Source organism: the organism of the source record quoted next, unplaced genomic scaffold, assembly GCF_019419815.1.
Source record: "Pyrus x bretschneideri cultivar Hongxiangsu unplaced genomic scaffold, Pyrus_bretschneideri_v1 Contig22, whole genome shotgun sequence".
NCBI classification, from domain to species: Eukaryota; Viridiplantae; Streptophyta; class Magnoliopsida; order Rosales; family Rosaceae; genus Pyrus; species Pyrus x bretschneideri.
In genome coordinates, this window is record NW_025999524.1 from 133092 (window position 1) to 205180 (window position 72089).

Here is a 72089-nt window from a genome sequence, read left to right on the forward strand (position 1 = left end):
CAGTCGTGCTACATGCAAGGAAGCAGAGCGACTACTGAATCGAGCAGGAATAGCCTAACCAACCGCATAAGGCTATGTGACGTCAGCGTGTGGCCAGCCTCATCACTCTACCCTTGTAATTCCTTCATCCACTCTGTCAATCTTTATTCATACTTGCATGGTGAGAATTGTGGTAGAAAGACTTTACTATGGTCAGCTTAGTGGAAAATGTGAGATGAGCAATTTGAAATGTCTACTTTCTTCTCATATAGTCATATGTATGCTTTAACATATGACAGTTTTAATTATTCATGAGCAACTGAATTTTACTTTTCTTTTCACGGTACACTTAATTTCGTAGATCAACATATGTGTGTTTTTAACGAATTTTATTAAATGCGTTTGAGGACTAATTGAAGAAAATATTCAATTCTTTCAGAAAAATCGCTCTCTCCTCAATAATTACACTCTCGTTCTGTCATCTTCTCTAAAAATGTCATTAATTTACATTAACAAACTTCTAATTTTTCAATTTGTAACAGAGATGCATACATATGATGGAAAAAAAAATCTTTGAAGTGCTATTAAGGAAGTTTGGAAATGCTTATGAGTATACATGTGTATATAGGATTGTAATTATGGTTGTATATGTATGTGTAAATAGAGTTGGTATTGCCCCACAATCCAATTATATAAATATGCATTATCATCTTAAATTCTTAATTAGCGTGGTCTTTCATTTTGAATGAAGCATCCTTTTCCTTTCCACACAACCAAAGAAAATGTGCATACATACCACCCTTTGCATAGCAATAGCCTTGAAACGCTTTAGGGGAATGCCTTGATTAAAGTATTAAATAAAGACATAGTAAATCATATACCTTTATAAAAAAATAAAAAATAAAAAATAAACTCATCTTACTACATATTTGTACTATCTCTTTAACAAAGATGAGATCCATATGTGTTCGTGGACCGTACATCTATTAAATTGATAATACAAATATTTAGTAAGTGTAACAATATTACTTAATACTTCTTTTTCTGCAATCAGACTTTGTTCCTGATGAACAACTTATTCAATCCAAATAGCATTATACAAAACGAATTACTAAACCTTAGCATCTTGTGGTGGATAAGTACATGCCAGCAGCTGCTCATCATGTTGGAACTTAGCCATGTCTTCCTCCTTCAAATTCACCCATGCTTCAATCCCACCACTTGACCCAGCATCAATGAAACAAACCAGGTTCTTAAATGGAAAGCTGGCCGACCCGACCCACACAGGCTTGCCCCACCCGAGGTCCGTCTCATAATATGGGAACCTGCACAAGCTGCTGAAGCTAAACGACGCTACTTCACGCTTCATAGACTCCTCCGCTAGCTGCTTCAAAAACTCCACGTGCTCGTTGCCCTCTTTGATTTTGGCCACGTAATCACCGTCGATTGTCTTTATCGCCTGCCTCATCTGGCGCACCATCCCGTAACACGTGTCCTCTCTCTCGTCAAACGACGGCGAGGACATGACAAACCGGCTCACGTTCCCGAAATGGTATTCCGGCAGTGGTGGGTCCATCCTCGTCCGCAAGTTAACGGCGTGAGCCACTCTGTAAAGAGTGTTGGGGTTCGGCTTTCCCTGAGTGGAGGCTATAAACCGGGCCCATATAAATGCTGACAAGGCCTCAATCCGACTTGGCTTTATCTCATTGGCTTTATTATCTGTATATCTTGACCTAAGAGAAGCAATCGTGGAAGCACTGAAAACAAACCTTTTTGTGACGATTTTTTCTCTAGCTTTCTCAACGCTTGGTTTGAATCCTGATATGCTTCTAGGTGGAAAGAGCGTGGCCAAATCAAAAATTGGACGACTGACTGTACTATTTTTAATGTTGCAATCTCCACGAGATATCGACGCCCAACTGTTGAGGAACGTGATGAATGACAATGCATCGGCAACTTTGTGAGAAAAGCAAATTCCAATAGCCATGCCACCACAATCGAACATGTTGACTTGGATAGCAAAAACCAAGTCACCGACATTGTCTAGTTCACATGGGAGTAGTTTGTTGAGCTGGTTTGGGTCTGGTTCGGATATGACATCGGAAAGTGGTGGGGACCTCACTCGGGCTTGGACATAAGGCGCACCTTGGTCGTTGCAATCGATGAAGGCATTTTCAACGATACGTCCAGCGAACGGATAATATTGTGTCAAGGCCTCAGATAAAGATTGTTTTACCCTATCTGAATAAGTTCTTGCATCGTTGACATGATGATTATTGTAGAAAAAGATCATAGGCATGAAAATTTGTGTTGCGATTTGGTCGAGAAAAGAAAACTCATGCTTACAAAGATGGGGTGGGGTTGGCATAGAAGGCTTAATGTAAGCTCTCTCAATCACTTCAATCTTCATCTTGTAAGCATAATATTGTTGAGAAAAGAGAATGCAATTTGCTTTGATATGTGGAAGACTAGTTGTATATAGCAAATGGCAGCAGATGGTGTTGTAGATTATTGTCTTAGGGAGTGTGACATTTATGGTGCTTGTCGGCTCGACTGGTCCCAAGCCAGTAGGCCCTCTTCTTATCTTTTTAACGCGTTGCATTCAATATGGAGGTGTTTGGTTTTCTTCAAAGCTAAAATAAAGTTAAGGTTTCAATGCTTGTGGCCCAAGAAATTAATAAAAAGTTTAATAAGATGGAGCCCGTGGATAAGATGACAGTCCTAATCTCTTTACTTCTACAGATTTTTTAATCTGTCCGAAACACGAGACGGTGTACATCTTATGTCATTATATAAACGAAAGAAATTTTTTTTTAAGTGTCCTTCTACTTGTCTAATGATATATAGCATATGTGCTCATGTTTAGACAGTGAAAATCTTTACTCTACTTGATGCATGCCGGTTCAAAACACTTAATTAGGTGGCGGAGACTTTGAAGACTTCTGTTTGTATGGAGATTTCAAAGGAAATCATATCAAATAAATATATGCATGAGTAAATGCAAATTAAAAAATAATGAACTTTTGGGTTTTTACCGGGTTTGGCATAATAATACTCCAAAAAGAAGTGGACAATAAGGTTGGTGCGCTTTAACTTTACGCCACCTTGGCAGATAAAGGATGGCGACATGTACAGAATTATGATCTGGCCATCTTAATTTTGGAAAAGGATACTTGTAGGATTCTTTTTTAGAGATACGGATGATCGTTTATCGTATATCGTATGATCAGTTTTCGTTAAGTATTATATATATTTAATTTTAAAATTTAAATTTCAAATAATTTTTGACCGCATAATGTACGATGAACGGCCACATTCACGAGATCCCTTGGATCTCCAGGAAAAGGATCCGGCGAGGATCCTTTTCCCTTAATTTTTGTAATGGAATATCATGTAATCAAATTTAAAGTTAGGAGCAAATTCCAACCGATATATCAATCTTATGTGGATTGATATATGAGTTTTCATATGTCAAATTTGACATATGAGAAAATGTGATGTCAAATAATTTTTAATTATTTTATTGTATGGATCCCATTAATGCACTAATTATAGATCTTGAAATTTTATTTTAATTGATTTCTTTTTAAAATTGGTCCTACAAATATTATTTATTACAAAAAAAAAAACATATCGGTTGGAAAAAAAGAAAATCTGACATTGCCACATCAGTCATCAAATTAATATTTGACTTTTATCTTTTGACATCTCATTCAGAAATGCACTTATGCTTCAAAGTTTACATTGACTTTCCGTTTTTGTGTTACTTGAATAATTACACCATCGATAACTTGTATAGCTGAACCAAGCATTGCAATGTATTATGTACGTATGCAATTTTTGTAAAACATTAACAATAACATAATTGAACACCTTAGTTTTAGGATGTACTTTATTTTGTAGACATTTCTGAATAGAGAAGTGTTGAGAATGAATCTCAAATTAAGAGGATGAGGGATCTTGCATGAATGTTTAAGTAATTTTGTCCATTTTTCATATTGTCAATTGATTTTATAGTGGAACATCAATTTTTCATGATATCAAAGCAGGTTCTCCCATGTGTGAATCCTAACGTTCACACATGCTCCACGTCACCCAGCAGTGTTGTCTGCGTGTTTGGTTTGAAAATTCACCTCTTGTGAGGAGTCGTGTTAAGAATGAATCTCATATTGATGTAAGGATGGACCTTACATAAGTTTATAGGTAAATTAAACTACTTTCCATCAATTGGTTTTATAAAAAACCTTAACTTTCTTCAAGGGTTAATCAACCCTAAGTTCTAATCTTTCCTCCCACCTCACTAATATCAACTTTGAATCTCTTTAATTAGTTGGTAAACTTAGTACGTACTTTGATTAGGAAGAACAATCGGGATTCAGATCTCTAAATTGAGCGTTCAAATGTATGAGTATTATTATAGTTGTCTATGCAATGTAGAAGCGTACGAGCATACAATCTTAACCAATTTTATATTTACACCGAGAAGGTGGATAGCACTCACTGTTAAGAAATTGAATAATTCAAAACCTTGAGCAGACAGTCATTGACCAAAACCAATCAGAAATATTATAGGGAATTGTTATTAGCACTCTGAAAATTTCATTCTACACTTCTCATAAGTGTATTTATCTTTCTAATTATAGAAGGTTTGGTGTGTCAAATGAAATTTTTGACATGCTAATAACAATTATGATATTATATTTTATAACCAAAAATTAAGGAAATATTCAAATAAAGAGTTTAGTTGGATAAAAAAAATTCATCTAGAATAATCGTCAGTACACAAATCTATATTATTATTAAGAGAACCCTTCTTGTCAACTTTTTGCCACTTTTTTTTTCAATTTTGCCCTCACTTTTGATACACAGTACTTACATAAGGAGGGCAAAATAGTAATTTTGTATCTTTTGCCCTTTTTCCTATTTTGCCCTCACTTTTGATACACAATGCTTACATAATGAAGGCAAAATAGTAATTTTGTATCTTTGATAAAATGACAATCATATCCCTATTTTTCTTATTTACCCTATTTTGCCCTCACTTTTGATACACAATACTTACATAATGAAGGTAAAATAGTAATTTTGTATCTTTGATAAAATGACAATCATATTCCTATTTTTCTTATTTTACCCTCACTTTTGATACACAATATTTATATAAGAAAGACAAAACAATAATTATGTAGTATTAAGATAAAATATGCATTTATTAAGAGAAATTGTCCCACCATCATTTTTTATACTCTTTTTAAAATTTTAAAAACTAATCATACTACTTAATAAAAAACAAAAAATAAAATGAAATTGTTCACATGCATAAAGTGTGTGCTCATTGTCTAGTATTCTTTAATTGCTAGCCTCATCATTGTATGCAAAACTCCACCTAGTACTCAGCTTGAAGATATTTGTATGGCAAAGGGTGACGTTCTTCTTTGCACTTTTGTGGTTTTTTTTTTTTAGGAACTTTAACGAAAAGTTTCTCGTGCTATTCACTTTAACGAAAAATCATATTTGTAGATTAAAAAATCAATCCTAATATTATTCATTTTACCCTTTATTTTATCCTTATCGTTAAAACTCAAAGTTTTGAATTCATTTTCATTAGTTTTCCTTTCTTCTTTGTTTTTTATGGTTTTTCAGAAACTAAGAATGTATACAATGTCTTTTTTTTGTTTTTTTTTTTTTAAAAAAAACATTATGATTAAGGAAGAATGTTCAAAACTATTACAACTATTTAAGAAGTTTCATACTCAGGATGCATGATTGGAAACTCAACATCATATCCACTAAGATATTGAACCACATACAAGGATGTATATAAATATCACTTGAAATCTACACCTATGAGATCGTTAATAGGCCAAAACGTAATAGATTAAAGTTAATTTACAAAAACTTACCTAGGACTTTTCTGATCAGAAAATTAAGTGAGATCTTTCACGGTAAGAAATTAGCAGTACATATATTCAGGAATCAAAATATTACCATTTCCTCCAAAGACACAATTTTTTTCAAAATTGGGAATTGAATTCCTTATTTGTGTAGGCCCCATTTTTGTTAAGATTACAGTTAGTAAATACTTGAATAATTCATAGCTGGAATCCATCTTCTTAGGCCATCTCCAACCGAAGGGTCCAGAGGGTCGAAAATAACCCGAAAACTGTCTCCAACAAAGGGCTAGGCCAGAGGGCTCATGGAATCTGAAAGGGCCAAAAGACTGGAGGGCTGACTAGAAAATAGAGCAATTATGTCAGTTATAACCGACAAGATTGCTTTAAAAAAATTTTGCTAATTTTTTTTTAAAATTTTTAAAAGTTCTAATTTTTTTTCCCTATAAATACCAAAATCATTCATTAAATTTAAGTTCAATTTTTTTTGGTTTTTTGGGCCAGTTACCGTTGTAGTTTTTAAATTTAAGTTGTTTTAGTTTTTAAACTTAAATAATAAATTATGTTTGGCCCTATGACCCTTTGGCCCTCGGTTGAAGACGATTTTTTGTGATAGGGCTAAAACGAGCCATATGGCCCTCGGTTGGAGACGGAGGCAAATATGGCCCTATACTGTTCATTAAAATATTAATATCTTGAAGGGCCAAGGGGCTAAAACGAGCCCTCTGACGCCATCTCCAACAGAGGGTTGGTTAGAGGGCTTGTTTTAGCCCTTTGTCCCTTCAAGATATTAATATTTTAATGAACAGTACATGGCTATATTTGCCTCTGTCTCCAACCGAGGGCCAAAGGGTCAGAGGGCTCGTTTTAGCCATGTCATAAAAAACCTTCTCCAATCGAGGCCCATAAGGCCAAACATAATTTATTATTTAAATTTAAAAACTACAACAACTTAAATTTAAAAACAACAACTTAAATATAAAAACTACAACTAAAATTTAAAAACTACAAATTAATTTAAAAACTACAACTAAAATTTAAAAACTACAAATTAATTTAAAAACTACAAATTAAATTCGAAAACAACATTAACTTAAATTTAAAAAAAGAAAAACTAACCAAAAGGGCTTCAAAATTTTGAATTTTAATATAAAATCATATACAAACTTTATTTAATAATAAGGATAACAAAAAAAAAAGAAAAATAATAAAAAATAATCAAACCCAACCGCGCGTAAGCACGCGCCAACCAATTCAAATATCAAATAAAGCCTTTGCTGTAACTGTGAGCAGATAGAACTGATAAGAAGACTAACGTGCAATGCAAAATAAGTAGTGGGAGTAGTACAATGAATGATGAGATGGAATGGATGGATGAAATAAATTATTTTTAAAACATTTCATTGGGAAGGAAAACGTGTGAGTGAAGCTTTAATGACTTTTTTTTCTTTTAGAGAGGGAGAGAGAGAAATCTGTTTACATACAGAAAGAAAGAAAAGAAAAGTAGCAATTTTCAACAGAAAATCAACAGTGCAAAAGTAGCACCCAAATTACTTTTTAAATATTTCATCGGGAAGGAAGAGAGATTTAAAAAGAGAGAAATTTGAGATAAAAAAATAAATTGCTGACAGTAATTTGTAAGGAACTAGTTTAAAAAATAGTGATAGTGCTAGTGTCCGATTTTAAAAAATAATTAGTGTTTAGTTTACGAAATAGTTTGCTTTTGTTTAAGAAATAGTCAGTGCTTAGTTTACGAAATAGTGACAACACTAGTTTACTAAACAGTGATAATAATAGTGTTTGGTTTGAAAAATAGTCAGTGCTTAATTTACGAAATAGTGATAGTACTATTACTTGGTTTAATATATAGTCTATTGTGTTCGGTTTAAGAAATAGTCAGTGTTTAGTTTACGAAATAGTAATAGTACTAGCGTTCAGTTTAAGAAATATTCAGTATTCAGTTTACGAAATAGGCAGTGTTTAGTTCAAGAAGTAATGATAGTATTAGTGTTCTGTTTAAGATATAGTTAGTGTTTAGTTTAAGAATATTGTTCAGTTTAAGTAGTTAATGTTTAGTTTACAAAATAGTGTTTGGTTTAAGAAGTAGTCAATGTTCTATTTAAGAAATAATCACAGTATTAATGTTCATAAAACCAAATAATGAAAAATTTCTTTATTTTTGATTTTGTAATATTATTACTTAGTTTGTTCTAAAACAATTGAAAGAATAATCAAATAAACAAATAATAAAATAAAAATAAAATGTTTATAGAGTGAGGTGAAAAGGAGAGAGAAGAGTGGGGAGAGGTGAAAAAAAAAAAAAAAATAAGAAAAGGGAAAAAGTTGATGTGGATGGGTGAGGTGAAAGGGGAGAAAAAATGGATGTGAACGTACGAAAGAAGGAGAGAGAGAAAAAGGTTGCATGGTTAAGTGAGGAAGAGAGTCTGTGTGATGTGATGCGCGTCATTATATGTTTTTTTTTGTTTTGTTGTTACGTAAAACTTTAGTCATTTTCATTAAAATTTGAGTTCTTTTTATTAAATTTTAAGTCTTTTTTATTAAATAAAGTTAGTATATGGTTTTTTATTAATTAAAAATTTTGAGAAGCCATTTTCATTAAAGTTTTCATTTAAAAACTAAAATAACTTAAATTTAATATCCATAATCAACAACATCTTCATCATCTGCCATTGTAGGAATATAAAAAATATGAAGTTAATTATAGGAAAAAATGGAATTTAAATTTTTTTTTTGTGAAATATAAGTTATAGGAAAAAATGGAATTTAAAAAAAATATGAAACAAATTTTGTAAAATAAAAGTTATAGGGAAAAATAGAATTAAAAAAAAATGAAAAATAGAAGTTATATGAAAAATTTTGTAAATAAAAAATATTAATAAAACTGTAAAAAAAAAATTCAAATGCAACAGGTAGCTGACGTCAGTTAGCTGTTGCATTTAAATTTTTTTCTTAAGCATTCTTGTCGGTTATAACCAACAGGAAAGATGATTTTTTTGATCAGCTCTCCAACCCTTTCCGATTCCGTGGGACCCTCTCAGATTTCATAGTCTTTTAGCCTAACCCTTGGTTAGAGACGACTTTCAAATTATTTTCGAACCTCTGATCCTCTTGATCCTTCGATTGGAGATGACCTTATGTTGTAGGCATATCACAGCGTAACGCTTTTAGGTTTTTACTTTTTTTAGCTAATGCTTACGGTTAATAATAAGTAATGGGCGTTAGCTCTGTAGACTTTATAGGTTTAACTAATATTATAAAACTCTATTGCATAGGATTGGGATTGACCCACTAATCTCATCAGTCCGCCAGTTGAAGTTTACGTGTAAGAATGCAGACCAGATTATAGGATCCTATCCGGATCTTTTCTATCAGGATTCCTTCATCATATCTGTTCATTTATCATCTTACAGTAAAAAAATTATTTTAAATTACTTATTTAAAATTAAACACAAATAATAATTGATGATAATTATCCAAACTATATGATGAATAGACTTAATAAAATGATCTCCGTAATCCTTATAAAGAGAATTCAAACAAAATTCTCATCCATCTCAAAACTTGTATTCATAACGGCGTTGTCAAGGGTTAGCTCATAGTGGGCATCAACCACATTAAGTGCTCATCAACTACATTAAATGCTCATTAAGTGTTTTGTCTGTCCTCTCCGTTCTTCCGTGTTCTTCTGTTTTGTATGATCATAATTAAGTCACGTTAATATTTTATATTTTTTATAAAAATAATAAGATAAAAATAAATAATAATAAAAAATATTAATATAGTTTAACCGTAATCATATAAATAGAAAAATACGAAAGAACACCGAAAGTCGAATGGCCGACAATCCTTGTTCCCCGTTAAGTCATCCATGACGCCTGATAAAGGTCAAATCCCTAATTACATACTGACAAAAGGTCAAATCCCTAATTATAGAGTATGTCACTATCGATTGCAAATACCCAACCAGACACCATTAATGAAAGAACTGTATCCAAAACCGCGCACATTATTTTCAAGTTGCAATTGCATAAGGATATGTAAATACTGCAAGTGTTTGCTTGAGCATTTGGATAACTTGTATTCATATTACACTCGTCTCAATGGTTAGATCCGGCTTCAATTTTTGGGTTCAATTCCAAAATTTGAGCAAATTTAACTCATAGTGCTCACCAAAATTTAGGTTTTAAACTAATTAAATTCTTCTTCAATGATTGTGTTTAAAATAAGTTGTGGGTTAAACATAAAATTTTAAATTTGTAAATACATTAAATCTAACTATTGAAATTGAATATGATCAAATCTAATAGTAAAAAAAGAAATATAACGACCCAAAATTAAATATAATGGCTAAAACAAATAAAAAATATTTAAATCATAATTCACCCAAAAATTCTATAAATATATATTTTCAACTTTTTCGGAGTCTAAATATTTTTTTGGTTAACATATTCATAAAAATAAATTATGATAATCTACATAAATTTTATTTTGAAAGAAAATTACCAAAAAAAAAAAAATCTAAATTCATTCTTTAATATTCTCACACTAAAATTTTAATCTAGAACCAATAAAGTAAAAAAATTGTTCTAGGTTAAAATCTGAATTTTCTGTATTCAATTAAGAATTTGAGATATTTAAACGGATTTATAAACCCATATATTTTTATAGAGTTTAATTGATTTGTAGAGATTCCATGTAAAATTTTGATTCAATTCCCTCGAAATCTCACGGAAAGAGGTGGGATTTGTAAATGCTTTAAATACATTACATAATCTCTCCAATTCCCTCTAATTTCTCAACTTTTTTCAAATTCTTTAAAATCAAATTCTAATTGAATACATCTAAAATATTATAAATTTCTTTAAAATTATAATTGAATACATCCGAATTTATAAGGATTTTAATAAATTATCTTAAAATTATAATTGACTACACATTAAAAATTAAAAAAATCACTTAAAATTCTAATTGAATACGCTTAAATTCATTAAAAAAAATTAAAATCCTTCAAAATCTCAATTGCATACATCTCTCTTAGTTAAAAATGTTAAATTTTAGGGTTAATCTCAGTTTACTACCCTGAAGTTTTGTGGTTTTCAACATTTGGTATATGAAGTTTTTTTGTCCAAAAGTCATACCTCAAGTCTTAATTGGGGACAGTTTCATACATCTGTTAAGTTGGCTATTATGTCTGACGTTAACTAACGATGTGGCGCCTACGTGAACAATAAATAAATGTTACGTGTTAATATTGGCCCACTTAGATATTAAAAAATAAAAATAAAAAAAATTTCTTTGACCAAAAAAGAAATTTTTAAAAATTAAAATTTTTTAACCCTCCCCTTCCTTTCTTCCTCTCTATGTCTCTCTCGCTCATCTGGGATAAAACCCAGTAACCACCAACCACCAACCACCAATCTTTCCCCACCAGCCCAACCTCGTGAGCCGAGCTGCCGGAAATGGGTTCCCAATCAGACACCGAGAGAGAAAAATGAGAGCCCTCGCCGATCCCATCGCGCCGCCGATCACAATGCGGAGTCTCTCTGCCCAGTTCCCAACAATCCCTCCGTCTCGCCGGTATTTCAGTCTCACCTGCCTTCATGGGAGATCAGCGACTTCGAGGAGCAGCGAGAAGGGACGATCTTTAGGTTTTCGAGCAAGGCGGCGTCGGGTCGGGTTGAGAGTGGTAAATGGTTCCCGTTGAAGAGGAGAACCGGCTCGAAGGAGAAGAAAGGTATTGATGCTGAGGCTGAGAAGGATGAGGAAAGGTGGAGAGGTGGAGAGCGAATCACTCATGCTTCATTTCCCTTGTTCATGAGATGGTATCTCTCTCTTTCCCTTTAATTGTTTGATCTAATTCAAGACTAAAAGGGTAGGACTATTACCTAACTTTAGCAATTTTCTTTTTTAAGATAAATCAAAGGTTAATTTCTCTACTAGGAGAGAGGTTGGTGTTTGCTTGAAGAGGAGGAAAACTGGGAAGAATGTAGCCACTGCCCAACGTGGATGGTCTTCTTCCAAAGTTAATTTCTTGATTTTCCCTCTCTTTCTCGTTTCTGTTTGGTTACTGATCCAAAAAGCAAATAGGGGTTTTACTTTTTTGACGTCGCTCAGAGAAAATGGGGATCGCGGGGCTCTCATTTTTCGTTCTCGGTCTTCGATTGGCCCCATTTCCGGGGGCTCACGGGGTTGGGTCGGTGAAGAAGGGTTGGCATAAAGAAAGGAAGAGGAATGAAAAAAAAAACATCTTACTTTTTAATTTTTTAATATTCAAGCGGGCTCATATTGACACACGGCTCTCGTCTACGTGAGGGCCTACATCATCAGTTAATGGATATTTTGACGGAAAACTTTAAAGATATATGAAAGTGTTACAAAATTACGACTTTAGATACCAGATTGAGACGAAAAAAAACTTGAGGTATGAAATGTTGAAAACCGAAAAACTTTAAGATAGTGAATTGAGATTAATCCTAAATTTTAATATTAAGAGTTGAAGATGATCATAGAAATGAATAAATATTTTTAGCTAGCTAGTTGATTAAAGGGCTTCATTCAAGTCATTGGGGTTGTTTATTGATGAGAATAGATTGGGTGACGAATAAAAGTAGATTACGTCTAGGATTTAAAAACCTGCAAAATATTAATAAAAAATAGGATAAGTTACATTTTACGACTTTAGGTTTGAAGTCTATTGCAACTTTATACAACATCTTCGAAACATTTCATTTTCATATCTCAAGTACAATTTTATTTCAATATAATACATCCGTTACATTTTTCATTCATGGATCCGTTAAGAGCTAATATAGTTGTCAAATTTGTCCCACGTGGTTAAAAAAAAAAAATTTGTACATTTAAAATATAATAATATTTATCCTATTGAAAGAAAAAAAAAACATACAAACCCATAAAACCCATCCCCCGACCGACCTGCCTCTCATCCACTCTCTTCACCTCCCCTCCTATCCAAAAACCCACCCTCACCTCCCCCGCAGCCCCTACCCCACTCTCTTCGTAGTCCACAACGTCGTTGCCCTCCATTGCGCGGTGGAGTATTTGGAAATGATAGAAAAGATTGCTCTGGACCCGCCGCGAAATTGGCAGCTTCGGACAATACTGATTTACGACTCCAACAACGGGACCTTCTGGAATCGATCGTCGTGATCTTACTGACTGAGAAAGCTGCTATGTCGGTCAACTTCCTCTGCTACCTTCTCAGATCTGCGACGTTCGTCAAGGCATCGAGCACGTGCAAGACTAAGCTCGAGAGGCAGATCTCATCATTCATGGAGCACGTGACCGTCGACGGCCTCCTGGTGCTGTCGTTCACCTACGACGAGGAGAGTGAAGGAGATGAGGTGGCGGTGGGGTGGGTTTTTGGATGGGAGGGGAGGTGAAGAGAGTGGAGGAGAGGGAGGTGGGTCGGGGGATGGGTTTTCTGGGCTTGTATGTCTTATTTATTTATTATTTATTTTTAAATAGGATAAATATTATCATATTTTAAATATATAAAAAATTATTTTTTTTGCTACATGGCACAAATTTGACAGCCACATCAGCTTTTAACGGATCAATAAATGAAAAATGTAAAAGATGTATTATATTGAAATAAAATTGTACTTGAGGTATAAAAGTGAAATGTTTTGAAGATATTGTATGAGGTTGCAATAGACTTCAACTCGGAGGTGGTAAAATGTAATTTACCCTAAAAAATAATAATAATAACTGGGGTTAATATCGGATTTTTATTTTTTGAAACAAGTATGATAACCATTAAACAAGCAGAATTCGTACAAGCTGAGAATAATGTGCATATTAGGCCTTGATAAAAACCTTGCTGGGAATTTCAACCCTGTCGAAGGAAAAGAGTGTCCCGCACAACAGAAAACCTATCCTCAAATGAACAATCAAAATTACAAACCTTCCTGAAACAAAATATCTTGAATCAAGTCTGGAGGCTCCTTAAACCCCATTACTGAAGGAAGATTTGTGAAAAACAAGTTCATTTGAGCAACATCAACAACATGCAATTAACAATTAAAAGGCGGAATCATGTTTATATGCACTCAAAAACAAAACTTAACCCATGAACTTCAAAGCCTAGTAGATAGGTGAACCAAGACTCAACTCAAAACAAAGTGAGTTGAGAAATCAATACCTTTGTAGATTCCTCTTTGCATAAGCAAAGGCTAATCACCCAAAGAGAGGGCCTTCATTCCTTGCATCTTAGATCCATGGATTTGGATGGATGAAAAGGTTTCTCCAAGTTCCCAAAATTGAGAACCTCTAATGATTCATCACCAAGGCATAATGAAGAAGAAATGAGTGACCTTGGAGGAGTTTGATTGCTAGATGATCCCTCCAAGGTGGCCGAAATTTTAGAGAGAAATGAGAGCTTGTGTTCTCATCCTTTCCCCAAAAATTACCATACATCAATTTTAGGCTATAAAGTCCTTTATATAGTCCCTTCAAATAAGTGACCTAATGGACCAAAAGCCCTATTCTTCTAACATGGCCGGCCTATAGGGTTTATTGGGCTTTCAAGCCCTTTGTTTATTCAAGTTGTCATACAACTTGAGTTAATGGGCTTGACATTCAAATCCCATTGGGCCTTGCGGCCCAAAACTAACCCGAGGTCTTTAACGAACTTATTCGTTTGATTAATTAACATATTAATTAATCCTAGCCTTAGATAAATAATTAAACCATTTAATTATTCTTACTCATCTCCGTTGTTTCTTCAAACTCTACCTTACTCGGTGAACGATCCATTAGGTTCCTTTTAGCGAGGCAGTGGACGATTAAAAACTCTTTCTAATCGATTGTGAATTGAAACTTACTTTCAATTCTCCCGTTAGTGATTATACACGTTTAGGGCTTCCACAAACCATGGTTGACGCCTAGCAGCATGTCATGGTTACCCAAGCTAATCAGAAGAGGTGGAGAACCTATTCTGTTTTAGGATTACAAATGCAATACGGTCTTTCTCTAATACAATACTATTGACCACATTGTTTGGTTTGATAGTTTATTCATGTCTACTATTCAATGTGAATCTTGTACTTATATGATTACCTTGAATGTGATCTGGAACGCATTCCAACATCTCATTCATACTCTGGCCAGAGATTCTAAATCATATCATAGAGTATTCTCCCTCAAACAGTTTGAAGGTTAGAGATCCCTTGTTGCGTATTCACTTGCCTCCATGGTTAAGTGGCTTAACCCCGACGATGCCGTGGACACCCTGATAGAGTGACTTTGACATAATCAAAGATCAAGTACCTAACCACAAGACAGCTGTGATGCCTCAGGTCAAAGGACTACTTTGCATTATCCCAACCATGAGTTCTCATGTGACATGAATATGAGAACTCCTCGTTGATCGTGTTCAGTGAACTCATTCTCTATTGAGCACCTACATGCTTGTCTTGGTGTCATTCACACCAATGACTCGAGACTAGTCACTCTCCCTGAGAGAAGACATAGCACGTATTGATCTTAACGGATTGTCAATGCTCAATTGGCAATCCTATGATCAGGAACGTTTAGGATGTGTCTACGAAAGAATGGTCTCATGAATCTAACTTCTTTAGATCGCATTCTCCCAATCACATATTCCTTGGACTTATCGTTTAAGCATATAACATTTATATGAGACGGCTCAAACAATAATGTTTGCCCTTAATATTAAACTAGATTAGTTTAACATGTGAAATGTCCATAAAGTATCATCATATGATTGGTTTTAGGGCACATTTCCAACAATTACCTCTTGAGCATTCGCAATCCCTAACCGAGCAAGCCGATGAGCCACCGAAATCCCTTCACGCTGGACATAGCTGACCACTAAATTCGACCATTCCTGAAGAAAGCACCATAAATCATTAATTATGGGACCGAAAATAGAGCTATCATCCCCCTGACCTTTCATTGCTGCTAACACCAACGATGCATCTCCTTCAAATTGAATCCTCACATCCGCCGCATATATAGTCTTGGCTAACAGAACCGCTTGCCGAGCTGCAATGAACTCGGCATGCAAAACATTAGAAGATCTCAAAATAGGACCAACGGAGGCAGTAAGAAAATTCCCCCAACAAGCACGGATGACCACCCCAAACCCTCCTCGGTGCTCTCTTTGATTACAAGCACCATCAAAATTACACTTTACCCAACCCTCCAGAGGTTTACCCCACTTATGAGGCACATGTTTGGCTGTCTTCGCTTTTGGCTTATGCTATTTGTGGTACTCCTTCAACCACCCCTCTCATTGCAAAATTATCTTAAATGGAAAAAGGATATTGCCATTCCACATAACCTCATTGCAATGTTTCCATAAAGACCAAATCAACAATAAACAAAGCTCAAATCCCGGAGCCGAAACCTGCACTTGTACGTGCGCTAACCAATTCATGAAAGGCTCCATGTGCCTTGATTCTACCTTTATACCAAGGCCTCGAAACCACACCCATCTAGCTACATGACAATCCCGCAATACATGCTCCGCTAATTCCACCTGTCCCCCACACACTACACAATCCACTGTAATTGGTACCTTCTTTTTAGAAAGATCCAACCTAGTGGGCAATGAATCCAAACATGCTCGCCACACGCATACCTTCACTTTCCCTGGAACATAAGCACTCCACAACTTCCTCCATAATGACTCACCCAAGCTATTTGAGGGCGACGAGGAACTCGCTGCCTCTTCCCCATTAGCAATATTCATTCCCTTGGCAACATGGTATGCACTTCGGACAGTAAACTTACCGGGTTTTTCAAAATGCCAAACCCGACGATCAGCAATATTTCGTAAACTAAGCGGAATCCCTCGAATTAAATCCACTTCTTCCTGAGAAAACAATTCATTCAACAATCCCACATTCCACTGCTTTGATTCCATCCAAAACAACCCCTCTACCGTGGTTTCCTCATCCCATTGTACCGGAGGTGGAGTCAAGATTCGGAAGCAGTACTCCCTCAAAACTCAATTATCCTTCCATACACGAACTGTTTTCCCATCACCCACCTGCCATCTAACTCCTTTATTAAGCACCGGTCTCGATGCTGCAATACTTCTTCAAACATAGGAACTATTAGACGTCACCTGAGCTTCAAGAAAATCAGAAGTTGGAAAATAACAGGCCTTGAAAACACGATAAACAAGCACCTCAGGATCATGCAAGAAACGCCATACTTGCTTCGCCAATCAAGCCAAATTAAACGCATAAATGTCTCTAAAACCAAGACCTCCCTCATGTTTTGGCTTACATAAAACCCTCTAGTTAAGCCAATGAATTTTCCTCTTGCCCAGATCACCACTCCACCAAAACTTAGCAATCATCATATTCAATTCCTCACAAAACGTCTTAGGGAGCAGGAAACATTGCATAGAATACATAGGTAGAGCCTGAGCCACTGTCTTGACCAGTAGCTCCCAGCCTGCACTACTTAACAACCCACCCTTCTAGCACTGCAACTTCTTCCACACCTTATCTTTCACATAAGCAAACATTTCCTTCTTCAACTTCCGGACTAATACTGGCAACCCCAGATATTTATCATGAAAATCCACTCGTCTCATCCTAAGGCAATCAGCTAATAGCTACTTATCATAACAATTGAGATTAGGGCTGAACGAAACACAAGTCTTTTCAAAATTTACAGCTTATCCTGACGCCAACTCATACTGCCGCAACACCCGTTTAATGGTCAGACACTCGCTAATATTAGCACGGGCAAATAGAAAGCTATCATCTGCGAAAAACAAATGATGAATACTAGGAGCAGCACGACAAACTCGGATCTCCTGTAAGTCTCCATTAAGCACCCTTCAATATAAACAAAAATAATAATTGTTAACGGTTTTATTACCAACTACTAATGTCATATATGATCATGCACATCACTTCGCAAATACGATGATGTTTTTCCATTTATTCAAGTCTCTCGTGTTGAAATTAATAATGAAAGGATTAATTAAAGGGAGCTTTTATGAAAAAAAATAAAATTGGATTAAGTTTATTTTAACAAAAAATCATACTATAACTTTATTTAATGAAAATGAATAATTTTAATATAAAAATTAAAAAAAAAGACCTGATGCGTGATACTCGTGGGTCCATCACACACCCTATTTATGAAACTGAACACTATTTATGAAATTGAACAGTATTATACTATTTATTGGTATAGTTTCATAAATAGTATCTAGTTTTTTGTCATGCTTTCATAAATAGTGTCTAGTTATTAGGTTCAATTTTATAAATAATGTATATTAATTAGTACATTTTCGTAAATAGTGTCTCTTTCTTGGTCCGATTTCATAAATAATGTCTAGTTATTGGTCCACTTTGGTAAATAGTACCTAGCTCTTGGTCCAATTTCATAAATAATGTCTAATTATTGGTTCAATTTCATAAATAGTGTATAGTCCAGTTTTATAAATAGTTTCCAAATATTGGTTTAGTTTTAGAAATAGTGTCTAATTCTTTGGTTTCGTTTCATAAATAGTATCTACTTATTGGTCTAGCTTCATAAGTAGTGTCTACTTATTGGTCTAATTTTATAAATAATATCTAATTCTTGGTTCAATTTCATAAGGTTTGAAACTTAGACCCTTTTTGGTCCTGTAAAAGCATCCATTGTGCCGAAAACAATGAACCCTGATGTGATCCTTTAAATCAAAACCTTGAGAAGATTATGTCATCAGTAATTATATTTAAAAAGTTATTTTTAATTACCAAATTAAAATTCCCTCACATTTTTTACATACCCACAATAATTAAATGTAGCTCTCCATCCAATTTCTTTAGCTAGGTGTTATCTTGGAGAAATTTTTCCTTATGACTGTAACACAAGTGGTATACCACGTGTTATTATGTAATTGGTGGGAAAATTTATTTCTTATGTTATTAATTTTTGTTAACACAACAATTTCACCACCTGGACATATTGAAAATTCTCTCATCATCTTGACTACTATTGGAAACAACACCACAAAAATAAGTAACCTTGCCTCAAGAATTTAAGTTTATATATATATATATATATAATTTATAATATATACCATCTTCAACTCCATATCAACGACTTTTGAATCGTATGTGGTAGTTCACATTTCCATTTAGTATAGAGCACTATTGGTGCAAGATTAAGCTGTCCAAATAACTGTTGATAAAAAAGTAAATAATTAATAGTCAACAATAATATTAATATTACCGATCGATCTGTAAAATATCAAAAGGAAATGCTTACATCTTCGAGTGTGATGTAATTTAAAAGAAGTTTATGTAGTTAATTTCGTTCTTCTAAACCATGATTCAAGAAAATTGTGGTCGCTCACCACTCAATCTTAATTAATTTGTAAAGAATCATTCAACTTTTGTTGTTGTATTTTTTCATTCGTTGTTGAATTAAGAGCAAACGGTAAATAATTATAATTTCTCAGACTTAGAAAAATAAGACTATATTTGGAAGGAAGTGCATGGTCGGTCAGAACTTACTACTGAGCTCGTCGCCATTTGAACGCTGCTGATTGTTTTTTCCTTCTTGTCAACCAAGAAAAAGTTGGGTCATTTTTCACTTTTCTGCATATCTTTTCGTATCTTGTCGCTGAGCCGGAGCGTAAAACAAGGAACGTAGCAAGAAACCGTGGGCTGGACCCATATATCAGTGCCCCAACCCTTTGCAATCGTCCAACTATCTGAGACTGAGACTCATACAGTAGTGCCTTCACACGTTGTATACCTAGTATCTCTGTATATATGTATTTGTTAGCATTTTCAGCTCCTTTTTTCTCTGCTGACAAGACAGCAAATTGCTTTATTATTTTGACAATTTTCATGTGCTTTTTTTGACAAGACAACACATCGCTTTTGTATTTTGACAATTTTTATGTGTATAATGAGGAAGGGAAAAGTCGTTTGTAGGATGCAATTGATTCGATATTATCTTATCGACACAAAAAAAACAGCTCTTAAATTTTTTCTATTTAATCTAAAAAACAGCAATAGGTGGCAAATCTTAGTGACAAGGCAAAACTAATTAATACTACTGTTCGACGAAAGATAATGTATTTTCATTTCATCACATATGGTTGAGACCTGCACCTCTTTTGGAGAATTCGCATATCTCATTTTTTTACAAATAAATTATCCCCATCAGTTATATTTTATAATTAAAACGGTTTAATTTCTTGATTTTTACTTGAAGATCATTAATATAAAAAAATCTTTCAATTTTTATTCGAATATCATCAATACAAAAAAATCTTTCGAAATCACATATCATTTAGTTATTCAAATGAATGTACAATTCATAAAAAAAATGTTTCTTTTTTTAGATATAGAGCTCAAGAAGATGAAGTAAAGATACGGAGAGAGAGAGAGAGAGAGAGAGAACAAACTGTTTGTTATTTCTATTTCTCAATATTGAGCAGTCTAATCTACAAACTTCAGTTTTATCTCAATACAACAATCTCACAAATCTAATCAATACATATAAATTAACTAACAAATTTAGGATTGTGAAAAGTGTCAACAACCGAATCATCGCATTTTTCATCATATTCCTAATAACTTCAAGTACTCATATCGTCATGATGTCCTCTTTTGGTGTCTTTTAAAGTTATTTGGATATTTTTACGAGAGATAATGGTATATACATCAAATTTTTAAACTAATTTACAAATCAAATTATGTATTCTCAATAGGAAATAAATACGTTAATTAATACTTAAATAATAATTTAGTCATTAACAACCACATCATTTAGTTTATAAAATTTAATTTAAACATTAGGGCTTTCTAACCTTATTCTTATAGCGTGTTTGCATAAGGGAATAAACTAAGGGGAATGAGAATTGCACTCATTCCTAGTGATTCAGGGAATGAAAACATATTTGGGACCCATCCAAAATGGGGAACCTGATTCTTGATTTCTCTTGAATTGGACTACCAAATAATTGGTAGTATTTGGTAGATTTGGTATTCATGTCGTGTTTTTCGTGTTTGTATAGTTTTCGTGTCATATTTGATATCTTAACTGGTCGTGTTGTGTAACACCCGTTGAAATAAACAGGTAAAATAACCTGATCTGAAATCAACCCGATAATATTAACAAGTAATATGATCTGATTCGTTACCCGTTAAGAAAAATATATTTTAAACCACTAAATAATCAAACGAAAAACATAATACTAAATAAGTATATATATAGACACACACACACACACACACACACCATATTATCACATCAAAAACATAAAAACATATTACACACACACACCATATTATCACATCAAAAACATAAAAACATATTTTTTTAAGTATAAATTTAAATACCCAAAATAAGAGCATAATAAAAAAAAACATTAAAATGTTATAAAATATCAAATGTTCAAAAGACTTGCAAAAATTTAGGATATTGGAACATTAGAACGTTGGAACCTTACACATTTTCTTCCATTCAAACCCTTCAATTTTCCTCAATCACCATAGAAAACAGTATTGGAACTTTCGTTTGATATATTGTCTTCAAGAATTATATTGACGATGTTTTCAGCGAGGCTTTCCATGGTAGCAGTCTCTTCCGCCCATAACCAATTCATGGTTTCTGCCCGACCCCCGCCTTATCCCATTTAACGAAAAATTGTTTCTTTCTTTTTCCTCTGGCAAATTTAACGACATACAAATGAATATATGCTCTGCAACAAAGAACATCATAATTTCTAATAAATTTAATTAATTATACTAATGACCATTTGAGATGCTTAAGCAAATTTATGGTAAGAAATGGTACAATTTTAATTCAAACAAATGAAAAAAAAAAATCTGAACTTTTAACAAAAAACAATGCAAATAAATTGCAAAAATAAAAAAAAAAATCAAAACAAAATACAAAATCCCAATTAGCAGAGAAACAACAGAGAGAGAGATTTATGAGGACTGACTTTACAACAGAGTGAGTGTGAGGTAGGGGACGATGAAGATTTCAGAGGTTGAGAGGTTGAGAGAAGCGGCGGCGCCTTTAACAAGCAGACAAGGAAGAAGAAAAGGAAGAAGAGGATTTGGAAGAGGAAAGTGGCAGAGACTTACGACCATTTTTGTAAACTCAGTTCAACCATCTTTGACCATTTTTGTAAACTCAGTTCAAGCTGCCTTCGACCATTTTTGCAGAATCAGTTTTTGCAATATCAATTTAACCAATATTCTACTATTTTTGTAGAATTAGCTCAATCCGTCATCGATCATTTTTTTAGAATCAGTTCAACTCGTCTTCGACTATTTTTGTAGAATTTTAAAATTCTAAAAAAAAAAAAAATCTGTAGGTCCTTAGAGTTGTTATTTCCTGCTGTCTGGGGTGTTTCCACATTTCTTTGTTTGAATTTGATTACTTTTTTTAAGAAAAAGGAAAACGAAAAGGCTATGTAAGAAGGAAGTCGGGGCAAAAAGAGAATCTAGTTAATAAAATTGTTCAACAGAACTCGTGTTTTTAAATATATTAGTTATTACTTAAAAAAAAATTATATTAGTGTTTCTTTTATATACATGTATTTTTATTTGCTTGTATCATTAATTTATACGTTCATATGATATTTTTAGTTAGCTGTTATTTTATTTTAATATTTTATCCTTATGAGTTATACTTGGTGTAGTTAGTAGTGTAAATTGTTAGAGTGAAGTATGAATGCTGGGTAAACACTTCAGTGAATATTAGATACTACATAAGTGGACGTGGCTAACTAGAATATTGATGTCTATGACAAGCTAGCTGTGAATTGGTGGTTACACTTCCATGCATTTAGACAGCTCATTTGCTGACTATGCTTAATTTAGCAGGAGGTGGCAATTGAGTTTAGTAGGTCGACACCTCTTGTACATGCAGATAGATAGTCATCAGATGAGTCTAAGCTTATCAATTGCTACCAAAACCAACTAATTAGAGTCTTGTGCTAGCCGCCTCTTTTTAGTATAAATAGGAGCAGTTTCTATTGTTTTACAGAGAACCGTAGCATGCAATGCATGCAACGTAGGCGGGGATGGATATAGAATGACATGGAAAATATGAGGAGTATGCGGTGCATGCAATAAGAGTTCATGTAGAGATTATATAAACTTATACATATAAAGAGACTAGAAAAGAAAAGAGAGTGGAAGAACTACATGATGATTTAGGAGTGATCAATGAACTACCTTAAGTACATGGAGCTTAACTATTTCAGTAGCGACATGGACCTTTGTTTTAACTTTGGAATCCAGGTAGGAGAAAAAAGACAGATCTTTACAGAAATTGATTTTATTAAATTTCGTTAAGTGTTATAACATTTTTGATTTTTTTTGTTGATGAATGTGGTTGGATATTAATTGGCTAACTACTTCAGTTAAGTGTTTACTTGTTATTGGTTATGGAATTATTGTTGGAATGTTATTAGTTGAGAATATACTGTGGTACACGTGAAAGATGAAATGACATTATTTGTGCATCACTCATGCTGTGAGATGTGGTTGGAACTTCAATGTTGAGATTGGAATTCGGGAAATGAGGGTAGTTGGAAATGAACGTTTGTGTTGTTGAATGTATTCATTGTGAAACCCATTCCAAGCGAGCTCGGTATGCACATTAGAATAAGATATCGACGGAATAAATTGTCGATGTTTGTGATTTGGGCTGGAGATCAATGAATTAGATAAGATGACTAGCAAAAAGGTTTATGAACTTGTGATATCGTATGAGGGCTAGTTTCTATAATAGAACATTTGAACCACCACTACAGTGGTAAAATGCATGGTATGAGACGTGCAGGTCCGCTTGTTTTATTATATAAATTAACGGGTGTAGCTGAAGAGGTTGGATTGCATACATGCATTGTTATCAATAATGATTTGATATTTGACTATATGATTTCATGACAATATTTAATATTGTCAATTTACTGTGGTAAAGTTATGTCCCTACTAAGTTGTTGAAGCTCATCCCTTTATTGGTATGCAGGTTTACAAACTAGAATTTCAAGGGGGTAGGTAGGATGAGATCGGATTAGAAGTGAGAATAGAATGTCTATTCATTTATTTATTATAGTTTGTAAAGAGTTATTGATTTGTTTAAGAATCATGAGTTATTTTATAAGAAGAAATTTATTTTCCAACCGGTTTCAATTTTCTTTTAATTATTTAGTTTTTAACTCACATTTGGGATTCAGGTTCGAGTTTTTATTGCTGATCTGGGTTCGGGGCTTGACAGTTTCTTCCTTCCTTGCTGTTTCTCAACATTAATAACCCACTGATCAACTTGCTTCAATAACTCTTCTTGTGCATTCTTCTTCTTTACTAACGAAGTTTTTTGTTTTCTTGGTATTCTAATATAAATTTGTTGAAAATATTTTTTGGTGCTAAAACGAAAAAGTAGGCTATCAGATGAGTAAAGAGAGAAGGAGAGCGAAGGAAAAATCGGGCCAATATTTATGGAAGGGAAGGGGAATAAAAGATGAATGAGATAGAAATGTGAAAAGGCTTTACCACTATAAAGGTAATTTCTGTAACTTCAACTCCAGAGAAAAAAGGGGAATACTTTCATCTTCTACATGTATTAATTTTTATCTGTCCTTGAAATATTTAAAAGGTGTTGATTTAGTATTAAAAGTGTACTTATGTGTTATTTTTCCCAAAAAATTCTCTCCACTAAAAAATAAAAAACTGAAAGAATAAAAGTTTTGTTAAAAATAATTAGCATATAAATAGATTAGTTAAAACATGGGCATTTTAGTAATCACATAGTTTTCATTTCGAATTATGTGAATTAGTAAACAGTTTAGTAATCACATAAATTTGTTGAAAATATTTTTGATGCTAAAATGTAAAAGTAGGCTATCAAGATGAATAGAGAGAGGAGAGAGAAAGAAAAATTAGGCCAATATTTATAAAAGAGAAGGAGAATAAAAGATGAATGAGATAGAACTGTGAAAAAACTTTACCACTATAAAAGTAATTTCAGTAACTTCAACTCCAGAGGAAAAAAAGGGAATCTTCACATGTATTAACTTTTGTCTCTTCTTGAAATATTTAAAAAGTGTTGATTTAGTATTAAAAGTGTACTTATGTGTTATTTTTCCTAAAAAATTCTCTCCACTAAAAAATAAAAAATTGAAAGAATAAAAGTTTTGTGACATCCCACATCGCCCAGGGGACTGATCCTTAAATGTATATTCCCATATCTACCTAGCACGAGGCCTTTTGGGAGCTCACTGGCTTCGGGTTCCGTTGGAACTCCGAAGTTAAGCGAGTAGCGCACGAGAGCAATCCCATGATGGGTGACCCACTGGGAAGTTGCTCGTGAGTTCCCAAAAACAAAACCGTGAAGGAATGGTAACCCAAAGCGGACAATATCGTGCTACGGTGGTGGAGCGGGCCGGGGAAGTGATCCGCCCCGGGCCGGGATGTGACAATTTGGTATCAGAGCCTAACCCTGGTCGCGTGTGTGCCGACGAGGACGTCGGGCCCCTAAGGGGGGTGGATTGTGACATCCCACATCGCCCAAGGGACTGATCCTTAAATGTATATTCCCATATCTACCTAGCACGAGGCCTTTTGGGAGCTCACTGGCTTCGGGTTCTGTTGGAACTCCGAAGTTAAGCGAGTAGCGCACGAGAGCAATCCCATGATGGGTGACCCACTGGGAAGTTGCTCGTGAGTTCCCAAAAACAAAACCGTGAGGGAATGGTAAGCCCAAAACGGACAATATCGTGCTACGGTGGTGGAGCAGGCCGGGGAAGTGATCCGCCTCGGGCCGGGATGTGACAAGTTTTGTTAAAAATAATTAGCATATAAATAGATTAGTTAAAACAGGGGCATTTTAGTAATCACATTAGTTTTCATTTCGATTCATGTGAATTAGTAAACAGTTTATATAGATCAAGATCTTTCATACTTTGATTCCATACAATTTTAGTAAATAACTCAAACATAAATCTGATTCTGATTTCATCTTATTCCAATTCTTCTCTCAAACTGATTACAAATTAGCAATGAGCCATTATAGGAGTGAAGCACATGTAACATTGATTCCCATTTTTTAAGGAAAAAATGAATAAGAGTAGTATTATATAAACTAACGATCTATGTCCCCATGTATATAGGGTTTAAACCCTAGGTTGAGGATCTACAAATTAATGTAGTTAATTAGGTAATTATCTTTTGTGATAGTGTTATTTACACATCTATTTTTACCTCTCACATACTCTTATTAATTTTTTGTCATTGATTTTTTTTAATTCATTCGATCCGATGATCGAAAATTAAAAATGATGTGTGAGAAGTAATAATAGATGTGTGGATGACGTTACCCTTATGAGATTAATTTTTAATAGAAAATTTAGTTTTTTTTTTAGTTTAGTTTTATTTTTTGTATTTTAGTTCAATAAATAATTTCGTATTTTGAAATAAGTTAGTGGTCATTTTAATATTGTTAAAAGAATTTTCTTTAATTAAAGTTAAAAAAAAAAGAAGCAATTTCTCACCAACTAAAATCACTACTTCTTGTGGAAATTTCTCTTTACTAAGTCCTCCAGAATAGTGCAAAATTTTAATTTATTTGGCACCAACGAGTTGTGAGTATTATTTCTTTCTTTCTTTTTGATAATTAGATAATACTTGCATCGCCGTCAGGTAAGAATTGCACATACATATATCACATCCCTTACTTATAATATATATTCGCTATATAAATTTTATTTTTGAAAATTTTCAATTTCTTTATCTTACTTAAATGATTTTTTATTCGAATAATTTGTTTTAGAGCTGGTCTTCAAATAGAAATTAAATGGTTTCATTTATAAAATTTATTTGGTGATAAAATTTATTCGTAAGGGATAGAATATAGAGAGTTTTAAAGAAAAGTCCACGGTACTGTTCATTTTAACGAAAAACCACATTTTTACACTAAAAAGTCAATCCTGGTACTATTTACTTTACTCTTTATTTTGTCCTTATCATTAAAATTCAAAGTTTTCAAGCTTTTTTCATTAATTTTTTTTAGAATATATGTACACCCTTAAGCAAGTGCTATCCTTTTCAATTCATTTTTTTATTGTACCTTTTGGGTCATTGAAATTCTATAGAAAATTGGCTCTACAACCAGTCCCATTTATTTATTAATTTTTTTAAATAAGGATCCTAGTGAATATACATGGCATTGAGTCAAGCCATTTAGCATCCGCCCAGTTATCTATTCCAACTTGGGAAAGAAAACAATATTATCTTCTTATAGTATCGAAAGATCTTATCAATAATCCTATAACAAGACAACGGTAATGATAGAAATAGTGTCTTCTAATTTATGTAAAACTATAGAAATAGTGTCTTCTAATTTATGTAAAACTATCTTCTTAAGCGCTGCTATCCTATTGAATTCTGCATGGTTAGACTTCTCACTTGCTAGGGAGATTAAAATTGTAGAAAAAATTTAGTAAACTAAATGATATGGAGATTGATGATTGAATTATTACTTAAGCATTAATAAACAAGTTCATTTATATTGGTGACACATCATTTAGTTTGCAAATTTTGTCTTCCTAGCATTACTCGTTTTTTATTTGGGTAATGTTAAAGAGACTAATTTTGTAGACAAAATTTTAGAAACTAGAGGATATGTAAGTTGATAATTAGTTTATTACTTAAGCGTTGGTAAATATGCTCATTCCTATTAGTAACACATCATTTAGCTTAAAATTTTTGTCTTCCTAACGTTACTCTTTTTTTTTTTTTTTGAAGGATTCCGTTGCTATTATTTTCATAACTTTGTTGACATAATTTCTTTTGCAGAGTTTGGTTTTTTGTCCTCCCGTATTTGTGCTAAAAAAATATATTTATTCGACAAAATTAATCATCATGAACAACAAACTTGTCACACCGCTTGATTTCAAAAAAATATAAATAAAACTTTTTACATGTTGCAACTTAATATTACACACAAATTAACCAAATAGAACTCCGAGAAATTACTGTAAAGTAAAAAATTAAATGCATGCAAACATCATTTTATGCTAGTAAATTAGGGTTTTCACCCCTGAATTCTTCGAACTCGGGTTGGGTGAAACATATTTGAGAACCTCCTCATCAGCTTCAAATTTTTCCATGTCTTCCTCCTTCAAGTTAATCCAAGCCTCCACACCGTCGCCACTTGTCGTGTCAAAGAAACTCACTAGATTCTTAAAAGTAAAACGCGCGGAACCCGCATAAGCAGGCTTCCCCCACCCAAAATCAGCATCGTAAATCGGAAACCTACACAAGCTGGTGAAGCTAAACGACACCACCTCTCCACGTTTCACCTGTGAGCTCCGCTCTTTCAAGAAACTCACGTACCCCTCCCCCTCTTGAAGTTTCTTTACGTATTCCCTGTCGACTTGCTTAAGAGCCTGTCTGACGTGTCCCACTACGGAATACAGAGACGGGTCGGACAGCGATCCATCTTTTGGTTCCATCAGTATGGGTGGGACTGAGATTGCTGTTCGGGTCACATTCCCGAATGTATACTCCGGAAGCGGTGGGTCCATTCTTGTGCGTAGGTTCACCGCATGAGACACGGTATACATTGCTGGGACATCGTCAGCGTGGTCGTTTTGTTGTTGGCTAGTGCAGGCCGCGATGTATCGTCTCCATACGAAGGCGGATAAAGCCTCCACACGTGTTGGCCGCCTCGCGTGTTCGTTCTCGACGTCTGTAGATCGGGCTCGGAGAGCGGAAACCGCGGAAGCGTCGAACACAAAGCGCTTAGTTGAAATGTTGTGCTTGATCATCCCGCTGCTATGTTGGTAGGACCCGGACAAGTCCTGTTGGGGGAAGTACTTGTCGGAAATGAACTCGGGGGCGTGTCCGTAGTCGGGCTCCCCACGAGTGGTGGCGGCGAGACTGTTGAGGAAGATGAAAATTGACAGGGCGTCTCCGACCTTGTGCGACATGCCCATGCCGATGCTCATGCCTCCGCATGCAAAGAACGTGACTTGTAGGCATATGGGGAGTTCGCTAGCAGCGTCGAGTGCACACGGTATGAACATGTTGAAGTCGCTAGGGCAAGGGTTTTGGATGATATCGGTGATATTGGAGTTGGCTTTGGCTTCCACATAGTAGGCACCCTCGTCGTTGCAATCAACATACTGGATGCCTCTGATGCGCCCGGCTAGCGGGTAGAACTTAGTCAGGGTTTTGGACAAGGCGGTTTTGATCTTCGTGCAGCGTTCCGTGGGGTCGTCGGTGGTGTGAGGGTCTTTAGGGAAGAAGAGTACCATGGGCATGAATATTGGGGGTTGGAGTTGGTCGAGGAAGGAGAGGTTGTGGCGGCGGAGGTGGTCAGGGGTTGGAGATGAGGGTTTGATGGTCTTTGATGAGACGACCTCCACTTCCAATATAGTCATGGTGAATTGGTGCTGCAAGCTAGCAAATAAGTGTGAAACTATATAGTGGAGTGTTAGGTGACAAAATAGATGAGGGATCTGACGGACAATTGCCAACAGAGTTTATATAGAGAATTTAAAGGGTGGGAAACCCTTTAAAAGTCAAACACGAAACCCTTTACACCAATGGACTCTCTTTCTCTCTCGGAAGGACGACGATGGTAATTCATCAGTTTTCAAAGTCACTATATATCTTAATTTTGATCGTGGAATGTTAAACCACTGCGTGAGGACAACTTCTGTGTTTGAGATTATAGTCTGCGTTTTTACTTTTGCTGACGGAGTTTATGAGGTACAGTGTTGACTGTTGAGACTCTTGCATCACTATGTAGTATGTACTTGAATTGAATGTGATTCAGGTACAAAGGTTTTGGCCAGGGCACTCATGGAAGTAATTTTTCAGTTTAAACATGTAAAGTTATTATTTTGTTTAAATTATACATGATTTTGTTTACAAGTGAGAAAAGTCAACTATTACGTTCCTTCTTATTCTAAAACGTGAAATTTGCATCACGTCAGTTGTATTTCCTATATTCATAAAAAAGATTCCACTCATATGGTTAGTAATAATGCACTAACTGGTAGGGTGAATGCCCTTGTTTGTGTCCAAATTGAACTTGACTACCAAATGTAATAATCAATTTGCAAAATATTAACCAAACTTCGAACCAATTTATACCGAGTAATGTTAGAGAAACTAAATTTGCAAACAAAGTTTTGTAAACTAAATGACATGGAAATTGATAATTAGATTCTGATTTAAGCGTTGATAAACATACTCAATTTTATTGATAACTCATCATTTAGTTTACAATTTAACCTTCCTAGCATTACCCATTTATGAAATCCGAATGTGGACATTTTTGGTGGAGCAGACGGGGGCAAGGGACTAATTAAGCAATATGATTTACAAGGAAAATGAAGTTCAAGCGGTCGCATGATCTGGCATAAAAATCAACGAGCTTATCAGTTTATATTTTAAAAGGACTTAGCACAATATTGCTAGGCCGGTGATTGGAATATTGTCCTAAAAATTAGCAACTTAATGATTCATACATCCAATGAACTACCTACCAATCTTGTGAACAACGACGTCGTCATGTTCAAGGGGCAAATCAAGCAATTTGCTGACTGCCATCTTTACCTTATCTAATCTTTCTTTTTCTGCAACATCTTATTTGTATTATTTATGTAGAATTGAATAAATCTTGCTATCCTAATCAAACGTTTTGCTTCTTGTCCAAGATTCAGACCCTCAACCATGGCTACACGTTAATTAGGTCATTGTAATTTGTAATTTTGTAGAATTTGTATATTTCTTCTCTCTTTTTGTTTTAGGTAATGGGAAGCTTTCGTTCCAGCCAAAATTACTAAAATACAGAAAAGAGAATTTTGGATGAGAGTTGTTTGTGTTAGATATAGTGTGTATAAGGTGGTTAAGTTGGTTAGGATTTTATGAACTAAGATTGTGACCAGTGTCAACATCTTGTGAGTTTTCTATTAGCTCAGTAGTTAAGCAATGTAACTAGATACATACACATTTTGTATAAGTGTAATATGATATGATTCTCAATACAATACACAAAATGCTTTCTCACTCTACAACTATACTTCCTTCCTCTACAAGATAGCTCTTTCTTCTTCTGTTTACATGGTATCTTTCGCCTGAAAAGCTTCGGCTTGAAGGTTTCTTGATCTTGGTTCTTATGCTTCCACTTCCTACTACGATTCACGGTCGATCTTTCTTTCTTGGGATCGTGATTGCTCTTTGTTTCTCTGAACTGGGTGTATCTTCTTTTGTTCTAATTTCTCAGAGAAATTTTTCATCTGGGTTTCTTCTCTCGATCTTCTACAATGGTGACTTCTACTCAGTTGCAGATTCTTCAATCTTATATATCGTCTCTCATATCAACAATCTCATCTTCTATGATTGTCAAACTTGATGATTCCAATTATCTGACTTGGAATTTTCAGATCAAATTGCTTCTTGAAGGTCATGGTCTTATGGGTTTTGTGGATGGGTCTCATCTCTGCCCTCCTTGATTTACTATGCCTACTTCTAGGGACTCTACTGTTTCTTCAAGTGAGGGAGTCTCTACAATTGAAAGTGATGAGTTCAAGATCTAGAAAATGCATGATTGGGCATTGATGCAATTAATCACAACCACATTATCCCCTTTTTCTGTTTCTTGTGCAATTGGAAGTACTAGTGCTTGTGATATGTGGATGTGTCTCAAAGACCAATTTTCAATTGTTACTCGAGCGACGATTTTTCAAATGAAATCTGAGTTACAAAACATCAAGAAAGGTATTGATTCGATTTCCCTATATTTGCAACGAATTAAAGAAGTTCATGACTATCAGTTTGCTGCTGGAGTTCAATTCGATGATGATGATATTGTTATCTTAACCCTGAATGACCTCCTATCTGAGTATAATACTCTGCGATCCATTATTCAAGGCTGTGAAAATGTTATCTCCATGAAATATCTTATATCTCAGTTACTTGCTGAGGAAGCAGGTTGCTCGAAATAATGGCAGTCACTCAAAGTCTTATGGTGATTCTCCCAAAGTTGAGGATTCTTCAACTGGTAATTCCCATGGGGGTTATTCTCAGTCTCATTTCTATTTTTCTGGGTTCAAGCCAAACTGTAGTAAGAACAAAAACAAGGGTAAATTTCTGAACAATTCTCACTCTTTTTTTGGGAGTTTCAAGTCTAACTATGAGAATTATACTGTGAATCAAGCTCCTGGTATTCTTGGTACTTTTCCACCAAGGCAACAAGGATTCTCCAGTACATCATGTCAAATTTGTGGCAAGTTTGGACACTTGGCTCCTACCTCTAGATTCAGGAATTCTGATAGTGCAGTTTTTTAGGGTTGTCAAATTTGTGGGAAGAATAATCATAGTGCCAAATATTGTCATTTCAGGAATTCCAACATGTCCCCTCAGGCTCCGATAGCTATGCATATTTCAACATCACAATCTCCTGAACCAAGTGCTCATTCTCAACAACTATGGCTTACTGATTTAGAAGCATCTTCACATATGACTGTTGATTTGACTAATTTTTCATTGGCTTCCCAATATCTTACTAATGAAACAATTCAGACTGCAAGTGGTGTAGGTTTATCAATATCCCATATTGGTTCCTCCACTCTTCATAGCCCATTCAAACCTTTGCAACTAAATTTAGTTCTTTATATTCCTCGTCTATCTCAGAATCTTTTGTCTATGCATAGACTATGTTTGGACAATAATTGTTGGCTGATATGTGATGTTTTCTATTTCTGGATCCAGAGCAAAGCCACAAGGAGGATTCTTTTTCAAGGCAAATGCAATAAAGAATTGTACCCAATACCACTTTCAGCTAGAGGCAATGATGTCACTTACAAGGCTCCAACTGCATATCTTGGACATCAAGTATCTTCTAGTCTATGGCATAATAGATTAGGTCACCCCTCCAATTTTGTGGTGTCTACCATGTTAAAGAAATGTAATGTGTCTGTGTTACCTGATTCATTGTTTGTGATGTGTCATTCATGTCTGGAAGGAAAATTTTGTAAACTGCCATTTGTTAATTATGTGTCTAAGTGACTACATCCTTTTCAGGTCATTCACAATGATGTCTGGGGTTCACCTCCTTGTAATTCCATAGATGGTTTTAGGTACTATATAACATTCATTGATGAATGCACAAGACATTGTTGATTGTTTCCCATTATCAATAAAAGTGATGTTTTCTCTACTTTTGTTGGTTTTTATAATTATGTTTCCAATCATTTTGCTACTTCCATCAAAACATTACAGAGTGATTATGGAGGTGAATACCTTAGTAAATCATTTCAAAAGTTTCTGTTGGAAAAATGGATTAAACATCAACTATCATGCCCCTATACACCTGAGCAAAATGGTTTAGCCAAAATGAAGCATATGCATATCATTGAAAGAGCCATAACCCCACTGCAAACAACTTGTTTACACCAACTACCTTATCAATTAAATGCATTCATTTACACTTCACATCAAATCTCCATTTGAACTACTATTTAATGTTGTTCTAGATATAGAACATCTTAGAAATTTTGGTTGCTCAGTATTCCTTATTAAAACCCTATAATAGTACCAACATAAGACAACCAAATGTAATTTTCCTAGGCTATGCTTCCAAATACAAGGGTTTCATTTGTTATGACATAATTCATACAAAGTTCTACATTTCCAGACATGTAGTGTTTGATGAGTCTGAATTTCCATATCTCACTCTATCTATTAAAAATCCTGTCACCATACATTTTATTCCTACTTCTGTTGTCCTTCCATCACCTTCATCCATATTAGTTAATGGTGATATTCATATAGTGTCAATTCCATCTTATATGCCAACTAAACTGCCTGATACCATGTCATCCAATTTTGATCAACAAAGTGGTACTCCCAGTTCATTACAATCCATTACTGCATCAACAGATCAACAATCCTCTTCTACATTCCCTGTGGCTCCTGAGATTCCAAGTGGGTCATGTTCTGAGACCTCTAATGAGTCCACTTCTGACAGTCCTAGTGCCACTGATGTTGAACTGCAGAATGAGTTTCAACCTGATAGCTTGTAGGTTATTCTCCCTATTCCTTTTATGAACACTCACTCTATGCAAACAAAAGCTAAGAGTGGTATTTCGAAAAAGAAAGCCTTTCTTTCAATGGTTTAAGAGGGTGAACCAGTGGATCTTTAACAAGTTGAACCCGCTACTTACAAGTTTGCTCTTAAGTATCCTTTATGGTTCTCTGCTATAGAAAAAGAATTGAATGCTCTGAAAACTCAACACACTTGATCTCTAGTTCCATTGCCTCGCAACAAGAACTTGGAAGGGTGTAAGTAGGTATTTAAGATTAAGAAGCCTGCTAATAAATCTATTTCCAGGTATAAAGCACGGCTTGTTGCTAAAAGGTTTAATCAAGAAGAGAGTATTGATTATAGAGAAACCTTTAGCCCAGTTGTTAAACATACAACTGTGAGGTTGGTCCTAGCTTTAGTAGCTAATTTTGGATAGTCAGTGCATCAACTTGATGTGAAGAATGCCTTTCTATATGGCATTCTTTAGAAGAAATTATATATATCACAGCCACCTGAATTTAGTGATCCTCACAATCCTACACATGTTTGTAGATTACATAAGTCCTTGTATGGTTTAAAACAAGCCCCGAGGGTATGGAATGACAAATTTACATCATTTCTTCCTTTTCTGGGGTTTCTTTCAACATATTCTGATCCCTTACTGTTTGTCAAGCATATTGGAAAGTATGTGGTTATCCTCCTTCTTTATGAGGATGACATTATCATTATAGGGAATATTCAGAGTCCATTACTGCAGTGATTGGTGCTTTGACCAAAGAATTTGATATAAAAGATTTAGGTTCCCTTCATTATTTTCTTGGGATTCAAATCACACAAAATTCCAGTAGAATGTTTCTCTCCCAATCTAAATATGTTACAGATTTGTTGGTTAAGGCAGACATGGTTCATTCCAAACTGTGCTCCGCCAGTTGCTTACCTTATAACAAGTTACTTAAAGATAATGGACATCCTTTCAATAATCCCTCTCTATAGAAGTATTGTGGATGCTCTTCAATACCTGACCTTTACTAATCCTGATTTATCTTTCTTAGTTCATCAGGTTTGTCAGTTTATGCATTGTCCTATAGAATTTCATTATGTTGTTGTGAAGAGGATTCTCAGGTATTTGAAAGGAACTACTGAGTTTGGCATTCAGTTTAGCAAAGGTGAATTGGATCTTCATGCATTTAATGATGCTAACTGGGATGGATATCCTAATGATAGGAGGTTTACAACTGGTTTAGTTGTGTATTTATGGCCAAATCCTATTTCTTGGTCTTCCAAGAAACAAAGTACAGTCTCTAGATCATCTACAGAGGCTAAATATCGAGCCCTTTCAAGTACTTCTGCAGAAATTGATGGGATCAAACAACTTCTTCAGTTTCTGCAAATAGATGTTCATTATCCAACCACACTGTTTTGTGATAATCTTTCTGCCATAGCCCTTGCTTACAATCCAGAAATGCATCAGCGGACAAAACATATTGAGGTTGATGTACATTTTGTCCGAGAGAAAGTTGCAATGAAGCTTCTGCAAGTGCATTTTATTTCCTTCAATGAACAATTTGATGATATTCTTACAAAAGGATGATCTACTCCTTTGTTTCTAACACACTGCTACAATCTCAGACTTGGCAAGCCTCATTTTGAGCTTGAGGGAAGATGTTAGATATAGTGTGTGTAAGGTGGTTAAGTTGGTTATGATTCTATGAACTAAGATTGTGACAAGTGTCAACATCTTGTGAGCTTTGTATTAGCTTAGTAGTTAAACAATGTAACTAGATATATATATATACACATTTTGTATATGTGTAATATGATATGATTCTCAATACAATACACAAAATACTTTCTCTCTCTACAACTATACTTCTTTCCTCTGCAAGATAGCTCTTTCTTCTTCTGTTTACAGTTTGGGGCCCATGGACTTTTGTAAAGTTTCTAACCAATGCTTGGGTGGTCCAATTTAAGCAATTATCATTCGAGAGTCGAAGACCAAAAAAACTCTTAGGGTACGTTTGTTACACGTCTTTAGGAGGAATTGGCTTGGAATGGCTTAAGATGACTATAATCCTACGTTTGGTATGTTGTTGGACTAAAATAATATGGACTCCCCTCAACTACGAGTCCTTGAGCCATTCGCTAAAAGCTCTCTGCCTAATCCCAAGCTTTCGCTTGGTATTAACGGAGACTAGAAGAAGCAAATGAGGCCGATGTCCAATCCCCACTTTCACTTGCTAAACCCCTCAGTCCTTCTGCATTCTTCTGCAGAGCTGTCACCATGGTTAGGTTGTCGGCGGTGATCCACCTTTATATTTTGTGCGATCAAGATTCAATGTCGTTAAAGGGGGATGGCAATGAGCTTGAAGAAGGAGAAACTCAGGGACCAAGATCAATGTCATCGAAGCCACGAAAAGGAATAACACTGCAGTCGCACGTTCTGGAGCATTCCTGGACCTTATGGAGTTTTGGGTTAATTTTGTTTGGTTACTGCGGTCTAGTTGTATTCTTCTTCACTTGTAAGTAAGAGGTATTAGGTTCGATTCTTACCAAAGACGAATTTGACATCTTACTTTAGAAATGTTGTTACAAATCTAATCTATACTTTTTTGACAAACATATTCTAACGGCACCTCGTTTCTACAAATTGGACCTTCAATTCCAAGACTACAACATACAAAAAAGGACGTCATCCGAACTTGCATGCATGGCGCTCAATTTGAAGCTCGAAGTTTCTGCTCTGACCGCCCGATTTCAACACGTCTCTCTGAAAAGAAATGGAAGATTTCTTCTTTTTGGTAACTAAAATTGAAGATCTTAATACCAAAACCGGGAGACTTCTGTCTTTTAATTTTCTCTTACGAATTTAATTTCTCCGTAAATAAAAAAAATTGCCAAACCTAAGTTTGAAGCTACACAGCTTGTTCTTCAAGTACCATCTCAGACAACAATTACGCAACCTAACCGCACCTCCAAAACACCGACCCAAAATTTGGCATTACTTCACGGTCCGAAGAGCCCGCCGTTCCCGCCAACCCGACTTTCCAAAACGACGTCGCCACCAAGGACATCCACATCGACCCCAACTCCTCCCTCTCCCTCCACATCTTCTTACCCGACACCGTCCTCCCCCTCCTCAAAGCTCCGAATTCCACTCCCAGTGGCGCCGCCCTGGTGTCTCCCTTCCCTGAAAGCTCTAACTCCGTCAATGGCGTCATGTACAGGGGATTTTCTCCCGATCAGTTAGTGGAGAGGCGACACTGGAAGGTTTCGATATTCTTACAGTTTCACGGAGGTGGGCTTGTCAGCGCGGGAGCAACAACACGTCGTGGAACGACGCGTTCTGCAGGAGGACGGTGAAGCTGTGCGACGCGATCGTTGTGGCTGTGGGTTATAGGCTGGCGCCCGAGAGTCCGTACCTGGCGGCGTTCGAGGACGGGGTTATGGTGTTGAAGTGGGTGGCGAAGCAGGCTAACTTGGCCTCTGTTCGAAACGGACGGAGTCGTACATTTGACAGCTTTGGGTCGTCGACGGTTGAGCCATGTGGTTGGCTGCTCATGGAGATCCATCTACGAATACTTATTGCCCATATCTGAAGTTGTTTAATTAGTATTATATTAGTGTTGGTATATCATACGTGCACAATTAGACCCTGTACAAAATTTTAATTGAAATATATAAAGAGGTCATTATTATTGTTTAGTATACGTAGGTTCAGTTTTATTTTTTAGTATAAAGTCGGTGGTCAAAATTAGAACAATCACAGAGGAACACAAGAGTTTAAGCGGTTCATTTAACTCAATTCAGGTCTTGAGGTATTTAGATCGTACTAGAAATTACGCCCGCGCGTTGCTGCGGGAACCAGCTGTTTCAGGCATAATTGGATGAATAAAACATATTTAAGTTGAATAAATTCAACACAATTATGAACAAACAGAATGATACATGAGTGAATGAAGTCGATAAGACGAACAGTTTTGCTTTTATATACATTCAAGTAAGCTGGCATATAAACACATTGTACAATGAATGGAAAGAAACTGAACGTCTTTGATTCGAAAGATATAGTTTCCAAAAAAGTTCTGTTTCTTAGAAACACGTTCACACATAATATGTGTCCTGCAGTGTAGGCAGCCATTTCAACAGGTAATGTCAAGAAAAGAAATTAAAATATTAGGCATATGAGTGCAAGCTTACAGAAACTTTGTTTTTGTACACTTTCTTCTCCCTTCAATGACAAGTTGTTTCTTATCCAGAAAAATAAAATGAGCTGGTCAATGATACTCACATGCGGAAAGTGCTAATCCTATGGTCTAAAGCTAACTGAGTTTTTAAGTGTAAAATCCCTAATTTCACTGCATTTGGATTGATCATAGTTCGTGACTTGTTAAACTTGATATCTCCTTGTACATTTTAAGAACTTGACAGCTTAAAGAAGTGCTCATAAAAGCAAATTACACAATATCTACTAAAAAACTTAAGAGAAGGGACTCAATTAGTCAACAAACAGGGCCTCACACTTAAATATTAAAGACCAAAGAGAGAAAACCAAGCCAAACTCTTCAAAATTCGTTGGCACACATGCTTCATTGGCTCAATTGAATGTATAATGCATACTTAGATACAACAATTCGACCAATAGCTCAGAAACAGTGCTGAAATTCCATTAGCACTAATCACACTGTGCCGGAACAGAGATCCTAGCAAAGCTACACCAATTAAATGACAAAGACTAAAAACCACAAAGAGGAAAAAAAGAAAAAGAGTTATCAGACAACATGATTCAAATATAATTTTATTAGGGTTGGTAAAAGCACAACCCATCCAGCACTTAGAACACACAGTGGGATTTAAAAGCAGGTCTTTCTTGATTAGAAGCTCATATGTCTTGCACCTAATTTTCAAACACTCAAGCGTCAGTGTCTTAATACTTCTAACCCACAGTCCAAAACAGAAAGAACCTCATTTGATGAAAATGCCAAAATTTTCTAAGAATGGAGTCCGAAAATTTATAACATCAACCTCATGTGGGGACTTGGCTAAAATTTATTTTTAAGCATCCAAAAAGCCATTAAACTAAACATAGTTAGTTCTTCGTACCTTTGTATGAAGATCACACAGGAAAACATAATGCATTGCTACATGCTATGTTGGAATTTCGGGGGCTAGATTAGAGCCACACTCGAGTTCGACATCAAAAGTGAGGCTTAGCTGGTGTGTTTCCACACCACATGCTCTGCAAAAGAGACAATCTCAGAATCAAAAACACATAAATAAGAAATATACACTATATATATAGCAAGAGAAACTTAAGAAACGAAAAGTTCAATCAAAGTGAGTGAAGTGAACCTTTTTTCTTTTTTTAACCCAAAGCATTGAAAGTAGAACAAACCATTCTTTTGTCCTCTTTCTCCCCTCTTCCCGTGTCCCCCACTCTTTTTCACCCTTTGAAACAGTAACTAATAAGGAAAAATAAAAAATTACTATTGAATAATCTAACAAATCATTTAGCACCATCGGTTGCCAACTTGCAATCTTGAGTCTGCTAACATTCCAAAATTATTATCAGCAAGTCTCCATATAACCTTTTTGATTTGCTTCTTTTCCTCCTACTTCCCAACCAACAACACATTTCTTATCATCTTTCTTATTCACATATATGACAATAAACAAAAAAAAACAATGTGCAAAAGATACAAAAAGTAACAATAGCAACTTCATATTTACCATTTACACTTGTAGTAAAATCTCAAAATATTTCAGAAATATCATATGAAATGCACAATGTTACAAATAAAATTGATTAATTAGCACACCAAAAAAAATGATAGTGGAGAACAGGAAATAACTATAAAAAATTAAAAATTTCAATAGACCAGGAGAAAACTACTTTAAACAAAATGAAAACTCAGAATTTAGGATAAAACGAAGGAAAGAAATCAAACAGAAAAGAAGACAAAAGAGAAGAAAAAAATTAAAGCAAAATACCTGAAGCTCGGTGAGATTCAAGCTTCGAACTGAGAAAAAAAAACATTCAGTGGTCAACACCCAACCACTAATTAATTAAGTGGTGATCATGAACATGTGAATAAAATTGTAGAGGTTAATTATACGGAACCTTACCGCGCAAAAAAAAAAAAAAAAAAAAACTAATTGAAATTATGTGTTGCGCACAGTGATATCAAAGAAGAAGAATTTCTATTTAACTGAAATTAAATCCGAATAAATGATTCATAAAATTACAGATTTTCAATCAAATGCAGAATATACACAACAATTTTATTTCTGATTTGAATATAACCAACTAAATCCCAAGTTGTATCAGTATCAATGGATCCAACATGGTGACCATCTGCCCCTCAAGTATTCATATCTGCAAACCCTCGTCTAAAGAAAAATTCATCCAGAAATTAATCACTGAGTATGCAAGGTTGGCATGCAAATTCATGTTTAATCGTGGCCAGGATGATAGGAATTAAAAAAAATACGAAAACAGGAATGATGTAACTTTACTTAGATTTCAGGATTCTAAAACCTGTTGCTGAGATTTGAGAAACATAAGAAATGTGTTTCATGATTTCAAATTAGATTTGCATAAGAGTTCAGAAACGCAGACATGCCTTCTTTGCATTCCCCTAAATGCTAAACGCTAAACTGTAAACCCTAGGCTTTCAACACCAAAACACCCAAATAATACCAGAATTTTGCAATGTGCAGGGAACATACTAAAAAAACTTAAGCACCATCTATCTAAACAAAATCAAAGAACCCAAACCACATACAAAATCTCCAAAATCAATTTACCCAACCCCTAAATATATAATAATAATAATAATAATTCTAGTAGAAATTCCAATCCATTACAACAAAACACAGAATACCAGGTATTGCTGGATGTAGATATCCAAAACAGCGGCACCCATCAATTGATCTAATTACGTATCCATTCTGTATCCATGGCATACAAAGTATGTACTCCCTGTTTACATGTTATAAAACATTTAGTAGACCAGCAATCAAAATTAACAACCCTAATTGTTGAATACACCAAGCTCTCCAACTGAAAATGTTTAATTAAATTTTCCAACTTAAAACCCTAAATTAAATCCTACAAATTGAAATAGAAGAAACAGAATTAGAGAGAAGGAAGAAATCACTGACCTTCGAGTTGTTGAAAGCTCTGACGGGTGTTTCTTTTCATCCAGCCCTAAAAACAAAACCCACAATTGTAATATAATATCCAATCATTGGTCAAGAATCAAATTAACCCAGCCTGTGTATAGAAAAATTGAACAAATTTAAACATTTATATGTATGTATATTCCAGTAAATGCACTGAACCCTAAATTGCAAAACTACGTCAGACTGATTGAAGAAGAGAAACAGAGAGGGAGAGCGAGAGTGAGTGGGACGGAGAGAACCCTAAAAACAGAACCCTATGGCAACCTAATACAAAATCAAGCCAACAAATTCCATTTCAATTTTGACAAAAAAAATCGAAAAAGAATAATGAAAACCGAAACGAATTACAGAGGAACTGATGGGTTTATGCATCAGCAACGTGATAAAACCCAGAAACACAAAACATAATACGTATCAGCTACAAAAACCCAAATAAATAAATAAAACACTCAAATTTCTATGTAAAAGCAAACATATTTTGACCCCAAAACGAAGATGTCATATATGGAGGAAGAGAGAAGCGAAAGAGAGGGAGATACTAACTCAAACCCACCATCTCTTTGCAGCCAACACACTCATTCCCTCAACCCTACCCTCAAATCTTGTACCCAATCAACTCTCTCTGTCCCCCTAATCGTGCACCCATCGTCACCTTCTTTCTGCAACCAACCCCCTCTCCTCTCTCCCCCATATCACACCCCTACCCTGTGAGGGCACTGACAGCAGACCACCTCCCTAGAAACCGGCCGTAAAAACCCATACCCATACCTCTCTTACCCGTTCCCTTTAACCCTTGCATAAAATCCTCCCATCTCTCTCGCACCCTTGTCCCATCTCTCTGTCTCTGCAAATCGAAGAAAACAACCCTAAACCAAATCCCTAAAATCCCGCCTAAATCCTCCCACACTTCTCTTGGACACTCCCTACCTCTCTCTGCAATTCCTAAAACAAATCTCCTAAATCCTATCTCGGACACCCCCATCTCTCGACAAATCACACAAACAAAACCCCAAACCTAATCCTTTGAAATCCCACCCAAACCTAATCCCTGAAACCTTTTCTCTCGGACACCCCATACCACAGAAAATGCATCTGAACTTTAGTTTATAAAATCGCAGGCCGCCTTCTCTCTTCCTACCTTTTAACAATTCACCAGTAAGATTATCTCAATAAAAACTTGTATTAGCAAATCCAGCGACGAATGATGTGAAACTGAAGCTGTAATGAAAGCTTATTTTGAGAAAGAATGAAAAGCCGTCTTTCTACAACTGGAAACCAAAATTTAAGTGAATGGCCCTGTAAATAAGGTTATTGAACATGATTAACTATCCCCAATATGACAACTATCCGCAACCCTCAACCTTGTAACCTGAATCAAGCTGGTTTCACACATACCAATAGAATACCAAAATATCAATGTTTGGGGAAGTTACCTTATTTGAAATACCACTAAAAAACAGAGTATACGTTTAGGCAAATATTGTTTAAACACCCAAACATAATTCATGATATGTGCCAAAAAGAAAATACCTCTCAATTAGATTTCTTTCGTTCGTGAACTTTCTCCCTGACAAACTCCTGAGATAAAATCAAAAAAGAAAATAAGTCACAACTGATTCAAGTAGAGGGGAAGGAGGCAGAGAAAAGTAGGAATTTATGAGTACACCACTCCTGTTTTAGGTTCCCAACTTATAAGGATGCTAACTTCATCATATAGGACTACCGTTAAACGCATTTCTTTCCGAAATTAAATTAAGAAAAAAGTTCGACACTCACATGCCACAACACAATGTTACATAAAGTAATCTTACCATCACAACCAAATTGACACAAAACTTCTAACAGTCCTTTTGAAAGCGAAAGTCAAGCGATTAATCAAATACTCATTTTCCGAAAAAGAAAAAACCCAACAAAAATATATAAAAAGTAAAAGTACCTGAGTTCCCAATAGTCCAATCCATCAGAAAAATACAAACTTGCACATGTTTGAGTATAAGGACCATAAGAAAGAAGCAGGGGATGCAAAATTTTGAGAATGGGTCTAATAATACTCATCAAGTACAGATAATCACAGTTAAAAGGAGGTAATAAAGGTATAGAAAAAAGAAGAATATATTCTACAAATGAATGAAACAAAAGATGGTGACACTGGAATGGAAACACTTCAGGAGGCCAGAGGAAGAGGGACAATACTATAGCAAATAAATTCATAATGCTTGTGCTCTCCTCCGTTCTTTCCCCAAGTCGATCCTACAAACAAAAGCACAGGCAAAACTTAAAAAACTATGCCAATCAATGACAGCTAAATTATCCCCATCTTGAATCTTTTATAAAACAAAGCACCAAGAAAATTTCAACAATAAATATTTCACATGACATTTAACATAACAAATATATTAACTTTAGATTCTAGACTTCAAATAGTTAACATAACAAATACAAATTTAACCATCATCTCTCTTATCCATTGCCTTTTCTACTATAAATGAAACCGGATATTAAATAACTGACCATTTTACATTGGCAGATTGCAATTTCTTTGGAAATTAGTCATAAAAGTTAATACATTTCATCACTCCATTTATGACTTATCCCCTTATCAACTGTTGTGCACCCTAATCCAAAGAATGGAAATTTACCCGCCAAATATCAAACTGGATATCTAATAACTGGAAATTTTCCATTGCATATCTAATAAATTTCAATTACTTAATTTCTATACAACCCCAAATCCAAATACCGTCTGTTGCTCCAGATATCAATGCAAAGATGCAAACTTTTTTACGCTACAACAACAACCATACAATTTTAATAAAACCCACAAAAACCAAGTAAACAAGCAGATTTTTGGCAAAAGCACTTAAAATACACTCACCAGAAGCAAAAGTGGAGGATGGGATTGAAGCCATTGCTGTGGTCCTCCTGGAGCCGCAGCTTAACATCTGACACAGCGGTGTTGGCGGAGGAAAAGGCAGCGCTCTGGACAATCTGACCTCTCTGGCGGCGGTTGTGAGGCAGTTGAAATCTATAGGCCTCGGTTTATCCATTACTGTTTTTTTTTCATTGGATCTCCCATTTGGTCTCACTGTTGTTATATCTGTTTCTGTTATTCCTTGTCAATCAGGATCTGCACCCCTGAAAACCCACAAAGACATTAGAAATGGAACCCACTGCATATCTTATGAAAATAGCGTTGAGCCTTGAGGCGTCCTCACAAACCTAAGGTATGGCGCAGTTGGAGTTTTCGACAACATGAGGAAATGTGTAACCCCTATAGGCCCAACCACATTCAAAAAGTCTCTAAGATTGTTCTGCCTCTTCTCCTGCAAAAACATTGTGGAAAAAGCTCAGCTCTTTACTTCAGATTCTTACTTCTCATTTTCATCAGCTCTTCAAATCAATTAAAATATAAACAAATCAAATATCATAAAGCATTGCAAAATATATTAAGACCGGAATGAATATTTGCATACCTTAAGCTTAAAGGCAGTGTAGGGAAGCACCAGTTTCTCAAATCAGCTTGAAGCTGCTTCAAAGGACCAGGCAACTTGCATCTGGAAAACACAAACCTCCTTGGGATTTTATCCCTTGTGATATGGTCCATATTAGCCTGCTTCTTTGTCGAAACCGACTTCACACACACGTTCTTCTTCTGTTTTCAAATTTTCAGAAACACAACAATCAACCACGTCTCCGAGATAATTAACAAAACAAAACAAACAAACAAACAAACAAAAAAACCTCTTTGATTCAGTTTTCTCAACAACCAAACAGAACCTAAATTAAAAAAATTTCAACCAAACAAACAAACAAAAAATTTCAAGCTTACATTTTTTAAGGCAGCCATGACAACGTTTTCAATTTCAGCTCCGTAACTTTGTGATTAATACTGCAAAAAATTAAAAAAAAAAAAAATTAAACGCATTTAGGGTAGAGAGAGTGAATTTATGCTAGGGATTCGTCAGATAATTAAAACTAATTGAAAAATTAAACAAAATTACCTTTGGGCGTTTAGGGTTTTGGGGGATCTCTGTCTCTGTGTGAGGTTTTAGACGAAGGAAGGAGATGACTGAACGCGCGAGGCAAATTAGGTTTGTTTATTAGGCGTATCCGAATCGTCTAATCATACTAAGGAAATCAAGATGCATCCAGAACACATACAGTCAAACTGTAATCCGCAGGGAGAAGCGGAAGAAGAAAAAGAAGATCGAGAGGGGGTAATTGATAGCTTACACGAAACTGGTCGTGGTCGGAGTTGACAGAAATCAAGGAAGCCCTGTGCGATTTCATCGTTGTGAGCTGTGAGAGAGAATACGATGGTCACATCACGATTTTATCATCAGAAGGTCGACTGTTCCAAGTTGGAAAACAGAAAAATTAAAATTCAAGAACAATAAACTAACAGAAACAAATTACAGATGAGGAAACAATCAAATTACCTCAACAAAAATCCATGATCATTCCATGAGTGCTGATTCTATGGGTTTTGAAGGGGGAAGGTTTTTTTATTTGAGATGGAGGATGTTCGATCTGGGGATTTTAGGTAAGCAGATGGGATCTGAGTGAGAGAGAGAGGGGAGGAAGAGAATGGTAAAGTGACGATCGCACCCTGCCTTTCCACGATCATCAACACGCAGGCATCATGATCAACGGCAGACAGAGTCAGTGGTAACCTCGTAAATAAAGTGAAATTCGGCCCAAAACACTGTTTATTTCTACAGTGCAATTTTGCCAGCTTCTTTAGACTAAAGTAATATGTAGAATTAGAACTGATGACACTAAACTAACGATGCAATGTACATAGATTATGATTTAGTGTCTTTTATTATCTAGATAATTTTATGCTTATGTTTTTTATTAAAATTTGCAACATGTTATATTTGTGCATATTTTCTTTATGTATATTTGGATTTTGAACTAACTTAGTTGGATTCCCAAAACTTAAAGTACATAAATTTGCTTAATGATTAGTGTTTTGATTATGTTTAGCCCTTCTTAGTTTGTATTCTTTTTCTTTAAATTCAGTAACTACTAACTAATGAACATCAACATGTCTTTTTCTCATCAGAACAGATGTGTCCTGGGGTGAGCTGTGGAGCTAACATTGCAGACTATGTAGCTGGGAAGCCTGTGGACCCGTTCTTCATTGGAAGCACTCCCACCGGGTCTGAGATTAAGCTAGGAAATTCCTACTTATTCGACAAGGCTACGTGTATGCTAGCATGGAAGCTATTTCTAACAGAGGAAGAGTTTGATCTAGACCATCCCGCGGGCAACCCCCTTATGCCTGCAGGTATAGGGCCACCCTTAAAGACCATGCCTCCGACACTTACTGTTGTTGCAGAGCATGATTGGATGTGCGATCGAGGGTTTGCTTACTCAGAGGAATTGAGGAAGGCAAATGTGGATGCACCTCTTTTAGACTACAAGGATTCTGTGCAAGAGTTTGCTACTCTTGATCGATGTGCTCCTCGAGACGCCCCAGGCCAATGCTTGTGCAGATGATATCACTATTTGGGTCAAGAAGTATATCTCACTCAGAGGCCATGAGTTTTCTTATTGACTGTGAATTTGTGATACGTTCTGAAGCTGTTCAAATTGAAGCACATATGAACATTTGAACAGCTTCGAAACAACAAAAACGATCATTTTCGTGCATAGAATTATGTCGCTCCAATTTTTTAACATAGTTTTTCATTAGCTTAGGTTTGAGATGCAATAAATTCAATCAAGGCATTCAATTCATTCAAATTCATTTTGTTTTTCAAATCATATGTCGATTATATTCCCTTACGTCTGATCCTTATTGAGCTGTGCATTTCACGGTGCAAACATATTTTGTTTTGTTCTTTGGGAGTTGCTGGCAGCATTGTCTATTTAGTTCCTATATTGTCTCCATTCCAATGGTATATCCTACACATGTTTATCTTCCTCCTATGCATTCTAGACCACGGATAAACTAATCATCCATTACAGCACCATCTACACAGTCGGCTGTTAGCTTAATTGATTAAGAGAATTTACCCTGCACCGAGTTTACTATTCCAGGCCATATGGTTATTTTAAACCGGGTGAGGATCTGGTGGACTTGGTAGAAGGAAGAGGCCTTAGAGGCGAATGGAATAAGTTTTATGACCACCAGTAGCAGTGGAGAATTCTGCCTCCGGGGAAGATTACAGGCACATATGGACAAACCTCCTAATCTATGGGCATTGACAGGATAGAAAGTTCCCAAATCTTGGGGAGATCCTTGAAAATGAAGGCAATATTGCAAGTGCAACGGTCATTGATCATTGTTCTATGCATACATTGCCCTATGCCTGCTGGAATTAGTAAGCCTATTTTTTTTTTTTTTTTTTTTGTACAAGTGATAATGGGGGAGTGAGGAATCAACCTCAGGACATCAGGTGCAAGACTCAATACTTTTAACCAACTGAGTTACAAGTCTCTTGCAGTGAGACTACTTTATTGATTTTTACTCACTTTAGTAGGCTCATTTTATATTCTTGGCAACATAGTAATCGTAGTCCACACAAGGAAGCTTCAACCTACACATCACATATATAAACACACATTCTATATATATCCCCTCGAGGAGACTCGCTCGGTAAAGTTTCTTATACATTGGAAAGTTACACGATGGTATCTGATCTCTATGTGCAACCTGAGTTTTGCGGTGAGAATACATCTAATGAGGTAATTGGCCTTGATCTTAATCTGTCATCCATGTCATGCCTTCCCTACCCTTCTCTTTCGACTTTGGAGGACGATTCTACGAACTGGGTGATTCCGTTGGTCAAGAAAACAACAAATCATAAGAGGCTAAAGCAGGAACATGATGCCAATTATGGATCCAATGTTGGTACTCATTACTATAGTTTTTAGGGAGTTTTAACGAAACACTTCCGGTACTGTCAACTTTTAATGAAAAATCACATTTTTACATTTTCTTGATACTATCCACTAAACCTTCATTTGTCATTTTTCATTAAAACTAAAAAAAATTTGAACTTTTCGTTAGTTTTCCTTAGTTTTTTCATTGACGGTGACAGCAATAGGTGTACTAGTGGCTTGACTAGCTTGCCAGGGTCACATATCCTCGTATACGCGGAGATACTTGGCAGCAGAGGCCATGGAATGGAAGAAGCCTTTGCCAAAGAAGAATCCAAGAAAGGAGGAGGAAGTTGAGATGAAATGAAACTAGTCCAACAACTCTTATTTGCGCTGAGACAGTGGCCTGTCGGACACAGCTCATACCTCAGCATTGGTTTTTTAGAATTTACACAATCACATTGAAATATTAATTACAAGTTAGCTTTATATTTAAAAGAGATCTGACTGGTTTGGTATTGCTGTACTTTGAAAACAAACTACTTCTACTGTGCTGTGAGAATAAGCTCATTTTTGCTGCTTCACGTTTTTCAGCTTTTTTTCATCTAAAACTGTGAAAATAAGCTGTTTTTAAGTGTTTACTAAACATATTTTTAAGCTCAGCTTTTTTTTATAACCATTTTTTATAAAAGCACCTCAGTACCAAACATTACTTAGGTGCCTCGCTCATTCTATCGTTTTAAAATTTTAATTAAAATACTTTCTATTAACTTAGTGTCAAATAAATATTACTAAACCTTTGTTAATATAGAAATTAAATGAAATGCCATTAATATTAATCTTAAAGATACGAAATTGCATGAAATATATCCACAAACAAATGTATACAATAGACCATCGTGGTAAAATAGACGGCCAAGAATACATCGCCATCAGCAGCTTCATCGTGAGCTGGCACGTGTATGGCTGGCAAGTGACAGTTCCCACTCCAAACTACTCTCATCCTCTGGATCTCACTAAAAAATTCCACTCTCTTGGGCAAAAAACGACGTGTGGATAAGAGTTACTCTCCGGATGGCCCCGCCGGGCTTTCCTTTCTCGCTCGCGCACTGAGAAATCCAGGACTCAGCAAAAATCCAAGTGAAAAATGGAGGTGGGTTTGTCACTAAACGCCGGAGTTCAGTTTCCATTTTCGAGCTCGAGGACCCACGAAGATGGTCTGGTCAGGCACTCATTGGTCTCCACAAAGACGACGATCCAGAAGGCAGCTGAGCAGAAGCAGGGCCGCCGGACGCTGGTGGTTGAATCAAAGAGCAAAAGGGGAATGATGGCCCGCCAATTTCAACCCAAGAAGCCTCCGCCTCCTGCCATGCCCAAGATTGAAGACGACGGCAACCCTCGCTTCGTCGTCTTTATGCGAATGGCCAATGTTCGTTCTCTCTCGCGCGCGCGCGCTCGCTCTCTCTCTCTCTCTCTCTCTCTCCTCTGTTTCGTTTAATTTACAAGTTTGTTGCTTGGCCAGGTTTACCTATGGTACCCACTTAGTGTGATATCAGGTGGGACGACGGCTAAAATCATGATTGCGGCAAAGGATAATTTTCAGGGGAAATATATATACAAAGATACGCTAGCTAGAAATCTTGCTGCAGTTATTTACAGAGTGAGTTTTGTTCTTTGTTGTTGAATTTTGTGATTGGATTGCATATAATTTGTTGTTTGCTCAATCCAATTATACATTGTCCATACTTGTTCTGACTTTTTAAACAAGTTGATTTTTACTTCATGTCAAGAGAGAGTCAATTTCCCTTTTGTTTTGCATGTTATCATCAATTGAATCGATGCTCGGATGCATGTCTGGAATCTGTATGGACACAGACATGTTCATTTACCGCGGCGTAGGGATATGTTGATTAATCGCGGGTTGGGGACATTTTGATTAATCCTTGTGGCAGATATAGTCCAACGTTGTTGATTAATCGCGGGTTAGGGACTTGTTCTGCTTTTAGTAACCAAATGCGATTTGTATGGTCGTTAAACATTTTTTGCAAGCGGCTTTATTCTCTCATTTTGCATGATTGCTTGATGTTCTGCCCTTTCTTTTAGTAACCAAATGCGTTTTGTGTGATGATTAAACTTTTTTTGCAAGCGGCTTCATATTCTCAATTGTATAATTGCTTGTTCCGTCTTTATTGGAACAGGATGAGAAGGAAATACAGAAGACAGCATTCAAGCAATACCGAGTATTGCGGTCAGCTACTGATTTTAGATATGGCTACAAAATTGTCGTAATGCTCTTATAACCTCTAAACTAAGCAAAAGTTCATTTGTTATGCTTTTATTCTTTTCTCACCATCAAAAGGCTTAAGGGTCTTCAGTGCCTAAGTCTGTTATGTGGAAACCGTGTAGGAAAATGGTAACATGAGAGCAGCACTTTCAACCTCGGACGTAATTGAGGTAATTTTTGTGTTTTATGTAATGATTTGCCTACTCCATCATCTTTGTCATGAGATTGTAAGTTATATAGACATTCAGCCGGTCACAAGCTTCGTGGGGTGGTCTTCGTTTCTTCTTATAGGCAATTTGGTGGTATTTAGACCTACAATTGAAAACAAATTTTCTGTTCTATCAGATTGTTTGATTACCTTTTGCTCTGATATCGTCGTGATTCTAAACCCAATTTTCAGCTCCCAACAAAAGACAAGCTAAAAACCACATTTGACAAAGTGAAGGATTTTTTTGGGGATGCAAAGGAATCTTTCGGCAAGCTGACAACACTAAACTTATCCGAGCCTGAAGCATCGGAAGGAAAAACCGAAGAACAGGGAAGGTGAGTCGTATGCACACAATATATTTGATAAAGTTTTTGTTTTCTCAACTGTTAGTTGTCGAATGGCTTTCTTGTTATTCTCAGGCAACATTCAAACCTAAGGCATCCCGGATCAATCCCATTCCCCCTAACATATCTAAAACAACGATTACCAATCACTTTACATGCCTAATTAATGGTTCCTTCCAACAGGGTAAAAAGCTGAAGACGGCAGAGGCATTTGCTTGATATGGTGCGGAGGCCATAGACTCTTTGAGATAGTTAATGCTTACTCCGCCGCATACTCCTTTCACGAAATGTCGTTTAGGATTCTACACACGGTTTTGTTTATAGATCTCTCTGTCAATTAAACAGAATTCTGTGTCTCTGCCAATACAAATTCATTTAGCCTTTTCCACACTTGCTTCTGGCATTCTTAAGTAAAAACACTCGCAACAAGTTGGTTCTTTGGAAACTCGCGTAGATACATGTAAGAAAAACCCTAATTGCCGCCAAAATTGCATATTAAAATGCAAATGGTGGATTGCTCTAATGATTAGGGTCTTCCTTTTTAATTCATTGCGTTCTGAGTTTAAATTCTCCCCCTTCACCGAATATAGATTAGCGTAGATAATTAAAAAAATATATTCTAAAACAAAGATTTCCTAATACTATAACTGGATCTAAAATAAATACGTGGATTGCATTTGTGCCTCCAACCGAAAAGTCTAAACCTGGAGCCTATCGCAACCGGTTATTACCTCACAACTCGTGTTTTATGATGCTCCTCTTATTCCTACATATTATTGAGTTCATACGCATCTGATATCACCCCCTCAGGCAGAGCACCCGAATTCACCGTCGACGATGCTTCTAATACACCAAATCCAACTACACACTCACTCTCCCACACCCTTAACCCCCCAACATCTGCATCAGAAATTCCAACTCTAGCGTCTATATACTATGGACTAGCGGCGCTTACTGTTCAACTAAAATATGTAATGTATATCTGGAGGCTTTGTCGGTCTCCAGGATAACATTTAGGTTTGCCATCCAATAACACATGTTGGAGAATAAGTATGTGCGTGGTTAACGGCCTTTTGGGATTATGCATGTTGATTAAGATTGCTCTCTTTTTGGGTTTATCCAGATCCTGGTAAACTTCTTTCGCTTTTGTGGTTGACATACACTTTTTAATATTTTGATAAAAGTTCGTCCATGGTTAGGTCATGTTTTTGTTACGGATATTCTTCTTCGTTCTTAGATGAAAACCTAATTTATTTTCATGATTATTAACGAAAACGAATATGTTAATGTAAATCCAAATTTCTTAAATATAAATGTAAATTTCTTAAAAAGTCTTTACTTTGATGGCAATCATCATCAGCATCAGCTTTAGTCCCCTAAACAAAGTCTTTAGCTTGACAAAAAAATTAAAAATAAAAAAGAATTAATTTTCAACTTTATTATCTTTTACTATTGGAATTTTCCTTATTTAAAGCAAGAAATAACATTTCTTATTTGTTGATGATGGTGGGGATTTTCCTTATTTAAAGCAATAAATAACATTACTTAATTGTTGATAATGGTGGTAGTGGCGGCTGGAGGGTAGATATATTTTTATCAAGATATTAAAAAGTGTCACTGCCGTAGCCACCATCACCATCGCTGCCAAATAAGTAATGTTATTTATTATTTTGAATAAGAAAAATCTAAATAGTAAAAGAGAAAGTTGAAAACTTTTTTTTTTTTTTTTTTTTGGTCAAGCTCATGATGTTGTTTAGGGGACTAAAGCGGATGCTGGTTGCTGTTAAAGTGAAAACTTTAATATTTATATTAAAAGACTTTTTAAGACATTTGCATTTACATTTAAGACATTCGATTTAACTAATTAATGATCATGAAAATAAACTTAAATAATAATAAAGAGATTTTCATCTAAGAAGAAGAAGAAAATCCGTACCAAAAACATGACCCAACCATAAATAATACTTTTTTCAAGATATTAACCAAATAAGTTATAATAATTGTAGTCGTTGGATAAAATTTCAACGGCCCGATGGACTTGGTCAGAAGGATCTTGATCTTCATGTTTTGATATGGGTCTAATGTATTGCACAGTCATAGGTAGGTCTAATAAGTAAAGCAATTAAAGTGTCCGTAATTTGAAAACAAAATTGCACCGACTGTCGTTGAATGTTTTATCATGACTCTTTTAGAATTAACATGGAACTTTAAGTTACATATCAAATCTCATCATTTCATAAAAAAATACTCTCATCTTTTTCAGTGTAAAATATATCGTTGTATTTATAAAAAAAAATTAAATAAAAAAAAAAAGAAAAAGAAGCTACTCATCAAATCTCATCGTTTCATCAAAAACTCTATCCGACTCCTGTTTTGAATTTTCCTCACGATTCCTTCAGATTAGTATCCAAATTTGAATTTGCATGAAGCTATGAGAACTACAAGTAATTTTACATGTTTTCATTGAGTCGTTTACAACAGTAAACTTCATTTTTGTTGGTATCTGTTACATGATTCGCAAGCATTATACATTGATTGTCTTATGTAAGTAATTGCTCAAGAGGCTTTTGACATTGATCGGGTTAGCTTCGAGGGCTTTTAACATTACCAAGATGGAGGACTACATCTTGCTGTTAGAATCATGTAAAATTACTTATTCCACCATGATAGGTAGTTTAGCTTGTACAAGTACTTATATTACAAGTAGTTCAGACTGTAAAAGTACAAGTACTTATATGACATGTAGTTTAGACTGTAAAAATACTTATATGATAGGTAGTTTAGATTGTAAAAGATCAGCTGAAATCTGGGTTTATGCTGACTAATAGAGTACCTGAGTTGAAAAAAAAATAGAAAAATAATATAACTAATAGCGAGGCCCCCCAAGAGGTTTATAGGTGTCCGAAATTTTGGAATGTCCTAAATTAATTTTAGGAAATATGTGATGCGAATAGAATGACTATAACTTTGGCTTATAGCACATAGCTTTTTGTTAAAAAAAAAAAAAGGTTTGAAATTTTTAGCTTTAAGAAATATTTTGCGCTAGAGTTAAGGAAAATATTGCAAAACCTTTGGATGTGATCCTACCGATTATTAGGTCTTGAAACTATTTTTTATTGATTCTTAAAGTGTGAAAATAGAAAAATATCTTTAAATTTAGGTTTTAAATCATTGATTACAAGTGTTTAAAAACGAATTATAATATATTTTGTACGGAAAAAATATATTTTGAAAAACACGAATATGATAGTTTGTTGTTATGGTAAGAGAAATAAAAGAAACATTAACAAATAAAAACTTGAAAAAAAAAATGAAAAGGAATGGATCGGTATGAAGATAGCGACTTTTTTGGCTTATAGTCGCTGTATTTATAGCGATTATTATCAAGAATAATCGCTATCAAAGTACCGATCGTATCATTTTCTTTTTTTTTTCTTTTTTTTTTTTCTCTTTTTCCATTGAATAGCTATAGTAGAGTAAAATAGAAATCACAATGCAAAGTATCAACCTAACAACAAAAGGAGCTGACACATGGAGTCCTATTCATGGACCTTAATAAAAAAATTACTAAAAATTGGACTAATCTAATTGTTAGGCCATAAAATTGGGAAAGCGATCATTTCCGGATCTCTTCCACCAAATTCACCCAATCACCTAATTCGGAACCTTGAAATTTAGTCCAACGGCTAAAGTAGTTATAACTTTTAAAAGGGCCCTCTGTTTGTAGCCGTTGGATCAAATTTCAAGGGCCTGTATTGATTGATTTGGTGGATTTGGTAGAAGGGATCCAAAGAGGATCTCTTTCCATAAAATTGGACCTATTTCAAGTTAGTTTATTTGCACATAACAGATTTGTAAGGAAGAAGTTAATTTAAACCACATATTAATGAAACTCTTTTTGTTAACTATAAAAGGGTGAAAAAACATTTTTGTCTTCTATCACAAAATAAAATTATGGACAATAAAGTAATCTGCAATTTGCACAAACTAAATTTTACAATTGTTTTTAAAAGCATTATCTACATGTAATCCTAACAAATCACCTACAAGAACTCTGGATTTTTACGGGTGTATTGTTTTATGAAACTTTGAAATTCTATGGCACTTATTTTCAAAGCTTCAAGTTCGAGTTTAAGTATGAACTCTAGGTTCATGATACCTGCAAACAAACACAATATACATATGTAGTGAACGAGAATAGTTTCGGGACGTATGTGTGAAAAGCATGAGTGATGACCCAAAATATGGGGTTGTCGTGGCTTGAAGGCCCAAAAGAGTGGTTGTTGGGTTGCTGGGCAACAAAGGAGAAGTAAATGGGTTAATAGATTATATACCCAATTATTGGGCTAAGAAGGAAAAGTGGAAAACAAGGCCTAACCCATGGGCTTGTTATTTCATGCGAGCCAAAAAAAAAAACAAGTGGGACGGTTTGGTGCATATGCCCAATTGGGTTGCAGGTCGACTGCAGGCAGCCCAGGTCCATAAGAAAGGTGATGCAAAACGGCTTTGTTTTGGACCTTAGAGTTTTGGAGCAAGAACGACTTGGTGGCTCAGGCAGCACGACTTCAGGCTGCGGCTCCTATGCGTGTAGGGTTTGAAAAATCCCTTTTTTTTTGCTTCTCTTATTCACGCATATTCAATTCACCACAATTATAAGAACAATAAATTTAAGATGAATCTATAATTTGAAAAAAAAAACGTAAAATTAGAGTTCATACTTCATGGTGAATGTTTCATGCAATCATTGCTGAAAAAATATCGAAATTGAAACCATGTTTTATAGATTACTTGGATTGCTTGATGAATATTGTGAACGGCTTTGTAGTAAACAAGCATTCAATTCGTTAGCTCAGTGTCAGGAGTGTGTTTAACAATGCGTTGTGGCCTAAATTTAACTGAAGGAGAGAGAGAGATGGGTGCAGCTGCATAAAGAGAAAAGATAAGCTTGGGAATTATTGTGATGATATTTCTCCGTACCTTGTGCCTTTTTTAAGAAAAATAATGGGGTTACTTGCCCTACAAGTAATACAAAGTTGTGCATTTTTTTTTTTTTGTAATTAATTCTTGAATTGTTTCTCACTAACATTAGTAGTTGTTGAAACTATAAATACTCAAGTAACGAGTTCTATTGTGAAATTGGTGTGAATGCCCACATAAAGAAAACAACCACATATGGCTAAGGGTGGAAAGTGGAAGAATAGAAGTCAAAATTATATTGTTTAAATAGTAGAAGTTTGGTTTTTATTGTTTTGGTGTGTAAGCCTTTTACATGCATTAAAAGAGACGTATGCTTGTATCGTATGGGTAGTACAAAAAAATGAAAAACAGAAAGTAATAATCATGTTTTCCTCATTTGTCCCTCTCTACGTTCATTTCTCTTATTTGATACTAGTGAAAAAATAAATAAAATAATACATGGCTCTCATTTTACTTCAATCTCTAACAACTCTGATAATATATATAGGTACGCATCATCTGATAATAACATGTTTCTACATGCTCAAGGTAATCATTATCTTGAATTGGTCAAAACTCCAAAAGACTCCAAAACAAAACTATCGAACACTCTAATGTTTTAGCACATTCAATCACATATATTAAACATTAGTCCGTTCTATCAACTATATTTTTCTCTCAAGTGAGGCATAAATATATATATATATATATATATATATATATTATATGGCCCTTTATAACCAAATGTATCTCGAGATACTAATACTAAACCTAGTTAGAAACTAATTTTTTTTTTTTTTTTAGTTTTACATATATTAAAATAAACGGTTAAATGGGTACCCGTTTATAACCGCAGGTAATACCCATAACCGCCCATTTAAATTTCACGGGTAAACGGTTATACCCATAACCGTTTATTTATCTAAACGGTTACCCATAACCGTAACCGTCAAATTTAAATGGGCGAATAATTGCGGTTACGCATAACCAATGGGTATTTGCCCATCCCTGTTCATAGCTGTTCCCCTGCCCAATTTTTCTCTACTGTTGTCCTTTTGTGTTTGTCTATCCTCTCTCCCATGAATGCCAACATGCCATCCATCAAGCTAAGAAACGAAGCAATACCTCCGTCACTCTGGCTCTCAATCACTCACTTTTCAGGTCGAGGAACTGCGTGAGAAGGGTTTTTTTTTTTTTTTTTCTTTCTTTTTTCAGAAGTCTAGGTTTGAGGGGATATGCATGCCAATTATGACAACTAGGTAGCCAACGACATTTATGTATTATGTTCAAAGGTTTGGTTTCAAATTTCCTTGTACTTAAAAATTTTAAATTTATTATCGACAATCTTAATTAGTTTCTCTCTCTTTTTTTTTTTTTATTGTTTTTTTGTAGGCTTCTATGTTGCAGAAGAAGGACGAGTACCTCGCTAACCTCTTCCAATAGCAACACGCCAATGAAGAAGCTTACCAAGACATTAAACAAAGATTTTTTAAAGAGTAATGTTGGATCTTAGAACGAAGATCCACATACGTCCTCCACCACCTGCATATTGTCTCCCCTAGCTCCACCAATTTTCCATCCCCTCGTCCTTAGTCCTTTTGTCATTTTTGTCCTTTTCTGTTTTAGTTTTGTCTCTTTTCCGTACAAATATTGCCAATAGCCATGTATGGGGTTCAATGTTCTGGTCTCAATTGAAGCAATCCAGCTGGAAACCAGTTATTGCTACATACAATGATCCACATACCTCCGTAGTGTAATAGTAAACCAAATCCAATTAGAACCAAGTAATTACAGAAGTAAAATAATAACTATCTATGTAAGATGTGTTCTTGAGTCATGTAGAACATAATAGAACGTGGAATAACAATATCTGTAAGATGTTTAGTGTTGAGAAATATAACTATGATGAGGTATAATTCTAGTCCCTAGGTTTAGTTTCTTCTAAAAAGCAGAACACATTAGAATTAAACATGGAATAACTCTTATCACTAATTTCATCAACTGTGAATTATGAACTTATTACTTAATGATGATCGTAAACAAATTAACCTGCATCATATATTAAGGGAGCAGCATACATATACTTTCAATACAGTATACTTCATAAACATGCATGGTGCTGCACATGCATGTGTATTTTTGACATATATATCTCAAAGACATGATTGTCAAAAAAAAAAAATATCTCAAAGACATGACATGAACAAGAAGGATTCTTTAATTTCAAGGACTTGTAAGGCGTGCATTGATGTATATTTAAACAAGTTTCACAGGAAGGGCAAGCTGGAGAAAAGAGAAAAGAAAAATGGCTGAGATTTTCTATATATATTGTGCAAACGGCTATAATTATTCAAAGTTAGCTAGGGTTTTTACAGTCTGCCTGGCCTTAAGAATCTGATTCATGCCAGCAGGCAACAGAGTTAGGCCATCTTCAACCGAGGGCTAGCCAGAGGGCTCGTTTTAGCCCTCTGGCCCTCCAAGATTCTCCAATATATTAATATTTTAATGAACAGTACATGGTACATATTTGCCTCCGTCTTCAACCGAGGGCCAGAGGCTCGTTTTAGCCCTGCCATAAAAAATCGTCTCCAACCGAGGGCCAAAGGGCCATAGGGCCAAACATAATTTATTATTTAAAAACTACAACTTAAATTCAAATCCAACGGCTAAGTGACGTCAGTTAACTGTTGAATTTGAATTTTTCTTTTGCTATAAATAGGTGGATATTGGGCTATAATTCACACAACTTTGAATTCAATCTCTTTCAATTCAATATTTTTCAATTCAAGTTTGCAATGAATTCCAACTTTGGATCTTCTTCGGATTCTAACTGGGGGTCCTCATCCAATTCCAAATTGGAAGCAAAATGGGCGCAAATGAGACGAGAAGATGAAGAGTGTGATGAAGAAGTTCATGTAAGGTGCAACAAACAAAACATAGCAGCAGCCATAGCTGCGGCCATGGTGTGTCAGCTAACTGAGGAACAACCTCAATGGGGTGGCTCTATTGCTGGTCGCTCTTACAAACCATGAAACAGAGCGATGTCGCATGCCAATCTGATGAACAACTACTTCAACCCCAAGTCGGTGTACACAGAAGAGGATTTAAGACATCACTTCCGAATGAGGCATCATGTCTTCGAGCGTTTACTTCGTGATGTCCAGCAAGTCAATCCATACTTTCGATAGAAGCTGGACAGAGCAGGCCGCCCTGGTTTCTCACCTCATCAGAAGGTTACTGTTGCATTTTGAATGATGGCCTATGGCTCCCCAACTGATTCGATGGATGAAACCCATGGTATGTTTAAGTCTACATGCCTTGATACTCTTCAACAATTTTGTGACATAATTGTTCAGGTTCATAAAGACGAGTACCTCCGCGAGCCAAATCAAGAAGATTTGAATCAGCTCCTTCGCAAAGCTGAAGACTGTGGGTTTCTGGGCATGATAGGGTCATTAGACTGCATGCATTGGGATTGGAAGAATTGTCCCACCAGATGGTAAGAGGCTTTAGCGGAAGGTCGAGAAAGCCAACTGTTGTGTTAGAGGCAGTTGCCTCATATGACACATGGATTTGGCATGCTTTCTTTGGAGTCCCTGGATCCCAAAATGACATTACAGTTCTTGGGCGTTCACCCCTTTTCAATAACTTGACGGAAGGTAAAACACCTTAACTTCACTACTACATCAACAACCGTCAATACAATGTGGGGTATTACTTAGCAGATTGCATTTACCCAAAGTGGCCAACACTTGTCTAAGCAATTCCAAACCCTAGGAATGATGCAGAAAGGTTGTTTACCTTACACCAAGAGACATACCGGAAAGATGTTGAGAGAGCTTTTGGTATTTTACAAGCACGGTGGAAGATTATTAGCGAACCAGCAAGAGGTGGAGTCGAGAAAATTTGGACTCCATCATGATGTCTTGCATCATATTACACAATATGATAGTGGAGGATGAGCGAGATGAGTATATTGATGGAGAGTCCGATGACGACCAAGAAGATCCATATAGGTCAAGAAGGGCTCGTGCAAAAATATATGATGGGCCTAATTTGCTTTCAATCCAAGAACTGGTAGTATCTCTATAAATGAGTACATGAGGCGCTATAGAATGATACGTTCTCGTGTCACAAACAAGTACCTACAACATGATCTTGTTGCACATCTTTGGGCCAAAATAAGCATGGAGTAGGCGTTTACGTTTTATGTTGTTAAATGTTTTTTAAAATGTTGTTTAAGTTTCATGTTGTTAAATGTTTTTTTTTTATGTTGTATAATTTGTATGTTGGTTAATGTTATTTATTGTTATTTCATATCGTTTAATGTTGTTTCATGTTACTTAATTCAATTTAATGTTGTATAATGGCTTAGGAAGTTATAGGAAAAAAATATAATTTAAAAAAAAATATGAAACAAATTTTGTGAAATAGAAGTTATAGGATAAAAATAGAATTTAAAGTAAAATAAAGCAACTATGTGAAATAGAAGTTTTAGGAAAAAAATGGAATTTAAAAAAAAATTAAACAAATTTTGTAAAATAAAAGTTATAGGAAAAAATAGAATTTAAAAAAAATATTAAAAATAGAAGTTATAGGAAAAATTTTGTAAATAAAAAAAATAAAACTATCAAAAAAAAAATTTAAATGCAACGGCTAGCTGACGTCAGTTAGCGGTTGCATTTGAATTTTTTTCTTAAGCATTCCTATTGGTTAACCGACAGGAATACATTTATATTAAATAATATTCCTCACGGTTATAACCGACAGGAAAACTGAATTTTCTGGCCAGCCCTCTAGCCCTCTCCGATTCCGTGGGGCCCTCTCATGTTCCAGAGCCCTCTGGCCTCACTCTCGGTTGGAGACGATTTTTGGGCTATTTTCAACCCTCCAGCCCTCTGGACCCTTCGGTTAGAGATGGCCTTACAGAGGTGTCTGAATTGAGGGGGTTCACAGAAAGGGAAAAAGAAGGAAGATAAGAGAGAAAATAAATCTGAAATTTACTTCTCTTGTATGCAAAAGTTTTGCCCACAAAAAAGCTATTTATCATTGAAATAAAAAATAAAAAGTTATTCTTCTTCTTTGTAGATACCACTTAGAACTACGATCTATTGTTATTTATCTTCACTTATAAGTGAGAGGTCTTAGGTTCGATTCTCACCAAAGACAAATTTGAACCACATCATTGCTAGCCCATTACGAGGTTAAGCCCACCCCCTCCCCTTAGAGCATCCCCAATGAGGAGGTATATATGGAGCTGAAAAAGTAGTGGATATAACCCATTTTAGAGCTTTGCGGAATCTTTAGGATTTTATAAAATAATCTTTCTCAACGAGGGGCTATTTCTTTCAGGCTATATATATATATATATATCTATTTATGTAGTAATTTGATTATGTGATTTTTTTTTTGTTGACTTTTCTTAAGTTAATTTTTGGACATGCTATCTTAATTTTTTTTTCATGAACCTTTCAACCTAAAAAGTTCAAATTGTGACAAAGTGAGATTTCATCACTTATGAATAGTTCGTTAAATTAGATTCTCTTATCTCAATCTCATCCGTTGAAAAAAACAAACCTCCACTTCGCCCTCTGAAATAATTGATTTTCACATACAACACAACAATTTACCTAGCACCAATTGGTAAATTAGTATCATACAATTTTGAAAAAAAATTATTTGAAAATTTCACCCACCAATGCCTTGAACGTTAAATCAAATTGCAAGTTTAATTCTTATGGAATTTAAAACAATCATTAATTAGCCAAATTGCAAGAAAAATAAGTAAGAAAAAAGAATAAAATAAGACAATAGGTGTATTCACAAGTGAAGCCGTGAAGGGAGAGTGATAGAATTTTGCTCAATAGGTTGCTATTTTTTTGTGGGACCCATTGTTTGTTGGGGCTTGATGTAGCCCAATTTTATGTTACCAAAGAAAGGAAGTTGTTAGCCCCAGTGGTGGATTTAACCCCATTTTCCGGCTCATTGGGAATGAAATTTCTCATTAAGGCTTGAAATGTAGTAACCTCATGGAGGATTCATTGTGGATGCTCTTAGTGTGGATAATATCGTGGATTAAGTCCAAAAACTCTTTCAGCATTTTAAAAGCACTTTTATACAAGCTCTTATTTTTGCTAGTTCTACTTCTACTTGAAGTAATAGTCATGAACTCATTTTCGACCCAAAAAAAAATAGTTGTGGACTCATGGGGGACAAGTGTTTTGTTAGAATTTGTTCATGTGCAGAGCCGGCCTTAAGGGTGTAAAGTGGTGTCACTGCACATAGCCCCAATTATGATTTTATGTTACCTGTATATATAGTATATATATTTAAATTTGCAATGACATACCAAATTTTCTCGCAATGCAATTGTCTTCAGCGTCCATGTACCATAAAACACATGACACCACCTCCAATCTAAATGTTAAAAACAATTCCGTAACTACATAGTTACACAATTATACAAGTATATAATTACAATCGTACAATTATAGAAGGGTGGTGGTATCCAAACACTCATTTTAACCTCTCACACATCCATTGTTTATTGATCTTCTTCAATTCTTTCAATTTGGTAGCACTGCTTTGATAGAATTGCACAATTGTGTATTACAGAACGATGTGTAGTTTAGCTCGTCTGGCCCTACATCTACTTCTAGTGTAATCACAAAACTTCGTGTGTGTGTGCATGCGCCAAATTGCCTACTCTTCTTCATTAATATTTATCGTATTTTCTTTACAAAAATGACATATTATACGATTGCAAAGTTACACAATTAGGCCACATGAAAATGATGCAAAATGTAAGAAAGAAAAACAAAGAAACTCCCTCATGAGAGCGTAGCCTAGGTGGAGGAATTAAGAGATGAAGATGATAGTAGAATGCTCCACTAAGGCTCGTGAGGAAGAGCTGGAAATCATACAACTCTAAATTAAAACAACAAAAGTAGGAGGTGAAAAAAAAAAACACGACAAAGAAGAGGATTACATGCACCGGAGGGAGAAATTATAGGCTTTGAGGCGTTAATTTAGGGGTTTTTTTTTTTTTTTTTTACATATTTCTGATAAAAAATTTCTCGGTCAAGTAGTTCTATTTTTTTTTTTTGTCAAATTATAGATTTTGTTAGATTAGCCACTAACAAGATTTAAACTCACATAGTACAAGAGCTTAACACTTTTCTACCACTGTAGTAAATGATCACTCTTAGACAACTAGTTTTAAACAGTTGTAACATTAAGCTTTGCATGAATATTATTATTTTTTTTAATAAAGGACATTTTTTTTTTTTTATCAAAACAAACGGTATTTTTTACTTTAAGAAAAATGATTTCTGACCCCAACGCTTTTCACTCGCACTTTCATCTCTGCAGCTGAAAATTTTCTCCCGCAGCTGCTCCGACTCGGAAACCAAGACTAACGCTAAGTGATGGGCCTGATGGCTATGCTGCTTGTAACACTTTACGAGATACTGTTTTTGATAGTAGCGTGGCCATTATTGAGTGTATGATCCTTAGATTTTGAAATCTGGGCTTCCGAGTCTTATCAAAATCTAACGAAGGAATCCATTATTAAGCGTAGATGTTTTTTGAAATCTGGGGTATGCTGCTAGTAACACTTTCTTTCTTCTCTTTTGTGTCAAAAATTCAGTCAGTGAGCTTTAATATGTTAAGATAGTAAGGATTGGCATATGTTTGAAGTTCAACTGTTAATGTGCTTTAGTATTGTTTATTTATTTAGCTTAAGTACCTTTTACATATAAAAAGACGTATGAGAATGTGAAGTATCGTCTCACATCTAAATAAATTACTTCAAATTATGAATTTACTAAATTTGAAGGGAACTTATTTACGCAAGCTCTGCACTTCTACTTGATACTCATAGTCATGGACTAATGGGGTACAAGATTTTTGTGAGATTTTGGTCATGTGTACACCACGAGCCCTAATCTAACGATATCTGCTTTTGAAGGGACAAGTTCTACGGCTCATGTAACTACTCACTGACCAAACAAGTTCACGGTTGCGTGGCCCAAATATTAGCCAACTGAAGCCCAAAATCATGACTGGCTCATCTTCCATTGCAGAGGCCCAAATTGTTGAGCAAGTTTATGGTTTATGGAACTTACACAACTTGGAACTCTTCTACAAGAATAACTTGAATATGACAAATAACTGATGTGAAGTGTTATCGATATAAAATAAAAAATGAAGGGATCTTCTTTGTAAGAATTTCGAAAATTCTCTAATCAAATCGTTCATCGTATTCGTCAAGTACTGTTTATATTTAATTTTAAATAAAAAAACTTTACAATAATTTCTGATCATACGATATACGATAATAACATCAAATAGAATCTGAAGAACGATTTGAAGAGAATCTGAAGAAGATCCTCGCTCTAAAATAAGTATGCACTACAGTAATAATAACATCAAATAGCTCACAAAATTTTTAGCATCATCCATTACAAAAACAAGAACATCAAATTGAGTTTAAAAAGATGATCATAAAATTCTCTTAATACAACCCCAAAACTCAGAAACCAAAATTAAGATTGAACAAAGAAAATGGTCATCACTCAACTCAACTAACATTGATGTCCAAAATCTTGGAAGTAATGGAAGCCTTCGGAATAGTAATATACAAGACCCCATCTTTAACCTCAGCCTTGATCTCCTCAAACTGAATTTTCTCCGGTAACGCAATCCTACTGCTGTACCTCCCATAGCTCTTGGCAGACCACTCCTCACCGTTTTCTTCCACCACCGCCCCATTCTCCGTCTTCTTGGCCGCCTTCTCAGCCTTCACAACCAGCATTTTATCCTCCACCCACACCTTCACGTCCTTTTTCGTCATCCCCGGCATGTCGAATCTCATCTTGTAATCACTCTCCCCTTCTTTGATCTCCCATGGCGTCCTTCCCCTGCCGTACACTCCTGCCTCGCTTGGCAATGGCGTCGTGTACCCGCCAGAGTAGGCCAACGGGTCCTCCATCATCCTCTCCATTGTTTCCATCATCTGCTGCACCGTCCTCGCCGTCGGAAACCGATCCCACAACCCTGCCAAATATCAATTTGTTATTCAATTAAACTATTCAAACCCAGGGCATGTCTGAGAGACTGTTTCTGAAAATGCTAAATTCATCACCAAAAATAATTATGACTTAATTTAGGGCATGTCTGAGTGACTGTTTCCAATGTAAAAGCTACTGGCATAAGCACTTACGAACAGAAGTACTTACCACGCAAGCAATCTTAAGCAAGTCCAAGAAGCTTAAAAGTTTGAGGGGGGGAACTCGAACTTACCGATGGGTGGCGCTGGGGCAGCTCTCTTTCTAGGCTGGGCTTCTTGTTGTTGTTGTTGTTGGAGCTTGGCGGCCCTCTGCAAGTGGTCGAGGTTGTCTCGTGCATCGCCTGCCATGGCCTTGATTCTGTTCTTACCGTAGCTAAAACGTCCACCGCCATGAATTGGTTTGTAAAAAACTGGTATCGCACATTTTTGGTTTTTGCAGATGGCATTGGGAGAAAAAAGGCTGAAATTTGCTATGGCCTGAGACATTTTTGTATCTCTCAAATGTTGGGCTTTTGTTGTAGGGTACTGTTTGGTAGACAAGAAAATCGAGCCACAAAGTGAAGGACAATGGAATTTGAGGAGAAACGAACTAGGTTGTCCTATATTTAAAGGAAAGCGTAGACCTTTCTGGAAGAAGAAACGAAGGAAGAAGACGAGAGTTTCAGAACCTGACACTGACAGTTCTGGAAAGCTCCAGAAAGGAGAAACCTCACCTGGATAAGGAAAAATCTGAGATACTCGGTGGCAAATTCGCACGACGTCGTTTTGGTCAATTGGCATTTCGGCATTTACAGTTTTTGAAATTTACACTACTCGCGGGAACCTCATTCTGATAAGATATAATCAAATTTCTTTAGTTTGTTGAAAGAACAGTGTTTGCAAATTTCCCACAAAAAATTGCTTAGTTATTTATGGATGAAGCATCAGATGAAAACAACACCCACCTCCATAATTACTAATTAGATTATAATTTGTTTGTGATTAATGTTGTTAATTAGACTACATTTGTTGATCACATTATTGACCACTTCTCTAATACATGTCATTATGTAAGTCTCATGTATATACGTGGGTACTCTCTATTTTGAGAAGTGATTAGTAAATGTGATACAAATAACATTATTATTATAAACCAACATGCATATGAAAGGAAAATATATACTTGCATCCATTGCATGGAAGGGTTCGTCCTTTGCGATTAGCGTGTTTTCATTGGGCAAATTTCATGATCATAATCATTTAAAGTCATATTTAGAAAAAACCAACCAAACTAAAAATCACTTAGTTATTTATATGTATCACATAAATGGATTGTTTACATGGTACAAATATTTTTATTTATTTGATACATATAAGTGATTAAGCGATATATGGTTTGATTTACATTTGTAGCGGTGATTTTAATAATAATTAAGAAAATGAACTCTTGAGGTTATGAAGTTTATACAATAAATATATGCTTATAGCAAGAGATGGACAAAGTGGTGCGCTCCATGGATGGTCCCAAGTTCCAACTCCCAAACGAAATTATAAAAAATAAATACAAATGAAAGAATATTATTTTAATTTTGTCAAAAAGAAAAAAAGAGTTGGCTCCAATTTTAGGATGTTACTTCAATGCTATGTAGTTAGTGTTACGAATATTTTAGTTGTTAAATTTGATTTCCACAACTATTAAATCTTCTATTTTTAATTTTAACCATTCATTTTTCATACTACTCAATAATACGTACCACATTAAAGAAAATTGCAGGGTTGTTTCTATCGTTTGTCTACATAAGCTAATATTAAATTGTTAAATTCTCTCCATAAAAAAATTTGAGAAATGTTTGCCATAAATAAAAATGGTCAACAAAAAAGGAAATAGACGTTGGAAATAAAGCTTTAATTTTCAAATTAATGGGTCCCGAGTCACACTCCAATACAAATAAAGGTTGTTGCTTTCATATGAACGTTGAGGTGTTGATCCAATTTAGTGAAAAATTAATAAATAAAATTTCCAAGAAAACAAAATAGGAGAGACATCTCCATCCAAGAAAATCAACAAGAAACTATAAACCCAAACTCTAAAGGCAAACAAAAACTCACACTCCCTTCCCCTCCCTCTCTATAAACCTTTCTTTTTCTGCACATTTTATTGGGGTATAAACTGTAAAACCAAACATGGAATGGACCCAATAAGGCGTTTTTCTTGAATTCTAAATCACAATTCAAATTTCTAGCCATATTTTAAACTACCCCAATAGAGGAGAAGGCAAGAACACTGAAATGGGTGAATCGGCCTACCTGACGAGATCATTCTCCGACCCTACTGAAGTCAAAGAGGTCAGTCGTCCTTCCGCAGAATTTTCCATTTCTTTGATTCTTAAAGTTTATCGATTCATGGGTTTTTCTTGTTTTCTCTATATCTTTGATGGGTCTTGATTCGATTGGTTTGTTTTAATCGCACTGCGGTTTGTTTGGCTGCTGAGAAATCGTGGGAAATTTTGAGAACTTGGGCCAGATTGGTGTGGATTTTTGTTATTTTTAGGGGATGAAGTGCGCGCGTAGTGTTGTAGTTTAGGCGGTTTTTCAATGGATGCATTCAGTTCTTGGTTTCGTTCAGTTTGTTAGAGAGAGAGAGAGAGAGAGAGAGAGTTTCATGGTGGTTTAAATGATATGTGTTTCTCTCTAGTTCTTGTTGGATTATTGAATTTAGTGTTTGGATGGACTTGTATGATTTGGTTACGTTTTTACGAGTAGGATTTTGGAATTCACTGAGGAAATTGTGATGTGCTTTTCATTGCAGGGTGACCCCCTTCGTTGCCTAGGAGAATCGATCTCCTTTGGTAGGTATATGTCAGAACCTCTCTCTTGGGAGAAATGGTCTGCGTTTTCCCACAATCGCTACTTAGAAGAAGTCGAGAAGTTCTCTAAGCCCGGCTCTGTTGCTCAGAAGAAAGCTTATTTTGAAGCTCACTACAAGAAAAAAGCTGCTGAGAAAGCAGCAGCCTTGCTTGAGCTGACAAATGCTGGTGCCTGTAATGTTACAGCGTCATCAGTAAATATGTACGCAAATTACGAGAGCCCCTCCATGGACATAAACTCGGCGAATGGTGGGAACCAGATGGTCGTTGATAAAGAACAGGAAAATGTTGTTCCAAATTCGAGGTAGAAGTATACTCAGCTGATGTGAATGGCCATAATCAAAGTGTTGAAGGGAATCAACTGGATACCGCCAAGGTGGCCAGAGCAGAGGCGGTAATTCAAGAAAGTGTTAATTTGGAAATATCTATTCACGCTGAAATCTTGAACCGGTTTGAAAATGGCAAAGACCAAAATGAGATTGTTGCCACCCTAGAAGAGAAGATGCCAAATAAGGTAATTGTTGGGTTTTGCCCTGTTTGGACTCTTGTAAGTTGTAATTGCTTGATCACTTTTTCTCACCACACAAACTGTTGTCATCTCACAGATCCTCCAGGAAGCTGCCGGTGAGGAGAATCTTGCTTCAGCGAGCAAGAAAAGATTGATGAACTCTTCCCCAAGGTTATCCACTAAAGGTAGACCACCCAAGGTACCATCGCCTCCTGCCAAACAAGCAACTCGTGTGCAAACCATAAACGGGAAAAATGCCACTCAAATGGGTAAGAAGGTTTCATCAGACTTAGGTTGACAAGAGGAGTTTAAATGCAAAATCTCTCCACATGTCAAAGCATTTCACTTCTCATGGTGGTGAAAGTGAAATCAGTAAAAGAACTTCGCCAATTGTTGAGAAGACTAGAGATTCGAGAAGTAGTACAACTACACTTATTATCTCCATGAATAATCCAGCTTCTCGAAGAACTGCTATTAGGGTACGAGTTCTTACCATTTAATGTTATTCTTTATTCTTCATTCATTTGATTTCTGTGTCTAATGCGACACCTCTAATAAGAATATTCTTTTGCCAACTTAAGGCATCTGTTAGCGGGGTATTGATGCAGTCTTCAGTTGACCCATGGTCCAAAGATAGAAGGTATTCTGCATTGTACTTCACATGTTCACGAAATGTCTCAGTCCATTGCATACTCCCTCACCATTTCTGCTATTTATACATGCATTGAGTACTCTAACTTATGTGATCGATTACATTATTTCCAGGGCGAAAACATTACTTAATAAATCGGTAGCTGGACCAATTGCAAATGGGAAGTGGATATCCTCCTCAAAAGAGTAAGAACTTTGCTACTGACATGCCTATGAATTTTTCTTCATGTTCATTTCATCTTTTATTATATCTATGCTCTGGGGTGCTTACCTAAAATTGGCGTTATTCTATTTTTAACTTTGTTTTTTTTTCAGGAACTGATAACTCTTTTTCTGTTAATTTTAGATTTACTTAACAACAAACTCTACGAACCTTTATTCGTATAATGTTCTAGATTGTATTCTGATTGGACTAAAATGGTTAGTGTACTAGATTTCAAAGGGACTACCAACATTTTCATAAACTTATGATTACGCTTTTCTGTTTGGCAGCGAATCTTCTACTGCAAATGGAAGTAAACCACGACCCCCTATTGTATCCTGTCCTTTTAGATTGAAGAGTGAAGAAAGAGCAGAAAAGCGTAGAGAGGCAAGAATCGATATTATATTTTTAGTTCCCTCGTTATCGTGCCATGCTTCATTAAATATTTAGGGTTTCTTTGCTAAGAGAAAAGTCTCTTCTTTTGCTGCACCAGTTCTACAAGAGTCTGGAAGAGAAGAAAAATGCCAAGGAGGCTGAACGTGACCTGGTGCAACTGAAATCTAATAAAAAGGTTAGTTTCTTATGAAAATAATGGTAAGGGGTTTCTTCTTTTTCGAGTTTTGCAATGCGAGTTGAATTCTGTAACGTTTCATTTACTTTTATCTTTATCAAACCATTTGAAAGTTTACATAAAAGAAAGAAAATTGTATGCAGGAAAAAGCAGTGGGGGATGTTAATAAACTGCACCACAGCACTGCCTTAAAAGCGAAACTAAACCAAGATCTGTCATCGGCATCGCAATTTCCAAGTGATCACTTGAACAAGGTATACACATTTTCTTCCAAACTTTGTATTTGTATTAGAGCATGCAGTGAGGGCTTTCAATAGTATTTGGAAAGTTTCTACTGCAATAACCCTTCCATTTTATCCCTCTAATGTATGTTCTTTTATTAACGGCGGACATATATTTCTTACACATTCCTCTGCTACAGTCTCGGTCACCAAAACTTGGGAGGCACTCTACTGTCTGCAAGGTTCTGGACTCAAGCTCTCGACCATCGGTCAATTCTCATGGCTCCAAGTACGTCACACAAAAATCTAATGTGAGCACAAATCGAACGGTGCCTCCTCATTCAAAGAAGAATGCTCACGAAAATTATCCTCCCAATATCCAGAGTTGAGGGTGTCTAGCGCATGATTATGCATGGAGATTGATTGACTCAGCCGGTTGACACCCTCTGATCAAAAAGAAAAAGGAAAGGCCGGTTACTGCCCAGAAGAGCTGCAACTACTTTCTGTAATACGAAATATGGGGTAAGAAAATAAGTATGCGAGGATAGTTTGGTTTCCTTTCGGGGAGGGGGGGGGGGGGGGGCATTCTGTTGAGGTCTTTCAGTTAGAAGTGAAATTTTGTAGGGTTTATCTTTCATTTTTGACTCAGTTGTTAGTTTCATATGCTTTTCGTTTCATAACTTGCGAGGAGAGAACGATGAGTTTTATGCAGAGGTACAGACTCGACAAGAAAACCATTCTGGCATAGAGACAAGAAATCTAGTGCACATCTCATCAAATTTAAACAAGAAAGCTTATTATGCTAGGGTTTTGCATCACTCATATTGTACACATTTCGACATTCAAATCCAAACCGGTCAGAGATATAATATCCAGATTCATTAAGTTGGGGTACTCAACTTATATTGGCTTACCAAAACGGAAAAGGCTATAGATCATTCTTCGTTGAATTGCGCAAAAGAATAGTGCCAGCGCAGGGGCATATCACGATATGAATGGACCTTGATCTATGACAGAATATTCTGATGGGTCACGTCACATGGATAATCAAATCTCAGTGCATCGTACAAGTGAGCAGGAACATCAGAAATAAGTGCAGGATCATTGTACTCCGGGAACTCTATGTTTTGAAGTCCGAGATTCATGCCATAGCAATCACCTTGAAACCAACAAATTTGAAAGTCGTCATCCAAAGAAGCAAAAGGTGATGCACTTCCCACGATTAGGTTCTTTGGGCAGATTCCAAATCAGTAATGCTACTCAAGTTGAAGCCCTGGTTCTTCATGTTTGATGTACTAGTGGAAATGGACTCAGAAACTTGATGGTTTACAACACAGCTCTTGATTTGATCAGGAAAGGAGTCTGCCGTGCTTATTGTTGGACTTACATGGCTACCCTGATTATTTATGTACTCAGAGTACGAAGGCTTACTCTTAGCAGGGCCAGTTACATCTCCCTCCGCGATAGAAGGTCTTGGACTAATGGAAGGAATTGATTGTAGTCGATCACCTTGGAAATGGCTGTGTGGACCGGGCAGTGGTGGCTTGTTGAATCCACTGTTTAACTGAATAAGTGGCTTCTGCTCTTTTTTCAATTGAATTTCATTCCAAGAATACTTTGTCCGGATAGTGGATTCAAATTCTGTGAAGTTTACTTCAGATTCTACTGATGTAAATGAATGACTGGGGCGCACCTGCGGAGTCCTAATCTTCTGAGAATCAGGAATATTGCCATTCAAAACGTTTTTGGTTTCTGCATAAGAATTATTGAAGTCCAGTGGTGAACTCCTGATCTTCTGCGAATCAGGAACATTTCCAATCACACCGTTTTTGGGTTCTACACAAGAATTATTGAAGTCCACCATCTGTAAACTCCTGGTCTTTTGAGAATCAGGAATATTTCCGTTCGAACCTTTCTTAATTTCTGCTACAGGCTCTGAAACAATCCCCTTTGCATCACCCTCGTGGCTCTTCGGATCCACACACTGAGCAACTGAGTTATTGCCAGAAACTCTGAAGCTGCCATATGCAAAATCATTTTGTTGAATGCTGATCGAGTTCTGAAGGCCAAAACTTCCTTGAGCATCTTTTGAGGGAGAATCGGAATGCTTCATCCCACCAAAACAAGATTTAAGGTCATTTTCTTTTTGCAGCCTACCCAAGTAGAGCCGGTACTTCTGCACAGGAACTTTCTCAGTGAGAATACCCATGCAATGTAACCATACTATGTATTACACTTTAGCTTTTATTACCCCTT

The 72089-nt window shown here is 35.7% G+C and overlaps 6 protein-coding genes, 3 long non-coding RNA genes and 1 pseudogene across 11 annotated transcripts in view; 4 read left to right on the forward strand and 6 right to left on the reverse strand.

The window, feature by feature from the left end:
• Positions 1-792: 792 nt before the first annotated feature.
• On the reverse strand, positions 793-2485 carry LOC103949878 (stemmadenine O-acetyltransferase-like). Its single transcript, XM_009361011.3, has one exon. It carries the CDS (start codon positions 2387-2389, stop codon positions 1091-1093), a length of 1299 nt encoding a protein of 432 aa, XP_009359286.1. The 5' UTR covers positions 2390-2485; the 3' UTR covers positions 793-1090.
• An 8528-nt stretch (positions 2486-11013) lies between these two features.
• LOC108867445 lies at positions 11014-11995 on the forward strand. Its single transcript, XR_001953404.2, has 2 exons — positions 11014-11713; positions 11804-11995. It is a non-coding gene; the product is annotated as an uncharacterized LOC108867445 (long non-coding RNA).
• A 15792-nt stretch (positions 11996-27787) lies between these two features.
• LOC103949944 (stemmadenine O-acetyltransferase-like) lies at positions 27788-29392 on the reverse strand. Its single transcript, XM_048585332.1, has one exon. It carries the CDS (start codon positions 29302-29304, stop codon positions 27937-27939), a length of 1368 nt encoding a protein of 455 aa, XP_048441289.1. The 5' UTR covers positions 29305-29392; the 3' UTR covers positions 27788-27936.
• A 7455-nt stretch (positions 29393-36847) lies between these two features.
• LOC103949943 lies at positions 36848-46704 on the forward strand (annotated as a pseudogene).
• Positions 38739-44423, reverse strand: LOC103949877. 3 transcript variants are annotated; one of them, XR_007258597.1, is made up of 10 exons: positions 44361-44423; positions 44017-44276; positions 43335-43391; positions 42672-42719; positions 41121-41166; positions 40841-40938; positions 39948-39976; positions 39309-39418; positions 39060-39195; positions 38739-38853 (listed from the first exon to the last, which is right to left on the reverse strand). It is a non-coding gene; the product is annotated as an uncharacterized LOC103949877 (long non-coding RNA). The 3 variants fall into 3 exon arrangements; XR_007258599.1 differs by lacking the exon at positions 40841-40938; XR_007258598.1 differs by lacking the exon at positions 39309-39418.
• On the reverse strand, positions 44563-45418 carry LOC108867454. The gene is made up of 3 exons (XR_007258600.1): positions 45375-45418; positions 45143-45269; positions 44563-45030 (listed from the first exon to the last, which is right to left on the reverse strand). It is a non-coding gene; the product is annotated as an uncharacterized LOC108867454 (long non-coding RNA).
• Positions 46705-48998: 2294 nt separating the features above from the next.
• LOC125477553 (protein HHL1, chloroplastic-like) lies at positions 48999-51198 on the forward strand. The gene is made up of 6 exons (XM_048584758.1): positions 48999-49401; positions 49495-49632; positions 50171-50257; positions 50379-50426; positions 50657-50799; positions 50992-51198. The coding sequence occupies exons 1-6, from the start codon at positions 49120-49122 to the stop codon at positions 51002-51004; spliced, it is 711 nt and encodes a 236-aa protein (XP_048440715.1). The 5' UTR covers positions 48999-49119; the 3' UTR covers positions 51005-51198.
• Positions 51199-64175: 12977 nt separating this feature from the next.
• On the reverse strand, positions 64176-65345 carry LOC103949874 (small heat shock protein, chloroplastic-like). Its single transcript, XM_009361009.3, has 2 exons — positions 65068-65345; positions 64176-64821 (listed from the first exon to the last, which is right to left on the reverse strand). The coding sequence occupies exons 1-2, from the start codon at positions 65318-65320 to the stop codon at positions 64346-64348; spliced, it is 729 nt and encodes a 242-aa protein (XP_009359284.2). The 5' UTR covers positions 65321-65345; the 3' UTR covers positions 64176-64345.
• Positions 65346-66842: 1497 nt separating this feature from the next.
• Positions 66843-70279, forward strand: LOC103949873 (protein WVD2-like 7). The gene is given in 11 exon segments (XM_009361008.3): positions 66843-67159; positions 67623-67977; positions 67980-68194; positions 68286-68480; positions 68482-68667; positions 68770-68828; positions 68954-69025; positions 69332-69428; positions 69535-69612; positions 69756-69866; positions 70034-70279. Coding segments are annotated over 11 exon segments (1614 nt in total). The 5' UTR covers positions 66843-67102; the 3' UTR covers positions 70223-70279.
• A 304-nt stretch (positions 70280-70583) lies between these two features.
• Positions 70584-72089, reverse strand: part of LOC103949872 (two-component response regulator ARR11) — a 4130-nt gene continuing 2624 nt past the window's right edge. The window contains 3 exon segments of the mRNA XM_009361006.3: positions 70584-70865; positions 70868-71067; positions 71070-72009. Of these exon segments, the coding sequence (XP_009359281.2) occupies positions 70818-70865; positions 70868-71067; positions 71070-72009 (1188 nt within the window). The 3' untranslated portion in view covers positions 70584-70817.

What these genes read in the sequence shown, in the direction of transcription:
- LOC103949944 (XM_048585332.1), bottom strand. Translation starts at nt 29,304, where the DNA reads ATGACTATATTGGAAGTGGAGGTCGTCTCATCAAAGACCATCAAACCC.
- LOC103949878 (XM_009361011.3), bottom strand. Translation starts at nt 2,389, where the DNA reads ATGAAGATTGAAGTGATTGAGAGAGCTTACATTAAGCCTTCTATGCCA.
- LOC125477553 (XM_048584758.1), top strand. Translation starts at nt 49,120, where the DNA reads ATGGAGGTGGGTTTGTCACTAAACGCCGGAGTTCAGTTTCCATTTTCG. An exon ending in TTGCTGCAGTTATTTACAGA is followed by an intron (nt 49,633 to 50,170) that starts GTGAGTTTTGTT and finishes TTATTGGAACAG; the next exon opens with GATGAGAAGGAAATACAGAA. An exon ending in CAACCTCGGACGTAATTGAG is followed by an intron (nt 50,427 to 50,656) that starts GTAATTTTTGTG and finishes CCCAATTTTCAG; the next exon opens with CTCCCAACAAAAGACAAGCT.
- LOC103949874 (XM_009361009.3), bottom strand. Translation starts at nt 65,320, where the DNA reads ATGTCTCAGGCCATAGCAAATTTCAGCCTTTTTTCTCCCAATGCCATC. An exon ending in TGCCCCAGCGCCACCCATCG is followed by an intron (nt 64,822 to 65,067) that starts GTAAGTTCGAGT and finishes GATATTTGGCAG; the next exon opens with GGTTGTGGGATCGGTTTCCG.